The 70,852-nt window shown below is 31.8% G+C and overlaps 10 protein-coding genes across 13 annotated transcripts in view; 3 read left to right on the forward strand and 7 right to left on the reverse strand.

The window, feature by feature from the left end:
* Nucleotides 1-3,681: 3,681 nt before the first annotated feature.
* On the reverse strand, nt 3,682-7,366 carry LOC11430930 (TBC1 domain family member 2A). The gene is made up of 7 exons (XM_003617975.4): nt 6,265-7,366; nt 5,385-5,501; nt 4,777-4,955; nt 4,603-4,696; nt 4,439-4,516; nt 4,242-4,343; nt 3,682-4,125 (listed from the first exon to the last, which is right to left on the reverse strand). Exons 1-7 carry the CDS (start codon nt 6,745-6,747, stop codon nt 3,991-3,993), a joined length of 1,188 nt encoding a protein of 395 aa, XP_003618023.1. The 5' UTR covers nt 6,748-7,366; the 3' UTR covers nt 3,682-3,990.
* Nucleotides 7,367-19,194: 11,828 nt separating this feature from the next.
* LOC11428411 (caffeic acid 3-O-methyltransferase 1) lies at nt 19,195-22,976 on the forward strand. Of its 2 annotated transcripts, none has more exons than XM_039834807.1 (4): nt 19,195-19,659; nt 21,549-21,859; nt 22,233-22,309; nt 22,416-22,976. In XM_039834807.1, exons 1-4 carry the CDS (start codon nt 19,241-19,243, stop codon nt 22,716-22,718), a joined length of 1,110 nt encoding a protein of 369 aa, XP_039690741.1. In that variant the 5' UTR covers nt 19,195-19,240; the 3' UTR covers nt 22,719-22,976. The 2 variants fall into 2 exon arrangements, with proteins under 2 accessions (XP_039690741.1, XP_003618025.2); XM_003617977.4 differs by having other exon boundaries at nt 19,197-19,659; nt 22,245-22,309; nt 22,416-22,940.
* Nucleotides 22,977-23,143: 167 nt separating this feature from the next.
* Nucleotides 23,144-24,146, reverse strand: LOC11430229 (F-box protein FBW2-like). The gene is given in 2 exon segments (XM_039834063.1): nt 23,144-23,958; nt 23,961-24,146. Coding segments are annotated over 2 exon segments (759 nt in total). The 3' UTR covers nt 23,144-23,385.
* A 4,531-nt stretch (nt 24,147-28,677) lies between these two features.
* Nucleotides 28,678-29,944, forward strand: LOC11434400 (uncharacterized). Its single transcript, XM_003617980.4, has 2 exons — nt 28,678-29,127; nt 29,589-29,944. The coding sequence occupies exons 1-2, from the start codon at nt 28,966-28,968 to the stop codon at nt 29,682-29,684; spliced, it is 258 nt and encodes an 85-aa protein (XP_003618028.1). The 5' UTR covers nt 28,678-28,965; the 3' UTR covers nt 29,685-29,944.
* Nucleotides 29,945-39,765: 9,821 nt separating this feature from the next.
* On the reverse strand, nt 39,766-45,772 carry LOC11424069 (E3 ubiquitin ligase PQT3-like). The gene is made up of 14 exons (XM_039834128.1): nt 45,560-45,772; nt 44,758-44,854; nt 44,473-44,554; nt 44,224-44,387; nt 43,544-43,623; nt 43,365-43,421; nt 43,106-43,262; nt 42,881-43,029; nt 42,525-42,689; nt 42,132-42,431; nt 42,007-42,048; nt 41,633-41,888; nt 41,078-41,153; nt 39,766-40,087 (listed from the first exon to the last, which is right to left on the reverse strand). The coding sequence occupies exons 1-14, from the start codon at nt 45,723-45,725 to the stop codon at nt 39,860-39,862; spliced, it is 2,019 nt and encodes a 672-aa protein (XP_039690062.1). The 5' UTR covers nt 45,726-45,772; the 3' UTR covers nt 39,766-39,859.
* Nucleotides 45,773-52,294: 6,522 nt separating this feature from the next.
* Nucleotides 52,295-55,981, forward strand: LOC11421057 (transmembrane emp24 domain-containing protein p24beta2). Of its 2 annotated transcripts, none has more exons than XM_003617986.4 (5): nt 52,295-52,437; nt 52,575-52,787; nt 54,191-54,377; nt 54,513-54,620; nt 55,651-55,981. In XM_003617986.4, exons 2-5 carry the CDS (start codon nt 52,575-52,577, stop codon nt 55,782-55,784), a joined length of 642 nt encoding a protein of 213 aa, XP_003618034.1. In that variant the 5' UTR covers nt 52,295-52,437; the 3' UTR covers nt 55,785-55,981. The 2 variants fall into 2 exon arrangements, with proteins under 2 accessions (XP_003618034.1, XP_003618033.1); XM_003617985.4 differs by having other exon boundaries at nt 52,332-52,489.
* A 4,294-nt stretch (nt 55,982-60,275) lies between these two features.
* Nucleotides 60,276-60,451, reverse strand: LOC11423749 (uncharacterized). Its single transcript, XM_003617988.3, has one exon. The coding sequence runs from the start codon at nt 60,449-60,451 to the stop codon at nt 60,284-60,286; it is 168 nt and encodes a 55-aa protein (XP_003618036.2). The 3' UTR covers nt 60,276-60,283.
* Nucleotides 60,452-60,507: 56 nt separating this feature from the next.
* On the reverse strand, nt 60,508-61,509 carry LOC11425295 (uncharacterized). Its single transcript, XM_003617989.3, has 2 exons — nt 61,350-61,509; nt 60,508-61,271 (listed from the first exon to the last, which is right to left on the reverse strand). The coding sequence occupies exons 1-2, from the start codon at nt 61,491-61,493 to the stop codon at nt 61,182-61,184; spliced, it is 234 nt and encodes a 77-aa protein (XP_003618037.1). The 5' UTR covers nt 61,494-61,509; the 3' UTR covers nt 60,508-61,181.
* Nucleotides 61,510-64,506: 2,997 nt separating this feature from the next.
* LOC11421782 (uncharacterized) lies at nt 64,507-65,036 on the reverse strand. Its single transcript, XM_003617990.4, has one exon. The coding sequence runs from the start codon at nt 64,979-64,981 to the stop codon at nt 64,754-64,756; it is 228 nt and encodes a 75-aa protein (XP_003618038.1). The 5' UTR covers nt 64,982-65,036; the 3' UTR covers nt 64,507-64,753.
* Nucleotides 65,037-66,375: 1,339 nt separating this feature from the next.
* Nucleotides 66,376-70,852, reverse strand: part of LOC11424070 (acetyl-CoA acetyltransferase, cytosolic 1) — a 7,131-nt gene continuing 2,654 nt past the window's right edge. For both annotated transcript variants that reach the window (XM_003617991.3, XM_024783364.2), the window contains exons 7-14: nt 70,825-70,852; nt 70,595-70,738; nt 69,665-69,750; nt 69,009-69,108; nt 68,782-68,892; nt 68,659-68,700; nt 67,207-67,293; nt 66,376-66,764 (exon numbers count right to left, since the gene is read on the reverse strand). The exon at nt 70,825-70,852 is cut by the window's right edge and continues 111 nt beyond it. In XM_003617991.3, coding sequence (XP_003618039.1) covers nt 66,675-66,764; nt 67,207-67,293; nt 68,659-68,700; nt 68,782-68,892; nt 69,009-69,108; nt 69,665-69,750; nt 70,595-70,738; nt 70,825-70,852 — 688 coding nt within the window. In that variant the 3' untranslated portion in view covers nt 66,376-66,674. The remainder of the gene's footprint in view (nt 66,765-67,206; nt 67,294-68,658; nt 68,701-68,781; nt 68,893-69,008; nt 69,109-69,664; nt 69,751-70,594; nt 70,739-70,824) is intronic.

Genomic DNA, 70,852 nt, shown 5'->3' on the forward strand with positions numbered 1-70,852 from the left:
CATAAAAAAAAAATTCAAATTTTTAAATTTTGAAAAAGATTTTATAAAAATTCTGGAATAATTTTTTTTTCAGATTTATAAAAATCTGAATTTTTTTATATATTTTTTAAAAAATTTGTTTACAGATTTTAAAAAATTGAAATATTTTCCAGAATTTTGTAGAAAATTTTTTAAAAAACCTTTTTTTTTAAATTTGGTAAAAAAAAAAATCAATTTTTTTTATAAATCTGGAATAATTTTTTTCAGATTTTATAAAAATATGAATTTTTTTTTAAAATTGTATCCAGATTTTTAAAAATTAAAACATTTTCCAAAAATTTTAAAACCTTTTATTCGCAAAAAAAGCTGACCTTTTTTTAAAATATTGTAAAAAAATAAATATTTTCCTTATTTTTTTAATTTTGAAAAAGATTTTATAAAAATTCTGGAATAATGTTTTTTTTAATTTTTTATATATTTTTCAAAAAAAATTATCCAGAATTTTGTAGAAAAAAAATAAAAAAAAACTTTTTTTTTTCGAAAAAAAATCTGACCTTTTGTTTAAAAAATATATAAATGGTCAGTTTTTTTTTTATGAAATTTTTATAAAAGGTTTTTTAAAATTTTTTCTATAAAATTCTGGAAAATATTTAATTTTTAAAAATCTGGATGCCAATTTTTTAAAAAATATATAAAAAGATGAAGATTTATGGTGATTTTAGATTTTTATTTTTAGGAAAATCAAGAAAAATATAAATGATCATATGTTGTGGGTCCATTGTATACTTTTCAAATCTAACCCTTGATCACAAATCTGAAATGACATGTGGATAAGGATTAACTGTTTTTGAAAAAATTAACGGAAAGGACCAAAATGGTAAATGGCAGAAGATATATGAGACCAAATTGAGACACTTTATAGTTATAGGACCAAAATGAAATCTAAAAATAAATTAAAAGATCAAAGCATGTATTAAGCCAAAAAAAAAAAAAATAGTAACTTAGCAAAATATAAAATAACCATATGGACCTCTAAAGTTAATATTGGATCTTTTTTTTTTGTTATCATTTGATTTTCTAATTATATTTCCAAATGAAATTCCAACCCTATAATTCATTGTACGTGTATTTTTTTCATTTGGTGTAAATGTAAAGTTTTTTTTTCACAAAAATTTAAATATAAATTTAATAAATCGATATATTTTTCCAATATCATTTACTTTAAGTGATTTTCGTAAACGTGGCTATCAACAAGGACGAATCCTTTTGAAATGATCGGGTAGCTTTGGCTACCCCAAAATTATTTATACTTGGTCATGGTTTAGAAGTGTTCATTTTATCAACCTGTGACTGGTTCAATTCCCAACAACCATTTTTATATTAATGATTTTTAAAAAAAAATGTCAAAAACGGGAGGAGAGGGTATTGACCCGACGACGCACTACAGGGTAATTGCCCGTTTACCACTAGGCCAAGTAATTAAACATCATAATCTTCCAACATATATTATATATAATGCAATATTTAAGACTAATATATTAATAATATATATATAAAGGGTAATAATCCAGTGTAGTAATTGTCACAACATGCCTTATGGTGGATCAGCCCCTATATCAAGGCCATACTTAATATGTTTCGTAAAATTTAAGCTTAATTGCATTTTTGGTCCCCTATATTTTAAAAAGTTGCGATTTTAACCTCCTAACTAATTAAAATACAAAACAGCCCCTTATGTATCTGAATCATGGCCATAGGTAGATTGAAATGTGTTGTGGAAATTGCAAGTACCACTAATGGTTAAAAAAATTGTGTAGCACATGAAATCAATTGCAATCAACAGGTAGGGCATGCCACTTTATGCAATATTGATGGTTCCTTTTTTACTAATGTTGTAGGCATTAAAATGTGTCTCCGTGATGAGCTCCAGCATTTTGTTTTGGCCAAGATTAAAATATATATATAGGGTGTAATGCATAAAACGATAACAATGGATTAAAAAAACAATGGAAAAAAAAAATTGTCAAAAAAATATTGAATGCATATGTTTGTATTTGAAAAAGAAAAAAAAAAGAAAAAGAAAAAGAAACTAAAACTCAAGAAAAAAAAAGTAACTAAAACATGTGTTTATTGTTTACTTTCAAATTAGGTGACTTCTATAACAAAAGCAACAAAGGTTAAGGTTTAGTGAATGCTCCAAAGCAGTAAAATTGCCTATAGATCCGCATGAATTAGAAGAAAAAGTCAAAACAAAATACTTGGCCAACTTAATTCACTAAATTAAGAGCAACCAACAAGAACATTTCAGCCTTAATATTATAATTTTGTTCTGTGTTGTGTTGTGTGAATTCAGCATTGTACCATTAAATCAAAACTATGTTAGCAGTTTCTCAAAACCCCAACAAAGAACTCCAATTCACGAATGCAAAGGTCAAAGGGTGAGGCGCGAAGACGATTCAGGGATTTCAAGCGAGCAGCAAAATCATGAACATGAACGCAAACAACACGCCACCATTGGAAGCGGGATATGAATGATCACACCTTAATGATTTTACTTATTTTTTGAGTATGTTGTATCCATCAATCTATCATTTGATTTTAATCATGTTCATGATCATGTATGATGTATATTTATTTATCAATGAATTTGTATAGGAATATGGAGTCGTTACATTATAAGAGAGAACAAGATAAATGTTTGGTTGTATGTGAAAGAAAATAAAAAACACAGAAGAGTACGACTCATTTTGCCAATGATAAATAATGTATGTGATCATAGGACATTTTATAAGTATCCTTATAGTAGCACGTGTGAATAATAAATAATAATCTTCATTGTATTGTACCCTTAGTTATGAGTTATGTATGTGACTTGGAGGCAATAACATCTCACAATGAACAAATATACGTATCTGAGTTAGTTAGAAACCAACTAACCTTCTTCTCTACCATCAAAGATAACACTATCTATAATTAAGTGCTATCTTGTGTAAAAATAATAAATAATACTAATAATTAAGAGCTTCCTTCAAAAAAAAATACTAATAATTAAGAGCTATATCAATTTTCTTGTAATCATGGCATACCTATTTTTCCCTTAGAACATTTTCCTATTATTTAATTTGGACTATAAAGTATGAGTATTTTACAATCCAACATTTTTCAATTATTTAATTTGGACTATAAAGTAGAAGTAATTTATAATTAGTCAAAATATATCACTTCAAAAACGTACATGTGAGACACTTAAAAATAATGTAAAAAAATAATGTCTTTTTGTATGTGTGCCTAAACATTATAAATATGGTCTTGTGACTGTAGAATACTAGCTCTTTCCACATATAATTATCATCATGATCATACTTACTAAGTGCTTCTCAAACACAAGTTAAAAAAGTTATAAGTATAAAATATATTTCTATATTGATTTCCTTAACCAATACTGCTGAGGAACTAGTTGGTATTTTCCTTATTATTATGCCACCTAACAACAAGGAAAAAAAAAATAGCCAAGTGTGCTTTGAAATTTTACAACCACCTAGCAATTAAACTGTCCCAACATTTTTAATTCCCAGGAGCTTTAAAAAAATTCATCTAAATAGTTAAATTTTTAACAAGATAACATAAATCAAACAGGCTCAATTGCCTTGGGAAATCAAGGAAGCCATGGAGATTGGAGAATACTTAAGAAAGTAAACCATCTGCTAAAATTTAATGATAATTCACATTATAAAATTAATTAATAATTTATAATGTTTTCATATTCAAATTTACACTTATATATCACCTACAAACATCCTGAAAAACACCAGGGCTCTCATATCAGGCATACCATGATGCCCTGAGGAGGATATAAAGGATTCCACAGATTCAAGGTTTTGCTCGTCGAAGCAGACCGTACTTAGGACGATCACTTAGATGATCGATGGTTCTGAAACATTTCATATTAAAACTAGACATTTCAATGTCTCAAAAGAAACAAAAAAATAAAATCAAGACAAAATCAAAGGGCTATTTGTCATCCACTTTAAGGGAATTTAGCTTTCTTATCCTTTGATCAAGCTCCTTCATGACTTCAGGTTCCTGTTTCTTCCTTTCTTTCGATATTGTATTTGTTGTCATCGAACCTATCTTATCAAATGCCACCTGCAAACATCAAACGGATGATAACAGTGAAACCATAAAGTACAATATATAAAATATTAAAATGAAATCAATTAGAGAAAGATATGATTAATATGACCAATTGAAAATTTTCTTACGGTTAGTAAATCATCTGGATCAAATAGGTGATGAGTGGTTTGATGCAGAATATTGATTGCTTCCCCAACATGATGGGTTAGAAGTAATTGATCTTCCTTCATCTGCAATAAGAGGTGAAAATTGTTGAAAAATTGAAATATTATAGTGCGTATTGATCAGAAACCAAGAAAGAACGGAAAGTCTAAGCTAGTGGTACCTTAAAAATTGCCAAGGCCACATTGAATATAACCTTAGCCCCCTCGTAGAAAATAACATCCCATACTCGCAGCGTTGTCTGAATCAAGGAAAAAGTATTACCAAGGGGAATTTTTTTAAGATTTCGATGTAATAATTTTATTGCAGTGTATTACTCAAACTAACCTCTGACGGTAGACTCTTTGAAAACAGGCACAGGAACCACTCGGTGGTAACAAGGGAAACGTCAAATTCCAAAGAATCCAAATGAGTCGCAATCCTGCATTTCCATTTCGGCAATTTTCAGAATTTACTAAGAAGTAAACATATGACAACAGTTAATACATCACATTAAAATACCTTGGGCACTTTTTAGTGAGTAAGTCTTTGAACACTCTTTGCTCAACATGGCATCCTGATAAGTTGTTTGTGTAACAGTCGCTAACCAGGACATTTTCCAACAAGACAGCAAGCATCCAAAATGCATCTTCTTCGGTTTTCATGACCAGCAACAACAATGCTGCAACATAATTCAAACCCTGGAGCCAAAATATTGTAGAGTCAGTACTTAAGAAGATACATTCTTCGGCATGCATTTATTCATTTTTAATCAAAACAATATTAATCAATATTATTGTCAACTGTAACCAAAGGAATTGTGTTTTATTATATTTTACCTAACTTGAAAATTTTTAAACACTTGCTGAAGCAATTGAGACCAGCAAATGTAGAAGCATAATAGGTTTCATGAATGTAACATATTAACATCTAATCCCAGAAGAAAAAGAATAGAGGTATCATCAATTAAATAAAAGCAGATCACAAACAAAATACATTTTCTGTTTAGATAGCTACCATGAGATATTAAGTAGTGTCAAATTCAAAGTTATCAGACACTATCATTCATCCTGCTTGCTTCGCAAGTGGGGAAAACTTCACAAAAGGAAGGTGATCAGAGCCACACATACCTGACAATACCCAACATCAGAGTCACGGAAAGAATATGCAACAAGAACACGCCTAAGAGCAGCATGCCCCTCAGGTGTGTCCAGCCATGCGTGACCAGGGAAGGTTCGCGGTAGGTCCTGTAGAAATGGTTATGAAAATTAATTATAAACAGAATAAAAGTAACGATCTTTTTGGCATCTAGACAAGTTCAATTCACTCTCAAACAGATATTCAATGACAAATGAACATATAAAGATCGCATCAAACACTCTGATGACCGCAGTCCCTTCTCCAAACTAATGGAATTCACATTGTTGGAAAAGTAGATAAGTAAATCGAAATCCAAGATATTAAAATCCGACCACGATCTTTAAACTGCATCGAGGAGATGACCACGCAGGTTCATATGTTTTTCTGATCAGCATATACTCAAAACTACATTTTAGTTTAGCTAAAACTCATATACTCAAGAACATATACATTATTTACAAGAGCTAAGGCTAACCGATCCCTTTACAAGAGCTAAGGCTAACAGATCCCACAACTATACTAATGGTTGTAAATATAGAGCTCAGAAATGATTCACCTCTTATGAATCTTCCTTAACTCTCATTGACATTCATAACCAATAAGTCTTGCTCATTAGAGGCAAAAAATAAAAGTCAAACCCACAATTATGATCAAAATCTGCAAAACTTTTCACAAAACCATTAATCTAGACAATGTGATTCACAAACATATGATCAACACAAAAGGATCAACACAACACATCAGCAAATACATGTCTAATAAAATGGAACCAAACAATCCATAAGGATGATGATGCACACAAACTTGTGATCAAAATCAAATCCCAATTTCGTGATGATCATAAACAAGCATAAAAGGCGAAGAACTCACATGATCTATCTGTCTAGTAGCAGGGGTAACCTTCCCCTCCACAGCTTTTGTCAAATCATCATAATAACTATCAGGAACCGTGGACTTTTTCTTCGCAGCACCGGACAACGAAAACCAAACCTTAGGCCTAAGAACCGGTGGTATCCCTTTCCTAATCAACTTCTTCAAAGTAATAGCATTAGCCAATGCCGAAAACTTCAACGAAGATGTAAGGGCACTCCCTTGTCCTATGGTTGTATGAAGATACCAATTAACACCTTTACTGGCCTCCAATGCCCACCAAACTCTACCTTGTTGTCTCACCTTTTCCCTTACCTCATTCAACACATTCACATCATCCACATTCCCTTCAACCGTAAATCCGTAAAGGTCTTGAAATTTCACAGTTATATTTGCTCTTCTTGAATGAATACTAGGCCTCAATACTGATATTTGAGATTGGTATTCAAATGCAAGGTCTATTTTGCTTTTTGTTCCATACATTTTTTGTTTACCTTAAACAACACAAAAAACACACAACAGGGTTAAGGTATATTGTGACAAATATTGTCTTTTTAGGACCTTGTCAAATTTGAAACACAACCATGAATTGGTCTATTTAGAGGAACTGGGTCATTAAGATTAGGTGAAAAAAAGTTGAATTTTTAATCAAACACAAAATGGGCTAATCAAGATTTAATCAAAAAAGGGTTAGATTCAAAATTCAAATTTATGGGTCATTGAAAAAAAAATAAAAAACCCTTTTTTGATATCATCAAAAAGATTGAAACTTTGATGAAATTGAGCTGAAATTGTTTCAAGACTAAGCTTGTCTAATGAAAAAAAATCAAATTTTTAGATGAATTATGAAGGGAAATCAAAAGGGGGTAAAATTGAAGAAAAAAAGGGATTTTTGTAGATGAATGTGAATGTAATATAGAGATAGAAAAAGGATCTGAAATTGAGAGAGAAAGAATGAAGAAAGAAGAGAAGGGACAAGAATAAAACCCTAGAATATAGGGAAAAGAAAGAAAATTGAAGAAAAAAAATAGAAAAGAGTGTAAAAACAGAACGAAGAAATAGGTGGTGGTGTTTCTTAGCTGTTTAAGGCTCTCACTTTGGACACAAAATCTAAATATCTTCAAAAGATTTATTATTTATTTATTTAAATTTGTCAATTTGACTTTACTTTCCCTTTTTATTTTTCAGGTAAAATTCAACTTTCATTAAACGTTGTTGTGTTCATAACTTCATGATGTTTTTTTTCCTTAATAGTAGGCATGGCAACAAAACCCATATTCGTGGTATCCGTCCGAACCAAATTCAATTTGGCGGGTTTTTCCCGTTTTGACTGAGTTTGGGTACGGGTATGGATTTTCCCCGATCTCAAAACACGGGTATGGGACGTGTAACGGATATATAGGTACCCATCCCGAACCCATACCCAAACCCGTCCCAAATGTAAAAAATTATTTTATGTTGATATGTTATGTTATTTTGTTTGATAATTGTCATGTTAATAAAAACTATCATTGATATTTAAAGGATCAACTAAATCATTTTGTCTAACAAATGTGAAAGTGAGGTTATTGTTGGATAATGTATTACAACGTTGCTCTTGAGGATGCAAAAAAAATTATATTTTTTATTAAAAAATATTCAATGCGGGGACGAGGATGGGGCGAGGATACCCGAACCCGTCGGGAACGGGGATGAGATTCAATTTCTCATTCCCGTTGGATATGAGTAGCGTAACGGGTAAGTATACGAGAATCGGGTATGGGGACGGGGAAGGTAATACCCGTCCCCACCCCCCATTGCCATGCCTACTTAATAGTATCTTTTTAAATTCCTTTTTATTTTTTTGATAAATTTTGTATGGTGAGTGCATGATGCCTTGCCTAATGTAGAAAATACTTTCAATCTTGAAAACATTTATAAAAATACTTATGTTTTTCATCATTTAAAACCACTAGCATGACTCGAACTCGAAATATTTAGGTCCAATACTTATCTTTTTACTAGTACATCAAACTTTTTAAGTTAAAACGCTTAAATTCTAATTGTGGAGATCAATTTTTGAGTTTATAACTGATAAGTTATTATTTATAAGCTCATATGATTAGCATGAGTTTGTTTGATAACAATACATTTACCAAAAGGTAATCCTAGTAATATGAAGTTTGGTTGAAAAATAAGTAAAATCTTATATAAAATTGTTACATTCAAAATTAAATTCAAGTTTTCCCTAACACATTCTTAGATGGAGTTCATTATCCACTTAAGCACAATCACTTAGTTAATTGTGAGTAAACTCACTTGAGTTGGCTTGATTGTGTTGCTTTAGGACGTTAGAGTAAACTCATGGAGATAAGTTTAAACAAATTAATCCAAACATGATCTAAAGACATTAAATTCCTATAATTCATTCGCCGATTCTATTTTTCTTTTTAGTAATATAGCATGCTGGAAATGAATAATTTATAAAAAAATATAAAGAGAATCGAACTTCACACATTAAGAAGATCGTATTTTAAGGTATCAAACCAACTCAAGTGGATTTCAATTAAAATATAAGTAAATTATGATCAATTATTGTTCGTTTAAAGTTCAAACAATTTATGATTTGATAAAATTAATTAAACATATAAGCACTATAACTTAATTTTAATTGAAATTGAAATACTTATAGTATTTTTGTGACACTTGTTAATATAACGTCTAAAATAATGGATTCAACTATGTTAAAAAAAATATTCATGAAAATAGGTACTGTCAAACTCAATGAATAGTTTTCTTTTGACAGAAAAACCAAATAATGCATGAAATTTAAAAATGGAGATAGTAGCCTCCTGTTCTTGTAACGTGCAGAGGGTTAAGAAAAGCTCTTTATTCCTCTCAAGAACAGAAACGTTCTTAATTATTTTAATAGAATAGAATAATAATAGTGGAAGGGAGCGTCAATAACTCAATATTGACCATTTGTCAAAAAAAAAAAACTTAATATTGATCATGATAGTCAAAGTTCGAAAACAACTTATTTTAAAGAAGAGTTCAGAAACAAATTAAGATGATGTTTGGTTCTATTGTCGTAAAAAGGTTATTTTGAATGAACTACCATGGTTCGGAGACGATAAAGTTTGCATTAGAGTAGTTGAGACGGACACGAAGATAACTCGATTGCATCTGTTCACATCATCATAGTGAATGACATCGAGTAATATTCCTGCCTACCCCTTCAAAGTTGTCATATTTGTCTGCTGCTATTTCGCTTGAGCCGGAATAAATTAGTCACGGAAGTCTCTAAACCAACACGCAAAAGATGAAATATGGTTACGACATAGAATCAGGGGCGGAGCCACCCCCCAGCTAGCCTGGGGCACTAGCCCAGGATCAGCTTCTACTTTCTTTGAGGCAAGCCCAGCCATTACTAGAACTTCTCGCTTTTTCTGCGAATTTTTGTGTAAATTCCGCAGGAAACACATTTCCTGCGGATTTAGGTTATAAAGTGAGGTAATACCTTATGATTTTAGGATTCGCAAGAAGGAAATAACATTTTTTGCAATAAATTTTTTGTCCAGACTCTATAAAATTCCTGACTCCGCCACTACATAGAACGCGGAATCGATACATAAATTAGAAATTGTTAAATAACCGTATTAGAAACTTCGAATATTATAGTGATATAATATAAAAAAAACACTTTTATGATTGTAAAAAAAAAAAAAACACTTTTATGACATAATTTACAAAAACATATGTTAATTGATATGTAGGCCATATGGCTGCCAAACGTTCTAATTGGTATCTTCACATATTAGTTCTGTCTGATACCATATTTATTGATAAATTATCAAAAAGTAAAGGAAAGACTGGGAAAGAAAAGTTCGTGTGTTTTTAATTTTTATTGACATATTTTTGCAATAAAATGTAAATTGTTTAGTTTGAAGGCAATCATGTAAATGTGACCCACACAAAATGATCATTTGGATACGAGGGAAATTGGTATGTGGGACCCGTTTGGTAGGCCCATCCTTTCCTTACTCCAAAAGGAACAAATCACGTGTGAGTGTGAGTACTGGGAAAGAAACAAAAGAGGATCTATATGGATAAGGCTCACCTAAATTGAAAAATTATTTATCTCCTCCAAAAGTAAATCAACAACATGAGAGTTATAATTCCCTCAAAAAAACATGAGAGTTTTTTTGAAGAAAAAAAAAAAATACGCTGATATATTCACTGAATATCGTGTGTTTTCATTGAAGGGATATTGAAAAGAGCAATGCTATATCGACAAAGATTTCAATCTGATGAATACAATCAAACTAGCAAAAATATGTCGAGATTCGGTCTTTTAAATACTATAAAGTTCGGATACTCTAAAATGAAGATGTTCCTTTATCGGATATGTATCAGATACCGATGCTCCGCGGATACTTTCGGATACGTATCCATGAAGAATCAGAATTAATTATTTTAATTTAAAATATATATTTTATTGGATACTTATAAGATACTCGACAGATACACACAGATACTTATAAGATACTTTACAGAGACGTATCCTGGACAAAAATGAAGTGTAAAAAAAATGAGACTGTGTTGTGAAAATTCAATGGAGATGTATATGATTCAATTTAAGATATGAATCACTATAATTGTTGTTCGATAACTAATTAAAAATTATGTTTTTGGTGGATGAAAGTAACGAGAGAGGAGATAACCTAACATATGAATCAAAATAGAATATAATTTATACAAACGGATTGCGAAATCTTATCATACCTGTATCCGTAGTACGTATTCGGGCGATTATAACTATTCCATATGAATGAAATAGTCTAAATACAACCCATCTTGTAAAAATATACTAAAACATTTTATCTGATGAGACACTTGTTTAAATTCACAATTCATCACTTCTTAACATATTTATGCTTTTGAGAGAGAGTTTGTAGGCCATTAGAATCTTTTGAAAAAATAAATAGAAAATGTTATTTTATCTATGTTGTAAATTTTGAGTATATTTCAACAATTTAAATTATATTTTTTTTCTCATGGTTTTAAAGTGAAAAATATAGAAATATATTTTTATTATAAAAACTAGAAAAACAATATATTTCTATTATTTACGACTATATTGACTTTGTTCATGGTTTCACCGTTATTGAGTATGGACAAAGATAGTAGACTTTCAATGAATGAATAAGTAGTCTTTAAAGCGGGTGGCATTTAGGGTGGGTAGGGAGAATACTTTTCTACCATGAAAAAGTACCATTTTTAACCATTGATATATTATTATTTTAAAGGAATGGTTTAGATTCACTCAATTTTTTTCCTTGCAACTTTTTGAAACAGTACCTAGATAAATGATGACAACACAAATAATATTTTTTTTTATAATTCAATCTGGACTTTATATGCTTGATTTTGGGCTTCAAATTTTTTTGCTAAGAATGAGCAACGTAAATAATAAATTTTCTTTTCCAAAAATATTATAAAATTTCAAAAAAAAAAAAAAAAGCTTAATTACACCACAGGTCCTTTAAGTTTGACGTTTGTAACAGATATGTCCTTTAAGTTTGTTTTGTAACAGATAGATCTTTAACTTTGTAACACTGTGCAACTAAGCCAAAAAAAAAATATAAATCAAATCAAAACTTTTTCAAAAATTGCTGGCACCCAAAGTTTTTCAAAATTACTCCCCATTTATTTTCTAACAAACCTTAATTAATTTACAATTTTTTTTAATCACTTGCCGTAACAAGAATTTTAAGCTGTAAATGTTACATGGATGCAAGAAAATGCAATATAGCCGTATAATGTTCTTAGGGCTTCATCGAATTTTTTTCGTTAATTACAAGGCTCGTTAAAAAATATGGTTAAGCTATTTAAGCAATTTTTTTAGCTGCAATTTTGTTTTTAAGCAATGTTATCGGCTTTGTTGTGGAAGAACGGCGGTTGTTCTATATTTTACAAAAATTAAATAAACACACATTGCTGTGCCGGTGCTAACGTAAAAAAAACAAGTAGGAAAAAGGGTATAAAGGTCAATTGAACGACCGAGTAAATGTAGGTGCAGAACAGAACAGAAGCAGAAAGCAATTGGAAGGTGTAGAATCAAGTATTAAAATATGCTAATTAATTTTAGGGTTAATTAAGTTTTTGGTCCCTATAAATATCTACAGTTTTGTTTTTAGTCCCTATAAAAATAAATCACACTTTTTAGTCCCTACAAAATTTTCCGTTAGTGTTTTTAGTCCCTGTTAAATTAAAATTTGTTTAATTATGCTTAAAATTCTAAATTTTTTAATGATTTTTTACACACTTGTTTAAAACATTATAAAAGGTTCCGCCACAATAAATTAGCTCAAAATTTTATTTTTAGGTCCAAATTTTCATTAGTTTTATCTTAAATTTTTGACGTTTTAAAAAAATTATATTTAATTCATTACATGTTAAAAAATTCTAATTTTTTTATAAAAGAGATTATTATAATGTTCTTAACATGTCTGTTAAAAATCATTTAAAAATAAAAAAGTTTAAGTATAATTAAACAAATTTCAATTTAATAGGGACCAACACATACTTTTAGTCCTTGTAAAATTAAAATTTGCTTAATTGTGCTTAAACTATTAAATTTGTAACATATTTTTCACATACTTACTTAGAATATTATACCAAGTTCCTCCGCAAAAAATTAACTTAAAATTTTATTATTAGGTCCAAATTTTCATTAATATAAACTTGAAAATTTTGCTTTTAGAAACATTCATATTTAATTCATTACATGTTAAAAAACTAAATTTTTTTACAAAAGAGTGTCTTACGATGTTATGAACATGTATGTAAAAAATCTTTCAAAAATTTAGAAGTTTAAGCATAATTAAACAAATTTTAATTTAACAGGGACTAAAAACACTAACATAAAATTTTGTAGGGACTAAAAAGTGTGATTTATTTTTATAGGGACTAAAAACGAAACTGCAGATATTTATAGGGACCAAAAACTTAATTAACCCTTAATTTTATTGTTATTTTAATTATGACCTGTTATAACTGCCACATGTCTACTAAAAGTAGACTTTTCCATGGTGGGATAGAATTCCTTCTACCCACCCTAAATGCCACCTTTAAAGCGTATTACCCGTGCGTCATTTCATCAAAATAGAAAGATGTGTCGGAAAAATGGTTGATGAGGATTTTAACTAAAATAATAGGTCAAATGCATCTAAAGGTCCCTTAAATTTTTCGTTTTTTCCAAAGTGGTCCTTTAAGTTTCAAAAGTCCCAAACAAATCCTTTAAGTTTCAAAAGTCACAAACAAGTCCTTTTAGTTTTTGAATTGTTTCAAACAAGTCCTTTTAGAGGATGATGGTGATGATTCAGATGATAGTAACAAAGAGCATTATCCACCATTTACCATGCCTAAAAAGATGACTAATTTTAAGTGGGTGTTAGGAGCCAAATTTGGTACCAAAGATGAGTTCAAGGAAGCAATTACCAACTATGCTATCTACAATAGGAATTGTTTGAAACAATTCAAAAACTAAAAGGACTTCTTTGGAACTTTTGAAACTTAAAGGACCACTTTAAATAAAACGAAAAATTTAAAGGACATTTAGATGCATTTGACCAAAAAAATATCATACAAAACAGGAACCAACACTATAAAAATGGTCGAAAATATCATGATAGATTCTACTTTAGGGAATGTGTCATGAAAGAATAGGTTCAGTCACAACATTTCATGATGAAGCAATATTTCAAACGCTAAATAGAAAAAACCACATGAATTAATACAACTAATCTCCTTATAATCTAATTCTTAATTAATGAAAACAATTCAGAAAAGATGTGCCCATATGCTGTGATAGTGGAAGAGAGCCAAGGAAGGAAGCTTTGGAATATTGCTTTGTGAATAAGTATATGGAATAAGTTTTTTTATTTTTGGCTAAAATATGGTTTTAGTCCCTGCAAATATGACTCGTTTTGATTTTAATTCCTCTAAAGAAAAATTGATTTTGATCCCTGTAAAATAGTGAAAAAGATTTCTTTTTTAAATTTTTTTGCAGGGACCTTTGTAAATTCTGCTTGCGACAACTCCACATATCAATTTCAGCTTTTGTTTGAAACTTCTTTTTGAACTAGATTTCTGCCTACAAAACAACTTTCTACTGCTTTTTCACTATTAAATAGTTTATAATAATCAAAAAGCCATTGAAAGCTGCAATGTAGGTACATGTCTAGTCAAGAAGAAATTTTCAACAAATGGTAAGATTGTTACACAAGTTGTCACATAGTTAAAATTCAAAGTTAAGAACAAGTCAAGTTTATTTTTTTTATATAATAATATAAAGAGGAGGGATATATTGACTCCAAGAGTAAGTCTAAAGAGTTACTCCACATCCTCACCCTTCAATTTATCTAATTTTAACGGACTAGATTTGATGCTTATTAATAATCATGTGACCTCATTTACCTTAACCAATCTCACCACATTAATTACAATTTTCAACTCCATCAATATTTACCTTTTATAAACACAACTAATTTTTTTTTTGAGGGAATAAACAAAACTAATTTTTGGTAAGTTGGTAAAGAAAATGTAGTCCCTAATTATTTTTTACAACCTCCTCTCGTCTGCAATTTGTTCATAAAAAATTCTAAAAGAAACTTCGTTGCAACTATTTCACGATTCACAATGCAAATTACATATATTTTTATTAATACCCATTAGTATGTAATTTTTGGAATATGTTGATGCTTCCATATGTGTTTTTTTTTTTGTTTGGATTATCCACACGTGCTTTTTAGAAATGATTATTGTTGGTTTATTCTTTTTGAGGATTGATCAGTGGACTTTTATGTTGCTAACCCTAGTTTTTAATTAAATTTAACCATGCCTTTGAATTTGAGTTAGACATATGATCTTTTGTCTATTTATCGTGGAGATGCAAAACCTTGGATTTAATTTTTTGACATGATTTAATTTTTGAAATGGTGGTAACAATATAGTAACGTAAGGTTAAGCGTTGAAAAAAAAAAAACTCATGTGATTATTGATATTTATTGAATCAAAAAGGAAATCATAATTTTATTTTTTGAGGTAGAAAAGGAAATCATAATTAATATTCTAAAAATGATTAGGTAGATGAGATGATATGATTATTAATAACCGATAAATCTTGTCCATTAAATTTAGATAAAATGGAGGGTGAGGATGTGGAGTAACTCTTTAAACTTACTATTGGAGTCAATATATTCATCCTCTACGTTAAAATCTCAAGTTAAATTATAAGAGATAACCAATGGTTATAATTATAGAAACACACTGTTTCACTTTGTCATAACACTTTGTTGATACGTAGCTTGAACTAAAAATTTACTCTAGGGTTAATCAAATTTGATTCTCTTACACCTTTACACGTCAATTTAGATGTTTCTTATTCCTTTAAATAAGTGTTAGCTTCATATATAGTGAAAAAAACTACAAACAAAATGCAACACAATTCAAATATCTTGAATCAAATGCATGATATTCAAATAAAAGTAAGTAATATTTAACAATTTTCCTCACACCCCATTCACAATGCAAGGATCGAAAAATAACACTAGATCATAACAGAATGCTCTAATAACACTCAATCAAAATAAAAACACTTCATTCATATAACCAAAAAAAAGTTTCCATAATTAGTTAGTTAAGAAGACTTACCTAATCATTTTAGCAGGCAAACAGAAGGTATACCCGCACATTATTGCATTGCGAAACTAAAATAAAATAGAGCACCGGTAAGATCATGAAATTGCTACATAGGTGACCACCGTCCGTCGGAGAACCGATAACCACCACATCGACAATGTTACCATTGTCAGAATCGTCTCGAGTCATCATTTTATCCTACTGATGAATGCTCAATATTTGTCGTTAGAGATGGAAGAAGGTATTATACTTTCAGGTATGTAGAGTATAGACACACACGTACAAGAAGTTGCTACTATACTATAGTGGAAACATAATTGGAAAATATGGGAAGCATGCATGCATTAGAGAGTAGTCAAGCATGAAAACGGTAGTAGCATTAATTTAGGAATAGTAAAAAAAGTGCATGACTTAGTCAATACATACATGAAACAATATAATAAGAATAAATAATCTTCTATTGAATGACGCACGCAAATATTAAATATAATATGTTAAATGGTGTTACAGCATTGAATATTTATTCATTCATTCATCACACAAGACAAATTGTTCTTGTATTCTGGGCCGGCATGCTTCATACATTGGGCTGAACATTGCTGGTTGGTTGATGTTGATGTTGACGTGACTCCTCCTAAACACTAGTTTTAAGCCGGCTACACCCCCCCTCCAACTTCATGGATAAATTTGGGAATTGGATTTGGTATTCTAATAAAAAATTGTGTGAAACTTTATGTTATTTTACAACATATGATGCATACCAAAAAATTTGATGTGTGAACTTTGAAGGGTTGAAAGTATAGATGGTTGCTCTTTTTCCCTTTACAACTAAGCAAATTGTTCCGAAGATAACTTCAAAATATAATATATTTTTTTTTGTCTTTGGAGGCTTCAATAGATAACTTTCAGAAATTGCATTTTAGAATAAAAAACAATAGAGGGTGAAAATAACAACCATCAATACATGTAATTTATTACTTTTTGAAATCCCATCAAATAAGATTGGACCTAGTTTTATCCTAGCTCACTTAGGCATTACTTTTTGAAATCTCGTTCCTACTTTTCACACCCTGCATCGTATCCTACTACATCCTAAATCGTAGTTTTGAAAATCCACCCCTATTTTTAAAAATAGAACATATATGAAATTAAAAAACATGTTTAATTTTTCAATCTTACACTTTTTATCCTTATAACTTTTTTTTTTTTTTGATAGATGAAATGTCAAAGCCATCATATACCCACACACAAAAAGTAGAGGTGCCGGTGTTTGAATCCCGATCATGACGTCTAACCTAACAGTTTCGACAGTTTTACCAGTTGAGCTAGGACTTATGTGACTCCTTATAATTTTTATATTGGGTATAAATTCATATATTAAATTATACTATTTTAATAAAATTCCGATCTAGGAAGTTTTCATTGACTACATACATCGGTGCAAAATTGAAAGTTCAAGTCAAAGACAAATATATAATTGTAAATTTGTAATGAGAAAGGTTGTCAATTTTTTTTGAGAGGTTAAAATTTGCGAACTTGTCATTGTTTGGAATTGAATTGGTCATTTTAAAGGATTTTATTTGTGAAAGATTTTGACCTCTCTCTATTAAATTAATTTGTGGCTATTTCAACAAACATCATTTTATTTTGGGCAAATCAAATATCTTTAGCGTATGCAACTACAAATTTTTTAAAGAGTGAATCAATATCATTATGTATAATTAGGAATCAAATTGGTTACCGTAACTGAAATCTTCAACTTAGGTTGGGGTGAATGGAGAAGGTTGGGGTGAATGGAGAGGCTTAGAAGTGGAGGAGGTTGTTTCCTTGGAAGGATGAGTTGGTAGGAGAGTGTGTTAGATGGTCATGAATTTTATGATAATGAGTTAATTGCTAATAGCCATATTTTGTAGTTGAAAGGCATACAACATAATATAGCTTTCACGAGTGTAGATAAGTTAAAAAGAAAGAAATAAACACATGTTTCAATAAAAGGAGAAAGATATTCAATCTTTAAGCGAAAATATTAAACTTCATCTTTTTAGTGGTTTAAATGACATACGCTATGTTTGATTTTGACTATAATTATTGGAGGTTTAATCCTCTTTCTTGCCTAATGGCTGTTACTTAGTTTTTTTCTTTTGCTTCATTTTCTTCATTCTTGTATTGGATAACTTCATAACTTTATGTCTTCTTAAACACATCTTGTGTTGGAGACATTTTGGTTTGATAATATAATTCATTTTAGCATTTAAAAAAAAAAAAAGTATAATTAGAAATTAAATTTTAAATCAAATCAAATGATTAAAAAACTCAAATATCTACCACTTATATTACACCATATACGTAGACATAGCCACATACAATTCCCATCTGAACTCTCACATGCATTGCAACAAAGATTGTATTTAATTCACTATACATTAATTGATGTATTTTTATACTATTTTTTTTCTTCCGACAATTAGAAGTTTATTATTGATATGGTCTAACAAAAAGGTTAGCCAGAAAAATTCAAATATTTAAGGTTAGCTAGAGATTATATATAAGTCATCTATAAGCTATGATCACAAGAATTATTGAGCTCCTCTTGGATGTCATCTTCCAAGTCTGCTTGGAAACCGATGTTCACATATGGAAGAGAAGTATTATTTTGACTAGGTGAGAATTGGTATTTGTATTAGGGATGATAATAGTTAATTTGTTTTTGTTAAAATAAAATAGTTCTCACCTCTCCGCTTCGACGATACAAGTGAAGCTTCTTAGACTCTTTCTTACACTTTGTTGTGGGTGCGTGATCTTCAAGTAGAATATGTGGATTTTAAATTTGATTTAAATCTTGTGGTTGATCAATTCGACGGTTAAAACATAGATGTCTTAGAATTCGATGTCATATTAGATGGTTGTAGATATTTATTTTTCTTTAATTTTAATATCTTTCATGTCTAGTTTGTTAGAAATCAATAAAACAACTTATATTTTAACTAAGACAAACACATCTTTAACTCTTGTTTATTCATTTGTCGATGACCCAATATGGATTGAACACACTTTTATCAATCAAATGTTATAATATGTCAAAAAATAAGCATTATTTTGACTATTGAAAAAGCTAAGCACGTACTTAAGGATAGATCGCAACTTGATTATTAAAAAAAAACACATGGCTGCTCATTTTGACTATCGAAGATTAGATCAAATTAAACATCATTTATATAATATATTATATGAATATAAATATATTGAAGGAGCCAGACATACATTATAGTATAGTGGTATAGTACTATATCATATGATTGAGAAAATGGAGAGGGAAGAAGCAAAGCAAGTATCAGATGAAGAAGCTTTGTTTTTTGCCATGGAACTATCAGGTGCTTCTGCTGCTCCAATGGTTCTAAAATCAGCTTTAGAACTTGGCATCATTGAAATTATAGCCAAAGCTGGTCCAAATGCTCATCTTTCATCTTCAAACATTGCTTCTCAAATCCCTTCTATAAAAAATCCAGATGCACCTTCTATGTTGGACCGATTATTGCGTCTATTGGCTAGCTACAAAATTCTTACTTGCTCCATTCAACATCAAGATGGAGATTCTATTGAAAGGCTTTATGGTCTTCACCCTCTTGCTAAGTATTTTGTCAATAATCAAGATGGTGTCTCCATGATTTCTTCATTTCTCATGCAACATGACAAAGTCCTCAAAGACATGTGGTATGATATTATATATATTTCAATTTATTTTCTTTTAGTGGGGACCCATTTTTCTTATAAAGTATGAATGTTATTATGGTTAAATAATCAAAAACTTATCTATATGCTCAAATGTATCACTTTTTATAAACTCTTTTTTTTTTTTTTTTTGTGATGGACATAGTTTGAACCCCGAACCTTACGTATATTATATGCTGAAAAAGACATCCCAACATAACTTGTTGTCTCATTACCTTTTCCTTTTTTTTTTCTTTTGGACTTTTGCACATTAGAGATGCTTCTATTCTCTCACGACTTCATGAATGTACACTACACATGATTAAATTAATTCATATATAAGTCAGGAGACTCTACCTCTGTCACATTTCTTTATTATGTATATGAAGGAAAACTGAAAAGTATGCGTTAAGCATTATTTCATCACCTTGTGCTGCATGATTTAATATTCGATAAACATAAAATTTCTTCAACCCAACACCTCAAAAAAAATGACTAAATGAGTCTCACTAAAACTCCATAAAATGTTAACATTTAAACAATATAATTTATTTTAATAAAATTTATTTACTAAGATCCATAAAAAAAGTGATGAGAGAGTCCTTCTATAAACATTAAAACTCCTATTTCACAATGAAGATATACCTAATAAATTAGTTTAATATTAAATAGGTGAAACATCCACCAATATGAAGTACGAATTTTAAATGTTTGTAGAGAATAATGATTATGAAATGACTCTCTCGTCATTTTTGTAGACCTTAGTTAATAAGTTTTATGCTCAAATAATTCAAGCATACCTAATCATGTGAGTTTTGGATGCTCTAATGATATGAGTACGTTGTCGTTTTCCTTTTTTATGTATATGGAGTTGCCGTGAGTAAAAGTTGTTGATTTTTTTTTACAAAATTCAACTTATTCTAATAAAAAATATCAAGTGCAAATAATTAAAGTATATCTAGTATGTCATATATGACTAGACTAACACGGCATAGTTACAATATTTTTTAACATGTTTGGCCCAGCTTGTTTTTGACTTTGCTTTTCCTTAAGCAAAAGTTTTGTTTTGACCAAAAAAGAGAGTAAAACTTTGCTTAATTAAACACCATATTTTAAAAGCTCAAACTAGTTTAATTAGATGCACATTTCACACTTAAGGTCCTTGTTTAGCGGCAACATCAGTGGAATATTTTAAAAGGTCTTGTTAACGAGTGTTTCGGGACACTCTTTTAAATAAAGTAATTATTCTTTAAAAATGTCAAAATTTTTAATTTTCAATGCACTTTGTCAAACAAACTTTCATAAAAAGGTAACAATTTAAAGTACTTAACTAGTGCCCGGAGCATAAGTTAACATTTCTCGATTTTAAAAACTCAACCTAGTTTAATTAGGATGCTTCTTAAGAATATACAGTATACAGTGTAATGGTGATATTTATACCTCAATTATCATGAAAAGATTGTTGGCAACACTAGTCAAATATAAATCCAACAAATCCTATATAACAATATTGTTTTGAGAAATTAATTAATTTTAGCTAGCATTAGTAATTAGTGAAGGTTTAGATATAGATTTTTAAATGATTTTTTATGGGTTTTATATCACCATAGAATAGCAAAAAGTTATTTCAGAGGCATAACCTTGATTTTGATATGTTTGGGCAAACTTGATTATGAATTTGTAGCTTTTGACATGTTTGGGTAATTTTTAATTTTATTTTTTTAAGGATACATGTTTGCGTAACGTTTAAGTAGTTTTACATAAATATGTTCAAACATAAACAATTTCACATTCAACATACTTTTAACTAAAATCAAATTTACTCAATCAATTCAATTCATTCGAAATTAATTTTTGACGCTAACAAAACACACTTTATTATATAATTGCAGGTACCACTTAACAGATTCAATTCAGGAGGGTGGCCTTCCATTTTACAATGCTTATGGAATGACATCCTTTGAATTCCATAGCACAGATCAAAGGTCCAATAAGATTTTCAACAAGGGCATGTCTGATTACTCTAGTATCATAATGAACAAAGTTCTTGAAACATATTCAGGTTTTGAGGGTCTTGGATCTATTGTTGATGTTGGTGGTGGAATTGGAACTGTTACTAACATGATTGTCTCTAAGTATCCCAACATTAAAGCCATTAATTTTGACTTGCCCCATGTCATTAATGAAGCTCCATCTTATCCAGGTGTGTTTTTATTTCACACTATATATGATCTATGAAGCACGGATACGGACACGGACACTGACATGTCGACACTGCTAATAATTTGAAAAAATTACATAATTCAGTGTAATTACAAGTGTTGGTGATGTGTCGGACACGACACGTGTCAAACACCTGGACACGCCTAATCCGAGGAGTGTCCGTGCTTCATTGTATATGATGAAGGTTTTCGAGTGACATATCTAACCAAAACAAATTAGGCTAATGCAAAGAAGAAAATCTTTTATGAAATATGTAACATTTGATATCATTAGTAATATATATTAAATTCCCCTAAAAAATAATACATTAAATGCTGGGGTAATATTCATTTTGGTCACTGAATGTGTAACGGTGTCTGGTGTAGGTGTGGAACATGTTGGTGGAGACATGTTTGTGAGTGTTCCAAAAGCTGATGCCATTTTCATGAAGGTGATTTTATTGATTTGAAGCTACTTAATTGCTTTTCTAGTTTATTTCCAATATATTTCATTTATTTTGAGAAGAAGAAAACCAAGTTTATGTTTTATGAATGCAGTGGATATGTCATGATTGGAATGATGAGCAATGCTTGAAATTTTTGAAGAATTGCTATGATTCTCTTCCTGCCACAGGGAAGGTGATTGCAGTGGAATGCATTATTCCAATAATTCCTGACTCAAACTTGGCCTCAAAATCTGTTTTTCAAATGGATGCTATCATATTGTGTCATAGCTCAGGTGGAAAAGAAAGAACAGAAAAAGAGTTTGAGGCTTTAGCTAAAGGAGCTGGATTTGAAGGATTTCAAATTGCATGTTGTGCTTTCAACATGTATGTCATGGAATTTCTTAAGAATGCTTAACTTGATATCTTTTTGTGTCAATTGTATCTTTGGATTAATGAAATAAGTTGTTTGTATTTTCTGTTATAAAATAAAAGTTGCTGGTATTTGTTAAAGATCGGTGTTGTCGGTCGTTACCTAATAGGATGATGTTGTCCATTTATGATGAGAAATATCAACCAATAGTGTTGGTTACACATAGTCTTATGTATGATTAGAAGCAGTGTTGGATTGATTCTGGTATATGGTATAAACATTGTTGTGCTGTTCTTGTTTCAATGAGTTTGCCGAAAACTTGTAGTAGTAAAATATCTAATTTCTAAGATAAATCACACTTGTGTAACTTAAATTTTATAAGGAGGAAAAACACACAAGCATAGATGTTTGTTCTTCTGGTTTTTTCACCAATAAGAGAACCTAAATAACTTTTAAATATCCTAAGATATAAAAACATCTTAAGTTCTTACAAGGAAGCTCAAATGCTTCATTTTCTTTGATACATTTTATGCAAATAGCATAAAGAAAGCCCAAGCACAAAAACACTAATTAAAAAAAACCCAACACCATAAACCCTAAACTAAAGCTCTTCAACCCTTCCTTCATAAAACCACATGCCATCATCATTGTAATTATACTCGTCCACATCGCTATCTTATTATTCTAAATCAGAAGAATCCGATTGCACCTCTCATATATAATTGCCAAGAACTTGAGGCCTCAAAACCATAAGTTTCGGAAAATTCTGCTTCACTGACATGGTGTCAAGTTTGACACCCCAACAACCCCTCAAATCCAAACATTCAAGCTTAGGACATGATGAGATGATTTTAAGAACACCTTCATTGGTGATAAGATGGTAGACAATTTCGAGACGTTTGAGCTTCGACATAGTAGAGGCGATTGCATATGCTTTAGCATCTTCGAAGGGTTTTCCCCAAGTATATGTCGGGTGCATATTCCAACAGAACACTTCCAACTGTTTGCAGTTCTTGCCGATTGTCTTTATAGCATTGCTACCAATTTTGACGCAGTAACTCAAATCTAAGAAGGAAATCATTGAAAGTTTTCTGGTTAGTCGTGTAATTGCATAATCGTTCATATTGCATCTGGGCAGTCGCAGATCCCGGAGGGAGCCAGCATTTTTAGCAATGAAAGTGAAACTCTTTCTAGTCCGGAGACCTGAAACGATGAGTTTTCGGAGCGATCCAGAGCTTCTAGCAATCAACATCTGAACCATCCGCTCATTTTTCCGATGCTCGTAAATGCTGTGCTCCAGTCAGTGATTTCTATCTCTTGCCAACAGTAAGGTCCATAAACAGCACTGGCCCAAGATTTGCATACCATTGGGATCATGGTCAATCTTTCACGGAGTGAAAGTTTCGTGAAAATCAGCGCCAAAGTATCGGGGATCAACTCATCCCAACCACGAATATCAGATGCTACTTCCATTTTTCCAGAGAGTGAATAAATAACTAACAAAAAAACAACAAAAAGAACAAAATGGTAATTAAAGTTCAACATGAACAAAGTTTTCCATGATTAAATTCAAATATTTAAGAGATTTTCAAGAATCATTCTAAACACACAAATCAAGAACAAAGAAATAAATTGAAACTTTCAAAGCTGGTTAGAATAGAAGATGAATATGAATATGAATATAAAGAAGCATTTTCACCATGTCTTATGTCTAAGAGGAAAATAAGATAAAAAAAGTGACTGAATCAAGAGATTTGGAAAACCTTTATCTTGATACGCTCCACAATTGTCTCAACCAACAACCTTTGAGGAGAATTATATGGCTCAAAACAAGCATGTAAATTTGACAAATTCTATTTTTAGAAAATTTGATTAAATTGAATGTTAAACTCACCCTTGAATTATTCAAACTAATCAGCACCTAATAACAATGTGATACATTGAGCTGGAAATTAATGTGAATTCGATGCGGATATAATACCTAGGGTGAACTATGAGCTACACCTTAAGAACTATGTAGATTTTATTACTTTCAAAATGTTTCAGCATCTTTAATATATTTTTTTCACATAGTGCTAGACATTTGACATTAATTGTTTGGTTTCTATATGGTGCATATGATCAACTTTTCTTATCCATGCTGGTTATACATTCCATGTTTGATAGACATATATAACATGGGGCAAGGGATTGTACTTAAACTCCCACATAGTTGGACAATAAGTTCTTCGACATACATGTTATAGGTAAATATTGTACTTGAAATGATTTATGTGTGTGGAAACACATCCTCACAAATAGTATCTTGAACAATGAAATACTCTACTTACTTTTTCAAATAGTATTAGGAAGGATGTCAAAGAGTTTGGCTTAAATATATTTTTGGTTCTTTATCTTTTATAAATAAAAAATGTATTTTGGTCCTTTATCTTATTTTTAACATGTTTTGGTCCTTTATCTTTTTAAAAAGATTCATGTTTTAGTCATTTAGTCAGAAATCATGACACAAGTTAACAAAAATTTAATGGCGTGACAACTATGGTGTTAACCCTTACCATAAACCCATGTGGCATAGAACCGGGGAAAAACGACGTCGTTTTTTAGGAATACTAAGAACGAATGTTGAAAACGAATACAAGAACATAATCTTTTGAAAGAGATTTTAATGCGATGCCTTTGAAGGAGAACGATTTTAGCCACGCCTTTACAAGAGATTAAATTGTTGCCAGCATGTTTGACAAGCGGAAGTTAACGTGGGTTTAGCTTCCAACTTTCTCTAACGTTTGAAAAACATGAATCATTTTAAAAAGATAAAATACCAAAACATGTTAAAAATAAGATAAATGACCAAAATGCATTTTTTTTTATTTTTTTTATAAAAGATAAATGACCAAAATTGTATTTAAGCCTAAAGAGTTTTGTAAAAAATGAACGGGGCATTATAACGGCGACATAACTTACGGAACAAAGTAAATAAACTATGGGGTTTTTTACTAGTAAACAACCGCATTGGATTCGTGTGTTTGGAAATGGGACGTTGTTGGTTTCTTTTTGTTTGGATGTAGAGGTGGGATTGCACTTGTATGTAAGGTTGTCAAAATCGGGATTTTGCTTTAGATCGAAAGGAAATAGAAAATTCGAAAATTGTAAAATCGCAATCAAAATTGAAAGATTTTACTCAACTTCTTTTGTAGAATCGATATAGGAAATCGTAAAATCGCAATTAAAATCGATGGATTGTACCAAAACAAAAATAATGCTAAATATATGTTATAAATTGTATACACTCATAAATCACTCAGATTAAATTTCACAAAAATACTTAAATATAAATGACTAAAAAAAATGAACAAAATCCTTCAAAACCCTTAAAAATCCTGCGATTTTGTATGAATTTCATGATTTTGACGCGATTTTATTAGGATTTTGCCTATTTTTAGATTCTGCTACGGATTTGAGTCGTTGGACCGGTGTAACATTTGTTTGAAGATAACATTAATAAGTGGCAAGGTAAGAGATGGAGGATCACTCTCACTCTTTAGAAGCATAAATTGTCTTGTGTGAATGCCGCTTGATAGTTTTCGATTAGGTTACCTCCATGGAAATATTATCGGGTGACAGACAACCCTAGATCATGTCACAACTGTAGAAGAGTTGGGCTTTCAAAACAGGAAACACCGTGAAAACAATAGGAGTGTGATATTTATCAATCAAAGTCTGAAACTATTACGTTAACAAATCAATATATAACCACTACAGAAGAACAAAACAAATAATCTAGTATAAATTTAGTTGTTTCATGGATAGAAAAACTTACAGGCTGAATTAATTAATAATTATAGATGATGCTATCAGCAAGGAACAACGGCCATGTTATGGTGAGGGAAGTGAGAGAGCTAGAGAAAAGAAAGGCGCACCGAAAGATGTGAGAACCCTACTAAATTCCTGTCTCTTTTGCCTAGGGTATTTTATTAATTTTGCATATATAAAAAAAATCTTTTTTTGGGGGGGATGGGCCATAAGGAAACTTATTGAGCAAGCTATATAAATGTTGTAGTCTTGTAACTTGTAAGTATTGATTACTTTTTCTATCTGTTGACCCTTTTGTGTGTTGAACAAGAAAAAAAGAAAAGTAATATGAATATGTTGTGCAGTATTTTAAGGAACAACTCTTTCTATGGTACCATACTTGAAGAAGTTGTAGGCTTAAAAGAATTTGAGATTTTGGATTTGGGTTACAACAACTTTAGTGGACATCTAGATGCTAATTTTGAGCATAATATCTCATTATTGGCAATTTGCTGTAGCTCAATCTTTTTATCACTTCATCTGTTTTAAAATAACTTTCGCTTTAGCATATGCTAAAATTTTGCTTGGATTGATGGAAAGTAGTGGAATGGAGGTCTTAAAGACACACTTTTGTTTTTGTTTAGATTGAATTGAATATATAATTGATCTTATTAACTTTTTAAAATGAAGGATAAAAATAGAATAAAAATGTTTTTAACCCACTTTGGGTTTGGTGGTGTTGCTTAGGACTTTGGAGTGGGTTCTTCCCAAAATCTCATTCAATTCTCTTCGGTATCGATTTTGATGGACTAATTTGGCTTTTCAGAAGAAAAAAAAGAATAAAAAAGTTTAATTCATTTCATTCCATCCATTTTGAAACGTTGTAGTGGAAAATTAGTTCCGCTTCATCGTAAAATATGCAAACACTAGAATGAAAAGTTAGTTTCATTCTACTCCATTCTAGTCCACTCCACTATATTTCATTTTTTTCCATTCTATTGTATTCCATACCATCAACACAAGCAGAGGCTAAGTTTTTTCTTGTTATAGTTTGCTAGCTAGAAAACAATGAGCTCGTGGTTGGTTTCTCTCCCAAAATCAATGAACTGAAAATACTTTCTCAGTTTAGTAGATGAAAATCAGATCATAATGTGTTGGATAAGAGAGAAAAGAGAGGCCCTTTGAAACTCTTTCACCGAATAACACCACGGAAAATCTATTATACAAGGGAAAAACATCTTCTTTTTTTGGAAGAAGCTAAATATCATTATTTCCAACCAGCAAAAAGACGAGCACTCACGTGCAGGGCCGTATCTGAGGCAGAGCGAAGAAGGCGACGGCCCTAGGCCCCAAAAAAATAAGTACGTAATTTGAGCCCCGAAATTTTTTTTAGGGGTCTATTTAGGCCATAAAAAAATTGCTTAGTTTTTTGTATCAAACTTGATGTTTATATATAATTATTAGTTAGGATTAGGACTCAACAATCTTTATTATAGAAAAAGTTGTTTAAGGGTATAATTGGGATAATGAAAATGAAAATATAAACACAATTGTTATACTTTTTAAATGATAAATGAAAAAAACAATCCTGTCATATATTCATATTGTGTTTGTTACATTTTGTTTTTAATTTTAAAATTTATTCTTATTTATTTGTTACATGTGTTATTTATATTGGACATCAAGAGCATTTTTGGAAAGAGAAAAAGTTAGTCAAAAAGAGGTGAAAAATGTTTTTTTTTTTTTTTTTTTTTACAAAAACAAAATAATATTCATTCATTCAAATCGAGAGATTACATCATTCAACACCACTAAAAACGTAAAGGATAAATTTGAGAACAAACTCATAACATCCAAGTTAATAGCATATAACGGCATAATGCCTACAAAAATATATGATAAATTATATAACAATATTTTATATAAATTTTGTGTGTAAATTACAAACAATATTTTATATAAATTTTTTGATATTGATTAAAATTAAAAGTATAGATATTTGTGACTTCCAAATATAACAAACTTAACAAATCATATTTATCTTTTTCATGAAAACAATAATATAACAAATATAACAAAAATTCTTATCTTTTCAATAATACCAACAACCATTCTTTATTATAAGAAAAATTGAGAAATATAGAAGTATAGATATATATAGATTAGAATTACAAACCTTAATGCAACAAAAAGAAAGAAAGATGAGAATTTTTTTTTTTTATCTTATAGTCTTTAAATGGTTTGTTATAGTCACTAACCACCTTTATAGCCAAAAAAAACTCCCTCAATACGCTCATATCATTATTCAGTTGGTAAACAAAATTCTTAAAATCAAATCATCGCAAAAGTAACAAACGCCGTTGTTGAGACTTTTGTTTTTTCTTATACAGCTTTCCTCTACTCGTAACAAAATATCAAAAAGACCAGACACCAATCATTTTAAAAAAAAAAACCATACCGTTAAATTTTTTACGTTGTTTAGGGTTTTGTGTTCTTGAGAGAGATGTGTCCTTTAAGGTTCATCTTAGTGTTTTTCTCTGCTGTTCTGGCAGGTTACTTTGCATGGAGAACAGTTAGTTTTTCACCAAATATTGATTTGGCTTCTAATGAGTCAACCGAGGAAGTAAGATCATTTTTGAAGAAGGAAGATTTTGATTTCAAAAAGGTATAACCTTCAAAATTTGGTTTCTACGGTTGCACATGATGTTTTATCCTTTTTTTTTTTTTTCCTTTTAAAGTAATGTTTATATATATGGTTTGATATTTAAGAAACCAAATTTTGGATATTTTAATCTTGTTTTATTTTTAGAATAATATGTTTTTTTGTTTTTAGATGATGTTTAAATGTTAAATTTTGGGTTTGCATTTTTTTTTTTTGTGTTTGACTGTGTTTTGGTTTGTAAATCACCATAATGATGTTTTGTCAAATTTTGGAATTTTCCTTTTCTTTTGTGTTTTGTATTCAATTCATAGAGTATGTTGATTGGGTTTATAGATGAGGTTTTCATGTTAAATTTTGTTTTGTTTTTGATTCACCAGAATGTTTTTTAGTTGACTTTTTAATTTATTTTAAATTTTAGGATTTTATTTTTTATTTGAACTGACAAATGTTGAATGGGTTTTCAGATGATTCAAAATGGATTCTGGGTTTTCATTGACATGGCTAGTGGAAGGTATCTATGGAGAAACTTGAGGCAAACAAACATGGATGTAGAATACTAGAATTGAAGTGCTCATAGAATTAGAGAATTGTGTTACAAAATCATATAAATTCTTGTAGATAAAACCGACAAGGTCTAATAGAGAGGTTGTCAATCCAGCAATTCCCATAGTATTTTTAGAGTCTAAATCTATGTGTAACCGTTGAGATTAATTTTTTCAAGGTAACTAAGTTTTATTTACGGGTTGACTCCTCTCGACATATGTTTTTCATTGGAAACAACCAGAAATTATTTCTAAAGAATATTTCTATATTTTGTTTATTAGTTTGTACCCAATTTTTATACTTTTTTAAGAATATCTAGCTTTTGTGTTGTTACTGAAATTAGGACATTTATCCAAGCTGCATATGCTTACCATCCCAACCAAATTCAATAACGGCTTCCATGCTCTCAACACAACCACGTTGCTGCTCATAGCAACTGATCCTAACATCAACATTCACAAACCAAACCAAAATGATTATCCAATCAATTGAAAGAATAATATGAAAGTAATCTAATAAAACAGCAAGTGTATACTCATAACAAAGACTATAAGGATTTTCTCATTTGCTCTACTTGTGATACCAAACTATGCTAGTTAAAAAATAAATACCAAATTTCCCCAGTATGGAGTTGGCGCGGCGTAAATGATATATTCGTGATATCATGTCATAAAAGCGCGCTAAATGGATGACACACTTGTTTGACACATCATCACGAGTTACCATTTCAAGAACCACACTCATCATATAGTCTAAATTGTGAAGTTTGGTCATATTTTGTTAACAGAGGCGATTTGTTATTAAAATCTAACAAGTAGGACAAATGGTACAAAAAAAAGGTCACAAAGGCTGTGATGTGTTACCCTCGCATACTTGGTAACTGTTTACTCTTCACCATAATAAACTATGATATTTTTTTCTTTTCTTAACGCAAACTATGTTATGACGCATCCTAATAAAATATACATTTTACAAATTCTTCTAAAAAGTAATACTTCTATCACTAAAGATAACTAATACCTTGACGACAAAAAAAGATAACTAATACTCATTTATATATTCAGATCCGTTTGAATTAGACTTGCTTATGTAAAACAACTTATGTAAATAAATAAACTTTTATGTATTATTCATACGTTTGTCATTGTAGTTTATAATAAAATATTTATTAACATAAAAATTTATTTATTTGCGTAAGTTGTTTTGCATAAACTCAAAATAAGTCTAATCCAAACAGACTCTTAATGGTGAGGTGCTAATTAGTTTATGGGCTATGGTGGGGATGAAAACGTTGGCGAGATTTAGATCCTATCATGTTTGAGATAATGGGAGAGGCTTATCTCACCATCAAAATTCAATGATTTCTACAACTTTAAGTATAGTCATGCGAAATCTAATGAATTTAGTTGGTAAAATCATCAACATAACTCTTCCAAGTTCCAACGATTTCAAACATGAAAGGATTCAAATCCGTTATGAAGATCTTGGCATGTGACTAGTAGAGAGTGCTCCCTTTTTATAATACCATAGTGTGTATTTTTCTTGCACTGTTTTATTCTCTAACTTGTCATTTTATGCAACCGTTTCTTTTCTGCTCCCTTTAATTTGTTTTTTTGTTTTGTTGACTGTCCTTTGTTTGAAGCAGCACGCAACACTGTGTGTCCCTCCATAGCACGCCACTCTTTTACTGTTTTTGCACCGTCGGATCAATCAAACGACTCAGAAACAGCCACGTGGTACTCTCTTTATATTTAGACAATAAAATATTGTGAAACACATAATTCACGTGAGAGAGAACTCTCACATTTTCACACACATTATAACAATTTACAACACAATGATGACAGAAAAATTATGAATTTGTTTCGCTCCTAATTTGAAACTCAAATTCATATCATAATACACTCGTAAAATGATTTTCCCTTATTTATACAAGCATTGAGTAGTACTCACTCCCTCAAAAATTTCCTCTACTTTATTTATTATTATTTATTGAACATTAAAATTTATTTGATAATGAAAGAAGTACAAAAAAGTACTTAACTCACAACTTGTGATAATTACAAGAGGTACTTGTTCCACAAGAAACCCACCCCTCTAACTTCAAAAACTTGAATAAAGAAAAGTGTTTGTTTACCATTCGAAATACAAACACACCCACCACCCCCACCCCCTTTTCCCTAACAATAAACCAACTTAAAGAGATGACTTTGACAACCTCTACAATCTCCTCTGCCACCCTATTCTTTAAAGAAAAAGTAACCCCATTCCACACTTCTTAAATTTCAAATTGTGCATGTCAAATTAACGTTAAGCCCTTTCGATGTTTTTTTAGCCAAAGAACACAAAGAAAAATAGTCAAGGAGGGAGACTACGGTACCGGGTAAAATCACCCCGTTTCGATCCTATTGAAAATATAATATCAATTTTTTCCCACAAAAGGTACACCTAAGTGATCCAATTGAAATTAGTGACCTGGAAGAATTGAATGTTTAGTAGTTATTTAGACACTGAAATAAGTGATTATATATATATATATATATATATATATATATATATATATATATATATATATTTTTTTTTTTTTTTGAAGGAGAAATAAGTGATTATATATACAGCAACTTTTTATATATGAAATGGAGATAGATCCATGGTTGATTTAGAGAGAGTTTTAATCAAATTCCAAGTGTTCCAATGATTGTTACTTAAGCATTAAAGCTTTTGATTTCTTCAAGGCAATTTTTTAAAAATAAAAACGTGATTTAACTCCTACAAAAGATGCGGATCGAAGAGATGTGTAGATATTATTGAAATTGGTTTTGAATGAACTGATTGTCTAAAATTGATTTTTATTAAGACCGAATTTTTTATGTTTGGATATTTTATGTAAAAATGAGGTCAACAATAAATTTGAGTGTAAAAATCATGTTTACAATAAAAAATTAAAAACTCTAACTTCAAGTTAAAATCATAGTTCGATAAACAAAAGTCAGTTCCAATCAAAATCACTTATCAAGTCTAATCAAAATCGCTTAAACATGTCAAAATCCTTTTTTTTTTTTTTTTTTTGTCATAAATCTCTTTTGATTCTCCAAAACCAAAAACCAAAGAGACACTATGTATATGTGGGAGATGTAAAATTGATTTTGACATGTTTGTTTGATTTAGAGTAGAATTGATTTTGCTTTCTGAATTGATTCTAACTTAGCATTTGTATCTTTTGAGTATAAATGTGATTTTTCTATTAAAATCTATTGTTCAACTCATTTGACGTAAATATAACCAAACATAAACTACTTTACATATTGAACTCACATTTTACAAAATTAATTCATCTAAAATCAATTTGTTCCGCAGAGTATTGAAGATGTTACTCAGTAGTAAATATCTGCACTTGCAAGACAAGGACTCAAAATGATTAAATAAATGTGTACTTGCCCTAACAAAATTCGTATAAAATCATGTGCAGTATTTTGCAATTTGAACTATATTGTTATGCCCTAAGAAAAGTGATTTAGAATGGACCAAAAAGTGATTTAGATACTTCGTGTTCCTACCTAATTTCCACTTTGCTCATCACCAACGACATTCTGTACACCCAAGTTCATTTCCACCCATCACTCAAATCAAATGTTGTCGTTTTCATTGTCCAGGTTTCATTATTCTTCTTTGAATCCCACTTTTCCGATATAGAGAATTTCAAACAACACCTTAGAGCTAGAAAATATCAAATTCCATCCATCTTAAAAATTTGTTCAAATTTTGAAAGTTGGTTCTTATATTTTTCAAATTTTAAAATCATGATTTTTCTATATATTCTAGTTTTTTGACTCTAAGTTCTTACACAACATAATCAAAAGTAAATTAAAAAGTATAAAGGTTTTGGGAAAGTAAACTTTTTTTTGTTGTTGTTTAAGGAATTGGGAAAGTAACCTAGATTCTTTAATGGTAAAGTATCGTCAATCAAAACTACAAAAATTATCAAATAATCTTTATAAAACATAATCCCTCGTTCAAAAAAAAAAAAAACATAGTTGGATATTTTGTTGAAGAAATAAAAGATAGAATCGTTATAAAGTTATAAACAACAAAAAATATTGGTATGAAAATAGCACAACTCTAAAAATATAGAATAGAAAACAAGTAACTTATCTATATTTTGATTGATAAATACTTAAACCAAAAAGTTGTGACCTGGTAGAACTATAATTAGATGTACCCAATAAATAGCAACGCTAAATTGACCAGGCAACTAAGTCACTAAAGAAACGTGTTAACTGTTAAACTAAAGTATAGGAAGTAATTTTTTTTTTTGAGTGAGGTTCCATTTTGCTCCCTCACAATCTTTAGAAAAACACTTCCTAGGTTTAGTTTAATTAAATACTTCTCCTCTCTCTTTTAGAGAGGTGGTGGTTTACGGTAGATTTGGTGATGATGATTCTTCTTCTCACTTCAACCTCTGATTCGCTTGGTGCAGGTCGGGAACCATTACATCCACAGTTTCCCTCGGTAAATTGGATCCTGCCTTGCATCAATCGAATCGGAGGCTGCAGTGAATCTTTATGCGGTGACAGACAAGTTTTGTACTTAATTCTGGGAGAGTCTCAATTCATGATGTTTATATCATAATGAGTACCAGAGATAGTTTGCTCAGGTTCGTTTTTGCTTCCTCTATTTTCCTTCTATTTTATCTGTTTTTTCTCTATTAACCACATGTCAAGAAAACAATGTTGATGTGATGAAATTAGCTTTTACTACAGAATACACAAATGAAAATAAATGGAGGGAGCAATAAAAGTTATTTTTAGAATTGATGAATGTAGGCAAACACAGCAACACCATCTTCATAATTAATCTGTGATGCTGACAAGAAATTAGGATCAGCAATAAGACTCTTTTCCGCTCTTGCACGAATACTAAGATAGCTTGACTGTCCAAACACAAAATACTAAGACAGGAAATAAATGAAAGATATCAAAATATGTAGATGATCCACTCAGAATTATTTGAAGGAAATCACAAGATTAAGCAACAGAGTGTTAGTTCCAAGTAGATGTTTATTAGGCGGTTGGGCTTGTTCCTATTGGTTGTTCCAAAAATGGAAATTATTGCGCAGAATTGTAGCATTATAAAAATTATATTTGTAGTTTATTTACATACAGGAAGGATTTGTTCAATTAACAATTCTAATCTGGCTGCAACTGCAAAGCACAAGGCTGAAATTGAATGACTCTTTAAATACAAATCCTTAATAATACTAATCTGGTTATTCAAATGCAATTAGTCTTTGCGTTAGGCTAAACTATTGTGATATTATGGTACTAACCACTGTCATGAATAGCTGTGCTTACAAAAAAAACTCAGAATTTTTGTTACAATACTTTGGTTACAGATTATGCTTAATGCAATACTTTAGAACTGTAAATTTCAACAATACTAACATGTGCCACATTGGGTTTGGCCGTCTTCTATAATAATTCATTAAAATTTAAAACAGATTCGCACGACAGTTCGCTGAGACTTAATCTAATTGTATGCCACGTAGTTATATGCTGTGGACCAAAAAATCCGTCAATTTTTTTGAATTTCTTTATTTTCTACTTGCAATATCTTATACAAATACAACTATGCGTAATTGTTTCTTAATTATTATTCTGATGCTACATTAGCATTCGTGTTACTGCTCTTAGAAACTATTCCTTTCTTTACGCCATGAGTGAAACTATAGTTCAAACACACATTTCTCTGATACATTTGCTGCACTGTGCCCTTAATTTTTCTAGATGTACCTGTGGCTAATATAACCATTTGTACAGAAGTTCTTATAACTCGTCGTGCGAGGGGTTTTCATTCTAATTCATGATTCGATGTATCTGTAACAAAAGAATTGATTTTAATTCATGATTAGTTATTGGCTTACATGTACTGCTTGTTTAAATGGAGAACAGACTGCTGATATTTTTTATTTTAAATATATGCTGATTGGCTTATCATGAGGTATATTTGGCCAAAGAGACCTAATTTTTGCAGGTGTGGGTATTTTTTCGGGCTGCATTTTTATAGATAGTGATGCTGGTTTTTGACATTTATAGGCTTCTTTTTGGGGTTTTTGTTAGGTAATCATTATTTGTACATTAAACTTGTTTTTATTCCATTCTTGCACCATCATTGGATTTTGATACTGAGGCAGAATCAATGCACTGATGCAGAGAATGCATTGGATATGTATAAACTCAATGGACTGTTTTTTGTCATCTATTCTATCATTTTCCATTATCTTATGTTTTCCAATTACGAATCTCAGCATCAATGTGTGATCCAGTGGCTATGTCACTCAATGTTTCAAACTCTAATACAGATTGATATGCAAGTTGGTGTACAACTCACCAAGATCAAGGGCATAAGAGGGTACATTAAGGCATTTGGTGATTACTAAATGATTCATATGGACATAAAAATTGAAAATGCACACGGAATCGTTTTTATGCAACCACCATCATAGCGCTCAATGCTCTCATACCATAGAACAATCAAAGAAACAAATATATACAAAAACAAAGGACGGTGGTGTTTAGTTAGTCACATCACATGTATCTTGCATCACAGCAACATCACAGATTGAAAAATGACCAGAAGCATTATTTTGGCTCTATATTGCTATAGAATGAAATTAACAAATGAGTTTTCGTGAAGGCTTTTATTGAATTCCTTTGTAGATTCCACTCTTGATCATAATTCTATACCTATGAGGTGTACAAATAGTGTATTGTATTTATTTATCAGTTACTGAAAATAGTTTGTATATAGCATTACCGTAATGCTATATCTATGAGGTGTACAACATATGAATGCCATTACGTATGAACTTTGAAGTAATCCTATGTTGTAACTTATTGACTTTTCAATCAAAATGTCATGATCATAATCATATATTCAACACGTTTAGAGAAATAAGTGGAATTAATATGTTTATTTTTTCTCTTATTTTCGATGCTGTATATAGATGTAAACCGTATTTTCATGAAAACAAAAGTAGGCAAACTAAACTAAATATCTCCACACACTCTGTCACGCTTGGGCTAAAATAACGTTACTATTTTTTTAAAATCATTATTATAGATAATCTGTTTTTGTTATCTTGAAACAGCCATATGTGTGCCACATTTTACTTTTAGTAGCTTTATTTACACTATATTTACCAAAGAAAAATCCACACTTACAAGAAGTCCAAGACACCTCTGGAAACTGTTTTTTGTACAGAAAACTGAATGCAAGAAACAGGAGAGAGCTCCCAAAGCAATCAATTCCAAACACAGAACCAATCAGGGCTGCAGCTTGACACACCAGTAGAAAACCCCCAAACACAGTCGTGAGCTTTTGACACCGTTTTCATTCGCTGGTGGAAGAAAAGAAAACGGAAGGGAAAAGAGAAAGGGGTAGGCAAGAAGATAGTCATTTGATGATCTTGATGGGATATTACGTGATAGTAACAAGCATCTATATATCAAGCACGAACACAGACAACGGACACAACAAAGACACTAACATGTTGAAACAATTAATTCTACACCTGCATAATCGAGTTCATCTCCTCTAAATGTGAAACAAAACATGGACTAATACTTCCGATGATTAAATATATGATTGGGGAGGTCTACCAAAACAACATTGACCTTATCACCTTGAAATCCTCGTTCCACTACTCTTTAAACCCTACAAACTTTACCCTCCCAATCCTCGCTCCACCTTTGAAAACAAGAATAAGAGAGTGATCAAGTAAACTTATTTGAATAGTGTTGAAGAATTTAAGTAAACATTCAAAATAATAAATCATCACATAAACCTGAGATTACATAACAAGTCGAATTTATCTCAGAGGTCACAGGAGATGTAACCAAGAATAGAAGAAAATTGGAAGAGGAAATGGTTTTCTTGTTTGTTGCTTATATATCATTTTTGTGTTTTGCATGCACAATTCAGCTTTTGAATGAGTCACATATAGGGCAAGACTTATTCTAATATTTTATGAAAAATTCAGCTTTTGAAAGAGTCACTTGCATAAAACCCGTTTATCAGGTGAGAAAAATAAGGCAAGGCCTGTAAATTTTGGGAAAAATTAAACGTTAAAGAAAATTATTTTTGGATAGCCTTGATTTTTATTAACTTTTGAAATAAAATAACTCTAAATTCACAACATTAAGATCATAGTATAAACATAACTTTGTGCTATAATTCCAAACAGAATATTTCATTTTTTTTGGCCTATAATTCATAATAGATTATTTTTTATACTAAAAAGAAAATCATAATAGATTATTTTGTCACATTCATATTCTCTAATACACATGGTTTGTGTATGCATGTTTCACGTGACCAATACTTTAGGAAAATATATATAGTAGTGAGTAATTCCGATAGTAGATTGGTCGGGAATATAGGAAAATATAGTAATGAGTGGAAGGGATATAAGAAAATATGTTTCCTATGTTTCACGTAACCAATACTTTAGGAAAATATAGTAGTGAGTAATTCCGAAGTAGATTGTGGGGCAGCCAGTTGAGTTAATTATGGGACTGGTAGGGAATATAGGAAAATATAGAAGTGAGTGGAGGGGATATAAGAAAATTAGGGTATGTTTGAATGGAGGGTTTAGAAAATGAATTAAGTGGAGAGTTTAATTTTCCTTTTTAAATTACAGACACCAAAATGTTTAATTTAAAATAAAATAAAAACATACATTTTATTGTTCATGATTTAAAAAATAAAAGTGAGTTCTTTCCTTCCTTCATCTTCTAAACTCTTGATCTAAAACACATCCTGAGGGACAATTGAAAGGAGGGAATGAAGTAACACTTTGGAGGAGTAAGTAAGCATGTCTTTAGGTTGGATGTGAAGCAAGAAACTAAGCTAAAGAATGAAGCACATGTTTTTGTCCTCCCAATTGTCAAGAATGTACTTGTAGTTATTGCACCATGAACAAATAAAAGTGAAAGAAGAGAGTTAATAGTTGTAGCTTGTGGTGCAAGTCACTGAATGTAGAACATTTCTCATATAATGTAGTACAACTAGAGTGTAAGTTAGTTACGAGTACAATATCAAATGTGTATATATATCGGTTGAAAAGTCTTTATTCAATTAATGAAAAATTCTTCATTTTTCTTCACTTCTTGATATGGTATGAGAGCCTGGTTGAATATAGTTTACAATTGATATATATATACATTCCAATAGAGAGTTTACAACTTAGATTTTTAGGAATTTAATTTGTAGAGGTTAAACAAACGTCCCTTAAAGTTATATGCAATGTCATACGCTATACTTTCCTTCATATGAGAGTTAGTATGGTGGAAGAGAGGTCAGAAGAAATTATGCAACTTCTTGTAAAGGGTGTGAGTTTTGATCTCATCTCAAGGTGAATGTATTCTCTTGACAACAGCTTCACGAAAGGATTTTGACTCGACATAATCTCTTTTTAGGAGTGTTATAGTTGACTCTGATGGTATTTTTTGTAATGAGCTTGTAAAGTCAATTTATCTCCTTTTTGTTAGATGTCCTTTTTTATGTCAGATTTTGTATCATGTATATTATAAAAAAAAACTTGAATATTCCAACACAGCATATTTATTAGTTTCCACCAGAAAAATATATTCACTAGCCTAATACTCTACCTCTGGTATGATTGTGCTAAATAATGATCTCAAATAAATGATATGATAAATTAATCTAAAGGATTTTAATCGTTGTTTACGTGGTTCACCGACAAAGGACTTATTAAATACCTCACCATATATAGAATTCACCATTTTAAAACTATTATCTAAAAAAATAAAAAAATAAGTTTTGTACCGAGTCTGAACTCTAAACTACTAATTTAAGCTAGACTTAGAAGTTTTATTTTTAAAAATTTCTCTTCAAATTTTAGATAGGTTGATTCAATTATGCATATAATTTACATATTCTTGTAAAATTTAAATCATAAAATATGAAGGAGTGAAGGACAGAAATAGAAAAAGGAAGAGACGAATTTGAATTTAAAAAAGTAAACTTTCATTGAATTGAAGAAACGTAAAATTACAATGTCGATTGTACTTAAAAAAAAGAAAAACAAATTACAGTGGCAAAATAATTGAAATATGCCATCAAATCAAATTTCCCTAAAAATCCTTCCAACGGTACAGTTGTTGTTCTTCGCCTATGCTGCCACCAACTCATACCTCGGCCGTCTCCTTTTGAAATGTCGATCATCGTCATTGTTGTCTTCATTTTTTCTCACTTCGTAATAACCGTTTGATGTTGCGGAAGAACGTGGTCGTTTGCATTCGAGTTTGCATGAACGTGGTGGCTCTTCTTGCATAGGTCGTTGACGGTGGTGTTGATGATGCAAATTGGGATGGCCATTTGATGACGACGGATTTAGCTTCTGCAAAAACCCATTTAGCACATTTGTTATTCTTACCCATCATGAAATTAAATCAAAAACAATAATATATATACTCTTGCAAAAAAAAAAAAAAAGGAATATTTCTAAAAGCAACTTTAAAATCACCAATTTAGATAGTTTATTTTTTATTTTTTGACAAAATTTTAGATAGTTTATTGTACATGTATACTTTTTACAATTTGTTCCATGTGTTTTTATTTTACTTTTCAGCACAAATTCGCTTGTTTCTTGCCAAAAACTCATTATTAGTATAATTTTGACTTTTAAAAATATTATTACAATATTTAAAATAACTCAATTTAGAAATTATAGTAGACCAAATGATTTTTTTTTGACAGAATAGTAGACCAAATCATTAATTAATCGCATTATTGTCACAAAAAAAAAAAAAAAAAAAACTCATAGGTTGTTACATTTGGTTTACTTAGTTTATTTTTTTTAGTCGAAAGAATACATAGTTTAACCGTTAACAAGTTTACTTAGATTTAAAAAAATACAAAGATAAATCATTAAAAAAACTTTGACAGTTAACCCAATTACAATACAAAGACAAAATGCTTCAAATCATGTCCATAAACCATGGTTTGAATAAATATGGTCACGAGAGAGATTTTGAAACGGAGAATCAAGATTTTATAACAGCACTGCACCATTAGCATATGCAGAAATGCAGTTAATCCAATATTTCATCATCAAAATAGGCGAGACACGCCGGAATAGCTCCCTCAACCATTTCGTAAACAACCACACAATATAACTTGATAGATAAATACTATTAACAATAAATGAAGCCAAGAGAAATAACTTCCAAAGACTACAATAATTAAATCCAAAAAAATAACAAATGGGATTATCTACTATAATGATGTTCTTTTGCATGCTTGAGGTTTCTGGACAAACATTTGGTAGAAAACCCACAGAAATTAATAAGCGCATAAGCTGAAAATTAAAACAATAGAAAGTACATACTGCTTTTGGTTTCGATGAAGAAACATCTCCAACACTACTCACATCTCTACCAAATTCTCGATCTTTGGATAAGTTCCTGTTCCATGAAAGAAATAAACTCATTAAAAGCAATAAGACAATAAACTCGGATGAGTCTTAAGCACTGCATAGTTCACATGCCAAAAGAATAATGATAACATCTATCATCCTTTTACAATATGTTACTCTGTCAACCATAAAAGTTCGAAACTATATTCAATAGGTAAGTAGTTAATGATATGCAAAAATGTCTTTGTGTAAAGCAGTGCTTTGCAATTATTTTATGAAAATCCACAACATATTCTGCTTTATCAAACAAGATTTGCTGTAGAATAATTTCCACACGAAATCCCAAAACACCACTGCCGGGAAACAAAAAGTAGCAGAATCGTACAAAAAGGAAAGGATGCAAAAGGCAGATGTTGCTATTTTACAACGGTGCAAATATTTGATTTGCAAGTTAAAACTCTATCAAACTTCTTAAACATGCATATAAGAAAAAACATGCAATAGCAAGGGTAAAGGCTGACGTCATACCTATGAGGTGGATGAACAGGCATCACGTAACCATGCATGCCAAATAGGTCTTGAGGCAGACCACCTCCAAATGGCATGTCAAAGGGGCCTAGACCATAAACCATCGTTGGCATTGGAGCAGCATATGGTCCCATATATCCATCCATACAAGGTTGCATGTCATTCCAGTATGAATTGTAGCTAAAAGGCGGTAGGCCTGTCGGTGTCATCATATAGTTCTCACCCCCAAGGTCAAGTGGGGTTTTCCATTGTAAATCTACATGATAAATAAAGATCGTTCAATGTTATTACTCGACTAAAAACCAATGTATTGCGTGGTTCACTAAATGTTCCAGCACTATGTAAGGCAGAACTAGAAAAAACAGCAGATTTACCATTTGCAGGCATATGGACTTTCTTCTTTTTCTTCTTCTTTTCTGCAAAGTTAATAAATAAAATGACAATGCCCTCTACAGAAAATCCACAAAGAGCGCATAGTTATATACACATTCTACATTACCTTCGTCGGTGGGGACCAACTTTTGCTGCACTTCTTCCTCAACCAGTTTAGCACTCCCTTGGGAGGCTGGTTCCTTCACACTCATAGACTCATGAGTAGCTTCAGATACAACTGCAGCTCTAGGCATCTTTACTTGCTCTGATACCTGCTGTGTAGCAGAGACATCCTTTATCTCAGCAGCTATTTCCTGTATATTTGTCATTCCTTCATTAACTTGTGAAACCTTTGGTTCTCCCTTGGAGGTAGCAGATGAAGTTGAAGATGGTATCTTGGGCTGTGGGCAACGAGAAGACTCCATATCTGGAAAATAAAATCAAACAAAAAATAAAATCTTGACAAACCGATAGCCAATAATAGTGCAAGTAAGATCCAAATCATGATTGTTTCAATCACCTTGAACTTGATAAGTGCTCCTCGCATTTTCAGTACTGCTATTGCCAGACTCCAATATGCGATTGATGGCATCTCTAAGCGTCTTATTTGGTAAAAGATCATCTGCAAGAATATTTGTTGCAAGACATACGCATGCAGACTTGGACATAATATAGTCCCTAATACCTGAATAGATTTTTACGAATGATTCAATATAAAATAAAAATTATATACAATATATAGTTCAAGGAAAAGTTGCCGAGAAGCAAAACATCTAAGATGTTCAATACTTGCATAATGAAAAAGAGGAACTTTAAAGACACGCCAGTATATTACTCAAATTGCGAAATATTTTTTACAGTAGCATAAAAACTTACATTTGTCACAGAAGCTTTTAAAACAACACTTGCTTGACAGTACAGCATCTTTCATGACATTATTGCACAAAGGGCAGTGGAGCTCAGGTGGTAGATCACCAACTGAACGCTTGGATGACAACCCTTCCATTTCTTTATCAAACGCAGCCCTGTTTGCAAGGAAAACATGAAACTCAATTTCATGTCATCATATAACAGAACAGACAAGAATCAAGATGTACTCACTCATTTGGCTTCAAAACAGCTACTGAACCATTTTGTAGAGCATAGGAACCTTGTGGATTTACCATCAGCATGGATCTAGGAATACCAGTAGGTTGCCTGAGTTTTTTGATGTCAAAAGTTGCATCACCATTTGTAGGGCAATGCTGAATGAAATGTCCTTAACAAATGTAACAAGAGACAAGTTAGCCAAATTAACTGACACAGGTAACCAGCATTCTATAAACAGAACGGGTTATGAAGTTGAGAAATATGAGCATACCAGACACCTTGCATCTATGACATACATAGCCTTCTGGAGGTGTTTTCCGCTCCAACCCTGCCAGACCCCAGCAAGTATATAGGCATCAGTCTATTAACTGTTAATATTTGTATTCAAAAAAGCAAATCACTCATAAATGTATAATATATATAGAGATCGAGATAGAAAAAGAAAATCACCAAAACCACGTCCACCCCCAGTCCTTCCACCACCCACGGCCCTTCGAAAACCTCTACCAGCGCCAAAGTATGAACCTTGTCTGCATACAGGAAAAAGGTGTCAACATAAAACATCAAAAATCCCAGAACTCAGAGGCTTTAATGGAAAGAAAATCATATTTGACGTGTGGAATTCAATCTTCGTTAGGAATGAGGTTTTCTTAGACGACTATGTTTGGATTTGATAAAATAAAGGAAATCAGTAGAATGTTATTAGTTACCATTGTTTGGATAAAACTCATTTTGTTGCATTAAATGCCTCTTATCCCCACCCCCGCAGGAAAAAAAGAAGTATATTAATAAAATAAATATGGTTTGTAACTCCATTTGATGGGCAAAATGGAATGAGTGAAGAATGAATTTAGAGTGATTACATTTAGTTAACATCTCAAAACAATGTAAAGAATATTTTTCTCCATTGCATTGTAAAACATCCAAGCATATTTTATAGTAATTGTATCCCATCCCATCGTCTTGATTTCATCCATTTCACCCATATTAGATATCCACACATAGCATTAGTTTAGTAAGAAGACAATAATTTGAATTTGAATTTTTTTCTTTATACATCTATTGATTATACTTGTAATTCATTCTATGCACCAGACAAAACACCAGGAAAAGGAGGATAATCTACTCACTGTTGCCAATCCAATGCAGGAGTATCAATCAAGGCCTTAATTTTTCTGTCTTCATCAGCTTTGTTAGTTAGAGCATCTGGAATCATGGTGCTTGATTGAAGAGGCAGTTGATCAGGTATTGAATATACATCATTGCCAAATTCATGCCAATCCAATTTTTCAGGCTGTTTAATGGTCCAAAATTATCAATTTATTAGGAAATGAATATGAATTGTTTATAAAAAAAATGAAATGAAAAAAGAGACCTACATATTGCATGGAAGATGTATAATCTACCGGTAAGGTACTGTTCTCAGGTTCAGTTTCCACAACCTTACTTTCAACCTCTTGTCTGCAAATAGCAAAATAAAGTTACAACTCAAGAACACACAACATACTTTATTTCACACATGAACAATGCAATTTCTAATTTTGCCTAAGTATGACAAATTGATGACTGCCTATTTAGTTCATACTTTATTTCACATACACAATGCATGATCATTGGTAAATAAATCAAACAAGAGTAATGAGATTAAAGGTTTGAGAAAGTACTTTTGTTCAATAACAATCGGTAAACGTGGCAGTCCTGGAACCCGTCGAATTAACACTGATGTATTTTTAGGAATCAACATTTCTTCATCATGATATTCTGAAATTCCAAAAGACAAGCCAAATATAAAACACTGTAAATGTGCTATTTCATGAAGCCTAATATAACAACTATGATACTACAAATTTTGCAGCAAAGTTAGGTGCTTAAAATACATAACTACATTCCAGCCTAACTACATCGTCCCAGTCAATTTTTATGCCTTAATTGTAAGTGTTTTCTTTTTGTTTCTATTATAAGTGAACTCAAATTAAACCTGTTTCAGTTAATGGATAGATAGGACTAGTAAAAAACTTGTACTTTGAGAGGCGCAAGAAAAGACTGCAACTTTATAGTCTTAAGTGTACCTATTGAAAAAGGGAATACCGATGAACTCTCTTCTGTCACCGTATGATTTGAAAATTTTAATTATGTTGAACTAAATATCAACCATGAAATACATATAATATGCATGAGCACGATATTGCAAAGACGAACACTCAGAACACTCAGAACTTCTATAGGACAGACACCTCTAATCAAAGGTGACAGTGTCACTACGCTATCTGACACCGATTACATTCGATTAATTCATGTTCTCTCAACTTAAAACTCAGTTTACAATCAAGCATCAAATATAAACCCTAATCGAGTCGATTAATTCATTTTCTCAAAAAAATATTAAGAACCCTAATCAAGAAAATCAATAAATCCTAGTACAGTAACGATGAAAACAGTTAAAAACGATCAAGATTAAGAACCGACCTTCATTGGTCTGAGCGTTGGTGACCAGAAGGTCAAAATCAGTACCCCTTCCCAAATGCTTGGATACAAATATACTTTGTTTCAATGTACCAACAGATATAAAAGGACCATCCATTGGAATTGAATGGTAATCTTTTGCACTCTTAAATTTATAATACACCGCCATTGTAAATTACTCTATTCAATTAACACAAAAACAATAATCAATAAAATTCTTCAAAATTGAAAACAATTACAAAAATATAAATTAATAATAGTACAATATATCAAATCTCTTTCTTTTCTAGGGTACAATGAAAATAAATCTAAAACTCTTCAAGAACGATAAGTAAGAAACGGAGTCTTGAATGATCTTGAGAGCATCAACAACAATGGAATCCAAATCCAGCGAAGCGAAACCCTACCGAACAAGAAACCGCGTAAAGCAACAGCAACGTCTAGGGTTTGGTGATGAAATCGAATCTTGGTGCCTTCGATGACGGAATCGGAGAAAACCCCTTTGATCAACAACGGAAGCTTGAAACGTGAATCGCTAATAATCGCTTTTTCTTCTTTCTTGTGGCGATAGCTTTGTAACCAGAAGCGATTTTTTGAATAATCGCAAAGAGAGAATGAGGAATGAGAATGGTTTGTGTGGGTAGGATGAGATATACATACGTACTAGACCTTTCACTCGGGCGTCCCGGGTCATATACGTTATAGATGCAATATATTGATATTATAGATGCAAATAACATATGGAAAGCGAATAAGTGTGTAAAATTATAGTTCAATGAATTTATTTGACCTGTTGTAAGCTTAAATCAGCCAATGCTTAACCATACGGCATAAGCTAACAAACTCCGTATTTTAGTTTAACCATCCATTATGACAGACCAACGCTAACATCAACCATTGAAACTGATATCAACAGAAAAGCAAGGAAATCATGAAAAAACAGTTGGTGTGCACATAACTAAACATAATTGAAAATACATGAGAAAGTATGATTACTTCAATGCTAAACTATGTTAAACTAAGTGAATCTGAAATGAAACATAACAGATAAATAAACAGAGTGAAATTAACTAAACGTTACGAAAAATCTCCTTGAAAACAACATTATTGGTACTATCAATGCAGCAACCGTGTTCATCTAACAGCAAAATTTTCAGCCCTTTCCTTGATGTAACCCTTGATATGGCTACGTAGAGTTGACCATGAGAGAATACTGGTTGTAGAATGTAAATGCCAACCTGCTTGAGTGACTGCCCCTGACTTTTGTTAATGTTCATTGCAAAACAAACAAATATAGGGAACTGTCGACGTTGAAATTTAAAAGGAATTCTTGTATCAGACGGTTCCAACGAAAGTCTAGGAATAAAGACCTTTTCTCTAATATTGCTTCCTGTTATAACTTTTCCTTCAAGCACATATCTTCCCATCTTTGTAATAATCAATCTAGTTCCATTACAAAGGCCTGCAGTTGGGTCCAAATTTCTCATTAGCATCACGTGTACTCCAACTTTTAATCGTATTTTGTGACGTGGAAGTCCAGAAGCATTAATTGTGTTCAAGAACTCTGGTGTATGAATGTCGTCCGGCCTATTCATCATAGATGGCTTTGTGAGCAGAGAGTCACAACTTAAATAAATTTTCTCTTCGCCAGGTATGAGATCCAACGTATAATCATTAATTTCATCCACGAAGACATTTTTAGGTGTAAGTATTGCTCTATCTTGGAAGAATTCCTTTTCATGCATGTTATCCAACAATGACGGATATATGCAGTCAACAATTGATGCAATATGATCGGCGGAACTATGAATAAGCAAGTCGTGTGGAATTTGCATGTTTATATATTCATCATTTTCTTCCCCAATGCTCCCATCACCAATCCCCAACACCCATTCACTGAATTCTTTTCTTTCGCATATCTCATGAGGTGAGCTTCCATGCAAAAGCCTCATGTTAGTAGTAAGTGTCAAAACCTCACAGAATGAAGGACATCTCACTTTGGTGCCCCACCTATCTTCGATACGGATGTTGAACTTCCCTAACCCTACAAAAATCAATGTTACCCAAGAACCAAGTTTTATGTTGTAAAAGCCGCGTAGAGCATGCCGGCCTTTGGTAAAGAAGATGCCACAGTTGTTTCTCTGAACCAAAATCTCAAACTCGTTATGATTAGGATCCACCAAAGTTGCATACCGGTCGATCTGGTCACCAAAGTCATTTCCAAACAGGCTCGGAAGCATAACAATGCCCTACAAAGATAAATAAACAGTTAACAGACGACAATCAATAAAAATATCGTGCGAAATGAGTCAAGCAATTTACTAAACTAACTTTCTCATGATCAAAAGGAACAGAGTATGTCCTATACTTCACCGGCAACTCATTGACAATTCTCTCCAGCTGATCATCAGGATTGGGATTTAGTGGTGCTGCCACATGAAAACGCAAGTTAGTTGCCGTGAAAATAATAATATATGTCCATGAAACTTGCTATAAAGATCAGTATAAAGATGGAGGTGTTTCAAATACCAGTCATTCTACGGTATGCGAGGAGAGTTTCAACATCGTTGTGAGCCATGTTATGTTTCAAGTAAGAACAGATAGGTGGGTGATGAAAATTTATGTGAGGGGAAATTGTTAAATAGTGAGATGATCTTGAGGATATAAAGGGTTGCCTGCATTGGAACTACAACCTTTAATGAGTTTGGTTGGAAGATGTAATGGGTAGAAGCTTCTTTTGTTAGTAGCCTTATTTTGGGGGAGGGGGGTAGGTGAAGCAAAAAGTTTAGGGTTTAGGGTTATGTATGTATTGTTTGCAATTGTACCTTTGGATTAGATATAAAGATTACGGGTGGATAATGTAACACCCCGTTACCCAAAAGCAATTAAATAGCAATATACATCAGAGTAATTCCACAACGGGCATGCTACATGTCATTTCAAAAGTTCTTAAATAGAAAATAAAACTATTTAATCAATTCAACTTATTATATATGAAACATAGCAACGGAATAGTTTTCAAAAATCCATAACCTCATGAACATCCAACAATAGTCTATGACATCAAAGGCCTTAACATAATTCAACATCATAGCTCAAAGACAACAAAAGGCTCCACACCACAAGTTCCAAAATTTGATACATGGAAAGGAAAAGCAACAATAATAAAAATGATAAATCTCATCCCACGTATCAGAGCCCTAGACACGACTTTGAGCCACCACCTACTACTCAGGATCACCTGCAAGTTACCCATAGGAAGGGCAACATTTTCAAGCAGAAGGGGTGAGATTCACAACAATAATTATAGATATTAAAATCATCAATTGAATCTAACACCGTAATCAGCAATACTTTATCTTGTAAACATATATATGTATAAGTCACAAGCAACAACAACATCAACAATACACCATGATTACAATGAATATATATATAAATGCATATTCAACACCAACATCATCCATCAGATAATAACTGAAATCAACAACCAAGACTCATGCAAATGACATGACCATTGCTAAGACACCATCTTAGACTTCTTAATGAAATGCAATATGCATGTGGTACCAATCAAGACCGAAGCCCTCACCGCTTTTGAATGGTTAAAGCATTCATCAGGACCGAAGCCCTCACCGCTGTTGAGCAACTAGTACTCCAGGACCGAAGCCCTCACCGCTGTTTTATGCATATGCAATGGACCTACTTGTGTATATCTACATACAACTGACCATGCAATGCAACTCCATGTGACTCCACTTAAACAACATGTATGATTCAATAATTAACATACATTTAAATCATCATCAGTATTCATCAATTCAGCAATCCAATCAACCAAAACAATGTATAATTATATACAACCATGCTTAGATACAACAACACCAACCACTACTAATCATGCAAGCAAGTCAACACTCAGAAACTGTGCAACTCGCCTCGCGAGCACATCTGCTCGCCATGGCGAGTTCACAAAAACACTAGCTCGCCATGGCGAGTTCAAGGCGAACTCGAGGCGAGTGAACATTAGGTGCTCTCGGGAAAAGATGTCATTTTCTCACTCAAATCCAAATTCTAAGTTCCCTATTCATCTTTTTAAACTAAAACTTCCACCATTCATCATTAATATCATATAGGTACCTTAAACCATCCCCAAAACTTCTTATAACAACTTTTCAAAAATCAAGTTTTAATCTGGGCTACTCGCCATGGCGAGTTGGTCTGCTCGCGAGGCGAGCTATGAAGTTGCTCACTCGCCATGGCGAGCACAGCTACTCGCGAGGCGAGCGATGAACTTCTGTACGGGCAGAAAACTGGTTTTTCCCAAAAATCCCATTTTCCTTCCAATCACTCCCCAAATCAGTTTACAGATGAGAAATGAATGTTTCTATGCAACCAAAACCAAATTCTAACATCAGAATAGCAATATCTATCCCAAAAACCATAAATTCAATTAAAACCCAATTCCTCAATTTCACTCCAAAAACCTGTTAAACTCAAATCAGACTTTAAAATCTACACTATTGAAGTAAACCTCACCCTTACCTTAGAAATTGAAGAAGAAATGTGCAGCAAATTCACTCTTGGCTCTAACTTGGTCTTCTCCCCTTTTTCTCCCAACTTGTCAGTTCTTACGTACAACTGCTTCTAATCTTTCTTTTCCTAACTCTATATTTTCATTTAACTCCCCATTAACTTTAATAACTATTAAATAACTCCCTAAACTCCAAAATAATTATTATTTCATACTTATACTAATTATTATTAAATAAACTATATAATAAAATAATACACCACATAAGACACCCAAAAAAATCACATATATATATATATATATATATATATATATATATATATATATATACTCCGCATAAATCACCAAACATCATATATAAAAATATATATACTCCACATAATTCAAATTAATTAAATAAACAACTAGAGCGTTACAGATAACGGGCCGGGTGATCCGGGTTCACGGTCGAAAGCACCACCCAGCCCAACCCACGGTTACTTTTCAGCCCAATAAATGTGTGTTGGTGTGGGAATTAAAAAGGTGGAGGGTGTGGGAATTAACCACTACAATTTTTTTTTGAAAAACCCAAATTATAAATAAATAATTATTAGATTATAAATAAATAGATAAAAAAAATGTAAACTTACAAATGTAAAGGAAAAAATGTAGATTTAAACTTACAAATGAAATTCCTTTTGAGAGCAGCGAGTGTCAGGATGAGTTTTGTTCCATTCTTGAAGTTACCAACCAAAAACTACAAATCTAGAAGGTTTTTCATGAACTTCTTCGTAACCATTATACGCTTCTCTAGCTCTCAAAATTTTTGACATTGTAATATTGACGAAGTCCAAAAGAGTAATTTAGAAGTTGAATTTTTTCCATGAATATTTAGGACATTAAAATATGATTTTACACAAGGGAAAAATATTGTTAATAAAGACGAATTAATTACGAATTTTTAAAACATAAAAACTCAAAAAATAAAACAACATAAATCAGTGTTCCCTATCATTCTAACTATTTAAAAAAACTTTCCCATGGTGAAAATAGATTTCCTTTTCCCATGTGAAATGTCACTCAACTTTCATTGTAATACAATCTGCATTTGATTCTTTAAAAAGAACTACACTGATATCGTAGCATCTATTGTCGCAATCCTACACATGTTAACAACCCCAAAAAATGATAAACACTTGTACTTTCTTGTTCAAAATCAAACACAAAATCAAACTAATCATAAATAATCAACCTAAAGCAGTATAAAATCGCAAAAAAACAGATTTGTATCCAAAAAAATTTAATTAAAATTTAAGATCATTTTTGTCTTTTCAAGATGTAACTAAATTTTAAAAAGGTGTGACTAAAAAAATTTCAATTCCAATTGCGTGACTCTGGGAATTGTATAATATTGTGCCCATTGTCAATGGATTTTTTATCAATCAAATATAATTTTTCTACACATAATATTCTTTTTTAAAGATTCCAATTTCCAACACAAAATATTAAAATTAAATAAAACATAATCAATAAAAGTTACATAAGACTGATAGTTTGCATTAATACATAAGTGTAGTCATTTTTTGGTTTCATAGAGAGGGCTAGACCACAATAGAAATAAAACTAAACTAAAAAACAACGAGGATATTATGTTTGGTCACTAAAAAATAAATACCTCTCATGAAAAACAAAAAAAATTAGAATATGCTCCTCCAATAAAATTATGTCGGTCAATATTTTGTAAGTTAAAAGTAGCAAAAAATACCAAAGTTATTAGTACTAAAAAAATACAGAAGTTATAACTAGATTATGTCCATTTATATATATTTTTGGTCAAATTTTCAATTTCGATACAATATTATATTTGTACTCTTTCTTATTTAATTATTAATATAACTATTTTGTAAATATCATTCTGATTTTTAATGCTATAAAATTATTAATATCAGTATAAGGTAAAATATTAAATATTTATGACTATTATGTTTTGTTGAATATTCAATGTGATATAGCACATTAGAATATTTTTTTATACTAATGTTTAAAAATATATAGTTTTGACTTTTGACAAACCGAATCATCAAATCTAGTTACCCACATTGCAAACTTAAACCCATCTCATGTTATGTTTTTTAGTTGTAGTTCACACTTTTCACTTACACACAAGCGAGTACAACTATTGTGTTTGAAACTCATCCCACGTGTCAACTTTTCATTGGTGTAATGACCTGCACAGTCCAATCACACACCCACATATGACTAAACCAAACGACACCGTTTCCAGTTCAAACAAAAACCACCAAAACCCAAAAAAAAAAAACACCATTTCGTTGAAATTAAGAATCGCCGTCTCTGTCTCTTTTCTTTCGTAAGATTCTTGTCCAAAATCTCAGAGAAGTGAATCCAAGAAACAAACAATGGTTCTATCTTTTTTATTTTCTTGATTTATTTTTTAATTTTAATTTTGGGGTTTATTAATAATTATTTATTTAATCTTGGGTGCAGATGATGATGAGACATAGTTGTTGTGTCATGGTGATTGTTTTGATTGGGATGTTGTTGAATTGGAAAGAAACAGAAGGGATAAGATTTGTGATAGATAGAGATGAATGTTTCTCACATGATGTTAAGTATGAAGGTGACACTGTTCATGTTTCTTTTGTTGTTATTAAGGCTGATTCTCCTTGGCATTATGGTGATGAAGGTGTAGATCTTGTGGTATGTTCGTTCTTTTCTGATCTGATCTTCAATTTTTATTCTCAATTCAATTTCATATGATAGTATAGTTTCATTTTTTAGATTAATTTTGATCACAACCAATTATCATGAAAGTTGACTGTTATGACTGATTAACGGTGTAAAAGGTTTTACATTGTCGGCATATCACAGCCAATCATATGATATGTGTGTGACTTTAGAAGTGATTATGATAAAAGTCATAAATTTCTAATAATCTAACTCTTATGATTGATTATCCGATTAACCCTATACAAACTCATGAATTATACCCTATATGATACAAAATGAAAACTAAACAATAATAAATGGTTGATTAAGTACATAATCATGCCACTTTTATTTCTTTCTAGATATCGGAAGCTGCTCTTATCTAGAATGTAGTCCTCGGGTTCAGCCCCTGTTAAGAGGGTGTTTGCCTAGGGTTATAGGGAATATGTCTGTGAGTGGAATCTGATCCTTTCCCTAGAAGCCAAGTCGTCCTTTTATAGTGTTCCCAGCTAGGGTTTTAGGGAATGTGTCTGTGGGTGGAATCTGATCCATTCCCTAGAAGCTAAGTCGTCCTTTTACATGGTTCCCAGATAGGGTTTTCAAAGGCTTTTGGCCTTTCCAATCATTGACAGACCCATGTCCCATTGGGGTGCAGGTCCCAGCAAATATTCAGTTCTTTGCTGGCAATGATTGGTGTTATAAGGAGCGGTACAACATGGTGTATGGTACAAGTGTGGGTTGCTATTTCCCCCAGTCAGTCACGTTGAGTGCTGGACACCCTTAGATGGACAATCATTATGGTCGGCTGTCATAGGTTCTCTGGTTTGGTGCTCGGGCTCCTCGGGTCGGCCGTAACAGAATCTGGCACGCCTGTGCTTTTGGGGTACCGACCTCATGATACCGAACAGTCGAACACAGCCCGCAAGCATCAGAGAGGCAAAGGTGCTTTGAGAAACTGTGGTAACCGACTTTAAAGTAACATGAGCCATTGTCAACTCAAACTTGAATCCTATAGCAAAAGTGAATCAAGGTCACACTCTACGCAAATGTTATATTTGGAGTTAGGAGATAACCTCATGATTTAAAGTAATTAAAGTTTTCCAAACAAAAAAAAGCAATTAAAGTTGTTTTTAGGAAGAAAGTACCCTTATGTCTGGGAGTTTATATGTTGCATATTATCTTTACAATTAGAAATATAAATGATACGCATTCAGGTAACTTTGTGTATTGGTGTGCTACTTTCTATAACTTCGGACGTGTATATATATATATATATCTCAAGCATCCGTACAAATCCACATATCTATCCACTAATGCTAGAAATAATAAGTTTTATTTCCTTAATATTTCTGATTATGTTGTAATCTCATTACACAACCATGTGACAATTTCAGGTAAAGGGGCCGGCTGGTGAACAAATTCAAGATTTTCGTGACAAGACCAGTGATAAATTTGAATTTGTTGCTCACAAACCAGGAGTTCATAAGTTCTGTTTCACCAACAAATCTCCTTATCATGAGACCATCGATTTTGATGTCCATGTTGGTCACTTCTCTTACTTCGAGCAACATGCCAAAGATGGTAATGCCTCTTATATTAAATCGATTTGTATGTAGTTATTTGTTTTTACTTTTGTAGTGTAGTGTACACTGTTTTTTGAGTTGCATGGAAGTGTATTGAGAGAATATTCATTGAAACTTTCTTGATTGAATGCAGAGCATTTCAACCCTTTGCTAGAGCAGATAGCAAAGTTGGAAGAAGCTCTTTACAATATTCAGTTTGAACAACATTGGTTAGAAGCTCAAACCGACCGCCAAGCAATAGGTATTCTTGGAAGTTTACTTTCTTTTTATCTAAAAATTTACATTTCTCTATACGTAAAATTCTTTCCACAAACCAATTATTATTTGGACAAAACTTACGAACAGTTTCATAGGAACTACTTTTTTCTAAAAAACCAATATTACTGTCACAAATTTTTTTGAGGTGTGAAGAAATTGTCTCTTCAAAAAAATAATAAAAATCATCTCTTTGTCAAAGGAACAAAAAAATGAAAACAGTATTTATAGTACTGCATCCAAGTTTTGTTCTTATTATTTTACTCATGCTAAAGATAATCACTTATTAGTTTAGTTTATATATGACATCTGGTTTTCAATTATAGATTACCATTTAGTAGAACTTCATGTCCCAATCTGCAATCATCGTAGTTACATTCAGCTACGACACCAAACTAGTTGATCGATTAGGAACATATTTTTCTATTCATTGATAATTTTCACTGCTTACTTGAGAATAAAATAAGCGCAGTGGAGACGAGGATGTTGCGTTGGACGTGTGGTAAAACTAGACGTGATAAGATTAGAGAGAAGACGTCTAGATTCTGTAGTAGGGAGAGTAGATCAAATCGAGGATAGTCAACTCACTAGAGGCAGAGGAAGAACTAGAAAAACCATCTGAGAAACTATTAGGAAAAATTTGGAAATTTATGAGTTGGACCGAAATATGGTGTATGATAGAACATTATGGCGTTTTTTAATCCATGTTGTGGGAAAAGGCTTTGGTTGTTGTTGTGTTGTTCACTGCTTACTTAATTTACTTTGTGATTGAAGTTAAACTTTATTCCAATGACTCAAATTTTGACTACTTCTGAGCCTCTCATCTCATGATGAAATGCTCACACCATTTAGATATATTGAAACATGCCATATATTTACTTGCATCCTTTCCTAGATGAATGAACTGTGGAAGAATATGAAGACATATCAATTGATAAAAAAAATACAAACTTGTTTTCTCTATTACTATTTACTTGCAAATGCGATAATATTGTGGTTCTTGTATTGGAATGCAGTGAATGATGGGATGAGCCGAAGAGCAGTACACAAAGCAATCTTTGAATCAGCAGCACTGATTGGAGCTAGTGCACTGCAAGTTTATCTTCTGCGACGCTTGTTTGAGCGAAAGTTGGGAACCTCAAGAGTTTAGAGTTAGGACATGTTCTGTGAACTGTAACATTATGAATGCCAGTGTCATTTTAAACTTTTTTTCATTCTCATCACATGGATATTTATATTGGTTCACTTTACTCACAATATACTTGCGGAAAGATGTTATTTATTGTTAATTACAGTTGATTTCCGATGAGAAAATACAAAATGACTGCCCATGTAGGCCTACAATTACTTCTGCTCCGCCTGTTCTCATCCTACTCATCTTTTACTTTGGAAGGAGAACTGTATTTAAGAGAAACTGACACATGTTCTTACATTCAATAATTATATTTTCTTAAATTATTACCTGTTTTGGTGTGTCGTGTCGCTGTCCAGTGTTTGTAACCATATCAAACTTAATTAAGTAGATGTATAGCAAAATTGTTGTTGCACGTCCTTTCTTTTAAGCACTTAAACAATGATATTTACTAGTTGCTGTAAAATCAGATTAAGTGGAAAGTGAGGTTTATTGCAGTACTTTGCCCTAATGGAGCTCCATGTGGTGCCATCAATATTGTAGGGCTCTTATGAAAATGAGTATTGCAGGTTTTCACAAATACAGTAAGGAGTCTTGTAGCTTGCTTGGAAGCCTGTCTTTATGTTTCTTGCTAACTGTTTTGATGTTAGCCTTAGTTCTGTATTTTTTATTCTCGCACTCTTTTGATACTACTCAATTTTATCCAAAGCTGAAAAGTAGTTGTTGCATAATCCTTTTTACACACATAAATCATGGTCTCAATTTTCTTTTTGCAAAATAGAATTTGAATTAATGAGGTACACAAAAGTCAACAGTAGATATCACAAGAAGTGTTAAAGAACAAATACAACAAAAGTTCCAACATCAGTTACATTACCATATTATGCACTAGTATACCTTCCCCTACTAAACAACATTGGTCTAAAAACTCAGATAAATTGTCTTGTTTCCATTCCATGATGTAAAGCCATAGTTTAATAATGTCAATTGGTGAAGGAATGGATCTTCTAAGAAAGGGGAAGACTATGAAATAATGTCACATACAATATATAATCGTCCACAATTCATAGCTCCACAGCTCCACGGGAAAATATGCCAAAATAGTTATGCCAGTCATCGCAACGACGACTTGTGTGTGAGTTTCAATGGTTATTTTTGTGTGTGAGTTTCAATGGTTATTTCGTCTATCGGTCATAAAAAACTTCAAATAGCTAGGGTAGTTTCTATAACCCACTAACGGTAGATGAGTAACTCCCACTATTACAATTATTTAAATTACATTACGTCACATATCACATCATATATTTATTTGAGACTAATAAAGGGAGTCTAAAATAATTTTGAAACTAACGGAGTATATACAACTCGTGAATAGCTAAACCATATCGAATAATATTGACCAAAATTTACATTTTAAGGAAAAATTAATGTAAATGGTAAACTCATTAACTACGAGTAAAATCAATAAGGATGTTTTGTCAATCGGGGAAGGTTTTTGGTGACAACACCTGGAGATATCAGAAGTGCGAATGCTGACATGAGTAACGATAAATCATGTGATAAACACGATCACCTGGAAGGCTTTCTGCGTTCAGTCAATCTACGCAGAGTTAATCGGTCCCTAAGGAAGCCCCGAAAGGGCTGCCATCCGATGGGTACACGAAAGTGACGAAGATCTACCAATTTTATCAGAATTTATTCGAAGTCATGAGTTTATCAAAAAGAGAGTTTACATACGAGTTAAATTAGTTTTGTGACCTATAATCATAAGCTCGCAAGAATTGAAAAGTTAACTCGAGAGTTTGACAATCATAGTTATAAATCATGCATAAACTCTGTTATAAAACAATTATATCGACATGTAATATAACACAAACGTCACCCTTAAACAATAGAGAAATATGAGTCGATAAGAATCGAAAAATTATCATGTGAAGTTAAGTTTCAATACAACAAGTATTAGGTCAAAAAAATCCCAGTGATTGTTCACCATAAATCATAAATATAACGTAATATCTATTTTCCTAATTGTTATTTTCCCCCTAGCTCAAAGCACTCTCATGAGTCATGACTCAGAATGGACGTTTGTGCAACAGCAAAACCATTTCTTCAGCAGTAAAAAAAATAAAAATAAAAATTCAATACACGCAGGGATTATTAATTGTAAGGAAACAAGGAAGTCCAGTCCATTTCAAGATACTAATATGCACAAAAGTCTGACTGAGCTACTGTATACAGCACTTGAATTTAGCAAAGACATATATACATACATATATAAAAGTGATATTATTTCCTTAATTCTTCAAGAAGTTATTGGAATATGCATAGAGCTTTAACTTACTAGATAATTGCAACAAGAATAAGAAATATGAACTACCCTACGTGCCAACAAATTGTAGCAGAATGACAAAAAAAAAAATCCTTGAGAAAATAGAAAATTAAATTGTAAAGTGATAAAAGCAAGTAAAGTGGAAAGAAAAAGAAAGAACTTACGGATAGAGTCTTTCCAAGAAAATCTTTACGTTTATGAGCATTGGATGCTGAATTATTTGGGGGTGATTGAAATTTCCCACCCCTTTTTTCCTCTTTAATTTTATTGAATATCACAGTGTATCCATTGGCAGATGATGAATCATTGGCATCCCATTCCCCAAACTTGGGGGACTAATGTCGACTTTCCTTTAGATTTGTTCTGTAATAAAGTGTAGTGTACTTTAGTATATTCAAATTCTCAATTAATTAATACTCTTAAAGTTAATTCTATAATGCACCAATGAAATAGTGTTTCAATCATATACACGTTTAGTTAGTTTTACCATTAAATCAATAAATCTTATTATTATCTCAATTTAATGGTTGGAAACAAATATTTCACTTGTGCATCATAGAACTAGCATACGTTTGCATCTAATATAAGAATCAGACGTCCATCAAATATATAATGAAAATCAAGGTTTAAAGAAAGCATAACTAAACATATATTATTTGTACATAATGAAACATATATTACTTTTTTTTTGTTTTAACTAATGAAATTTTCTTGTGTGATTAATAGGACATTACCCCTAAACTCTTTCCTTTCGGTCCCTACAACCTTAACCTAACCCAGGATAAGCAGCACGTATAAGTTTGGGGTCACTGAATCTTTGCCTAAACGTAAAGCGTAAAACTTAAAATCACTCATTGTTGAGTATGTCTTAGATCATAATCTTATATTTACGGCTTGTAACACTATAAACCCTAATTAATCAAAGAAATAAACAAGAATTATAACTACTTTATAGTCACAAAGTTATGCATCATCGATTGAACTGCTTACACAAATATCGTGTTTTATTGTCTTGCTTTTTAACTTTGTTGTTGTTCTAACACCCAGAAGAAAAATGCCAAGGCTCATCAAAATTTATCGATCACCTAACTGATATATAAAAAAAAAATCTATACAAATTTACCTATCGTAACAAATAACCAAGTGAGTTAACGAGGCATAGATTAGAGAAAAAGAAGCAAAATGACAAGTAGAATTGCAAAACATACCGACATATATAGTTTATAGGAGAGAAATAGTAGTATTTGTGTTGGTACTAATTTTTTCTTCTTTGATGGTTTGACCTAAAATGTCCGAAGATTCTTCTCTGTTTTTATAGGAGAAAGAGAAGAGTTGAAAGAAAAAGTCCGATTTATTTGGCCCGTTTTTTATAGATTAAAGTAAAATTTGTTTTGATATAAATTAACATTAGAAAAACATTTAAACTCAAAAATTATGCCTGACAGTGTCTTTTAAGCCCTACTAGTATTTTATAAAAACTAAAACTTCTAGTATATTATTACCTCCGTTGTTTTTTAATTGTTGTTTTTAGTTTCTTCAACATAGTAAAAGGTTACTTTTTAATTGTAGCGTTTTCTGCTAGGAGGTTAGAATTCTCTCACTGGAAGAAGATGCTAACACAATTTTATCACGGATTGATTCATAATAGGAGATATAATTCTATTTTGTCCTTCGTTTATTGAAGCACATGAAGGTAAATAAAAAGATTTGGGATTATGATAGCTTCAAAAATTTTGGACCATATGGTTTAAATTTTGGTTCCTTAAAATAGTTTAGCTGGCCTTCAAGGTTGACTTTATAATATTTTTTAATGTTCTAACTGCACTTTTTTTGTGTTGATAGGTTGGCCCATTTCCATCCAATTCCTTTGGTTGTATGTATTTATAAGATGATGGCTATGGTTTTAGTATGGTGAAGTAAGTTATTTGGTGATTTTAGAAAGTCAATCGTTTCTAAAAGGGAGATAAATTTTGGACGGTATCTTAATTGCAAATGAGGTGGTTGATGAAGAAATGAAACATAAGAAATATTTGATTATGTTCTAGATTCCTTTTGATCATTTGATTGGTTTCTATTTAGATGATTTTGAAACCGGGGACTAACCGTCTTTTTAAAAGAAGATGAATGTTGATGTGAGTCCAATTAAGATTCATTAAGATGGTTTGGAATATTGGGTTGGAGAAGAAGATTAAGGGAAGGTACTATTTGCAATTGCAGTGCCTCGTGGTGGAATTGGCATACCATAAACTTGAGGGTTTGTGTATACACCACGTCTTCCTCTAGCACTTCCAAAGAAATAAAAACCAAAACCAAGAACTAAGCAGAAGAACACAAAAGGAAGAGATACCATAATCATGTTCTTCTTTTCCTAATGTTACTTGTGTGATTTATACAATTGGACTTTTTGTGTGAATCTTCATTTATATAAGAATTACATTGTTTGTATTTCATTTGCTACTACTACTGTTATGTTACATAGACTTTCATCATGCATACATATACCCTTGCATATTAATATTCCTACATCAACATTAGATACTTTTTGTTACAAAACAATAGCAATACCTTTGGCTTCTAAATGTTCCCCCTAATGTACGCATCATTTGATTAAGCCAACAGAATATCAAATTTCTTTACTACACGTGCAAAAACTTCCATCCACATGAACACAAAAGCAAGTATCCAATAAAAAAAACATTGAAATTTACAACTTCACATGAAAACAGGAAACAATTCAAATCCATAACAAAAACGGTTTAAGGACACACTCTATATGTTTGACTTTGCCTATATTTGGTAGTGTTAAGGTCGTTATGCCAGAATCATGGCACCATGATTTGCAGAAGCTACATAGCATAGCATTTGAAAAATCGCGACGTGTCACCGTGATTCTGGCACAACATGATACCAAACATACACATACATGAAGATCATCATTTTTATCGTCATCATCATTTGTATTGAAAATCCAAGACCAACAATACAAATTGCCCCAAGTATTATTACACTATCAAAGGAAAATGATATTGATCAATCACCCACATGTAAATTGCAATCAGTCAAACACATAATCAGCTAGATTTCTTTCAAGATGAAGATACCATATGCCTCCAAAGATAACGACCACTAGCCATATCCAAAAAAGTCCAAAACCCAGATTCTAACGCAGCACGAACCTAAAATCACAAATTCAGGGTTAATTAAAAAAAACATATTTTTATTAAAATTGAAGCAAAAGGGTGAAATGGGTCAACCTTAGAATTTTGATTTGACGAAGGATTAGAAACAACATCTTCATCATCATCATCGATCTTAGGCTGAGATCGAAAATTTCTGAGGACAAAGAATACTGCGAGTGTTGCTGACAAGAATATGAGAATTAGCCTCAAAGGGCACATTTTTTTTTGTTTTTGTTTTTCTGAATCAATCTCTTCTTTGCATGATGACGTTTGACTAGTAGATAATGGCCAAGAGAAAAGGCCACGTGTAGTTGTTGACTTTGCTTCCAATGAAATTTTAGTCAAAAAAATATTTATATAATTGTTTCAAAATTAATATTTGCATAATAAACACATTCAATCTTGTGTTTTGTACTAGACCGTCATAATATTCCTAAGGGTTTAAAAGCCCTCCAGCAGGACCAAATCCACATTATTCATCACTTTGCCTTGTTCCAAGCCTCGTGCTTGGGGGGCTGTGGACCGTCATAAAATTCCTAAAGGGCTTAAAAGCCCTCCAGAAAGGTTAAGGCGCCCTATAGAAGGGACTTTGGAGGTTTAGGCGCGTCCTCCTCAGGGCGCCGTCTACCTCGGCTTCTAGAAACCTCTAGAAGTCGCCCTAAACCGCCTAAATGAGCTAAAAATACGAAAAACCCTGCTTTCTTAGAGCTTAAGTCACGCAGGAAAAAGCCCATTATCAGGCTATAAATAACCCCCTTGGGGTCATTCTAAAAGGATCCATGATTCAGTCTAAAAAACCCTAGATTAGAACCCTATTCTACGATTCTTAACCCTAGAATCCTTACCGTACTTTTTCTGCAAGTACATGTACACAAATGATAAAAATAGAGAAAATTACAGAACTTTCCTTGAAGTTTATTAAAACGATATTAACATCGTCTTTAGTTTTAAAATTTACAATGACACCCCTTAAGTTATTATCAAATAGGCAAACACTTCACTAAAAATGGTAGATTTGGTTGATGATATTAGTGGATTGACCATCAATGATGGATTCATTGCCTTGTTTATAAAAATGGTGGATTCATGGAAGTTTATTTTTGTTGGAAAATTCGTTAAAAATAAAGTTAACTTGTTAACGATGTTAATAGAAATGGAAGGTGTCTGTATATTTGATGAGAATTTAAGAGGAATTCATGTAAGTTTTAAAACTAAATAAAAGGCTAATGTCATTTTGATAGACCTTATGCGAGGTAACTTTAATTTTCCTTAAAAAATACTACTTTTTTTCTTTTTTAAGTGTCTTTTGAAAACTTTGAAGTCATTTGTTTGTTTTTATTTAACTTTTGTTTTGATAGTTTAAGGATGTTATCTAAACTATAAAGCAAGTTTATCCATTTAATAAGTCTTACATGAAAATGCACAATAACTTGAATTATATCTTACCAATATTTTGTTATAAATTTATACCTTAACTACAAAGCAAAAATCTTTTGAGTTTTCACACGGGTATGTATGTTAGTTAAATGGAATAAAGTTAAACTTCGTTACTTTACGGGAGGAGATGGAGTTTTTGGTGTAATTACCTCTTATGTTAAAATAATAGATAGATGGGAGAATTTTGTTGTTGAATTGAACAAAACAACTTCAATGAAGAAGTATTAGTAACGTTTTGGCAAATTATATTCTTTGTATTGCAATTGCCAGTAGTAATGTCAATCTATCTGGAAATGATTGGTATTGCATAGTATCTACTAGGTTGTTCGTGCTGCTATTAAATTACTTTTTAGAGAAATATTTAAACAACTATTTTATGACAACTTTTGAGATAATTTATCTTTTATACTCACGTCATATTCACGTTTTCTTTTTCTCTCTAAAAAATTCTTCTTCTGATAAACCTTCAGAAGCAGTTTGTGAATGCTTCTGATGAAATGATCAGAATCAGATATGCAGCGGAAAAGAACAGAGCAGAGAAAAGAAAGACAAAGACACAAGCAGTTATCCTGGTTCCTTCCACAACACGGAAGTAGTCCAGTCCCCCTTGCACTTCCAAGGAGATTTCACTATAATCACAAAGATTACAAATGCTCAATACTCTCTAAGTATGAGACTTCACAAAAATGCTCAAGCACACACGCAAGAGTCTTCCAATGCTCAAGCAATAAGCAAGAGACTTCTAATGCTCAAGCACGCAGGCAAGAGTCTTCTGATCAAACAAAAATACAAGGAATTAAGTTTGACTTGAACACTTGATATACAATCAGTGGTGTTCTCAATACAATACGTTAAAGACTCTAGACTTTTGAATTTCTAAGATGTATCAAATCAGTGCAGAAATTCAGTGTGCTTTGTAGAATCAAATTGACAGAGTTTTGGCGCTTTTGAACTTGTATGTCTCTATCTGCAATCTTCAAGTCTTCACTCCTTTATATAGAGGCGTGAAAGAGACGTTGAGATAATTAGCACGTCTAAAGAGTCGTTTGAAATCCTTTGATCATCCACCAGTAATCCTTTGCCTGATTTGGATGTAGTCCTTTGAAGAATTAGCTTCAAATTCATTCCCATCTTGAAGGCACAAATTCTGCAGGCATAGCTGTTGTCTTGTCTTGTAGCGTGGACAAAAGCAGAGTAGTGGAGGTAGTGGTTGTACACTTGTACTTTGTCAACTCTGTTAACGAAGGACAAATGCTCAGTGCTATCCAAATGACCGTTGATACCTCCCTTTCAATTCTTCGTTCTTCTTAGATAAGATTGAAATGAGAAACAACTACTTTGGATCTTCAGTTTGAATATACGAATTAAATGTAGCTTCTGGTGATGATATCGCTTCTGATGAAAACCTTGCTTCTGATGACCTTCTGCTTCTGATGACGTCATCATTTCAGAAGCACTTCAGCTTCAGAAGCACTTTAAGCTTCAGACGTAGTTTTCTTCAGATGCTTAGAATTCTTTTGCTTTCCATTGTTCTTCCAAGACCTATTGAAATTACTTGACTAGCCTTTGGTCCTGTACACTTGAACAATTATTAGCAATAACCAATTGACAATTTTTAATACCTTGTTATCATCAAAACTTATTAAGGTTCATTGTAAAACACATTTTGTTCCAACAAAAAGTTCTAGACCATATAGTGTGCATTTTTGTATTATTGACTAACTTATGTGTATTTGTTGTACATGGCATCGAACTCCTAAAACGATTACTAAATAGAAATAAAATTTTCCCGCAATTAAAAAGGAACGGGTTGTAATTGTATATCATGTCATGAATTCGGAGGTGGATTAAACTTCAACTTCGCCAATAGCGACAATAAACTCTACAAATGAATAAAATTAAATTAACGAATCTTAATTGAACTCTTAATACAACAGCGAATTTACATCAAACCAAAGAAAAAGGAGAAAGGATCCTCAAGACTCAGAATGAAAAATATGGGAAATTATATGCATGTACTTATTTATGAGTTGAAGTTGAACTCAAACGTTGGAAGCAAGGTTTGGCTTGGAATATTGTGGTGGAGGAGATGATGAAGGGAAGGAACTATTTGCAGCAGCAGTGCCTGGTGGTGGAATTGGCATACCATAAACTTGAGGGTTTGTGTATACATCACGTCTTCCTCTAGCTCTTCCAAAGAAGTAACAACCAAAACCAATAACTAAGCAGAAGAATATAAAAGGAAGAGATATCACCACTACCATTCCCATCTTTATTTTCTTTGACTAAGCCTGTGTTATTATGTGCAGATATGATATGATTGTTGTCTTAGATTAGAAGTGTATTTATATAGTGGAAGCCAAGTTTCTAGAGGTTTTTAGAATCTATTGAGCTTAACGTTCAAGTTTATAACGGTCACTTTTTGTGTCCCCCACCACAATACTTGTCCTTAAAATGTTCCTCTGCCTTTAACGTGACTTTTGTTTTATTTGGTCAGAAATTTATTCATTACACTTGTTTTTTTTTTGTTTTTCTTGCGGAGTGTAAGTGTGTGTTTGATTATGCGGTGGTTATAGTTGAATTGATTTTGCATAATTGATTTTACATAAAAGTGAGTTTAGTGTAAATTAATTTATGTTTAGATACCTTTATTACAAAAGTGATTTGTATGAAATATGTTGTTTGGATATTTTGTATCAAAATTGATTCATGGTGGTTAAATGACTAAAATGGGTTTTAATGTGTCATATTTTTCTTTTTTTATGGAGTATATGTGTCATATATATAGATGCCAGAATGAGAGGATATTCTTTCAAAAAAAAAAAAAAAGGAATGAGAATATTATTGGCTTTGATTAAAATACTTTTGCTTAACACCCCACTTATTTTGTAAAAAAAAAAAAAAAAACCACTTATTAAGTTGGTACTGTATCTCTCCCTCTTTCTCTCTGTTTCATTACTTATCCATTTATTGACATGTTCATCTTCAACATGGCCAATCTACATCTACTCGCTGCTATGGAGTATGTACAATTTCATTGCAAAATTCACAGTAAAAACAATAAAAAAGAATCACTGCAATTGCAAAAGAGAACATCAAATAAAGGAATGACCAATTTTTGAAACCCCTGTATCAAACCCTTTTCACTCGTTGAAAGAATCGATTTCAAGAAGCTATAGATTGTAGCTTCACCTAAAATTGATTCTGAAAAGGAAAACGTGGGGTGATGGTAGATAGGTTGAGGAGAACCAAACACAAGAAAATCACTTTTGAATGGATAAACGCACGTTTTTGCTTTCTCATAGGATAACCAAACGCTAAGTTGGGAGGCTTAAATTTCCAATAAAAAAGTAATAAAATAGGATTAGATCTTATGTTTCACTTATTTTTCTGGATACAAAACAAAAAATCACAGCTAAGCACTTTTCTATATAAATATTTGCAACCACTTTCAAAGATTAAAAAAAATTAGCATATTATCCAATTTTTTATCATCAATATTCAATTTGGATTGGTTTTATGCTAACTACCAATTAGTGTTATGATAAGTATAGTAGTATTTTAATGAATGCATATAAACCAGAGCAATTATAAGTGTTGACACTGCTTGCTTGTTTTTCATTATTTATTGGGTCATTTTAGTTTTAAACACTATCCTAACAAATTGAATTCAGAATAAGAAGCTTGATGAATTATTCATTACACAGCAAGGTACACCAGAAACTTATTGCAAAGAGAATGAAAATCTAAATAATGTCTACTTTGCTCCTAAGAAATATTCTCGTTAACAATATCTGAAACTTATATCTGATAACTAAATATCCAAATTTTTCCACTCTTTCCTTTTTGCCCTTGTAAACAACTTGAAACTTGCACGCACACTTGCTAAAGTGCGAGACATCGATGTTTGAACGTTACACATACGCTGGCTCGTAAACAACAACTATTGAATATGAATTACTTTCACAGGAGCTCCACAACAAGGGCAGATGCACCACCTCCTCCGTTGCAAACACCACCTACACCGTACTTTCCGTTTTTCTGCTTCAGTACCTGTATGTAGTAACGTTTAGACTAATTGAATCAAAAGGAACATTCAATATTGTAGACAGTATCGTACAAGAACAATTGCAATTGAAAGTTGCTTAATTATCACATGATGACCAGTTAAAAAATCCATATGAACTTATGTATGTCATGTAAGATCTAATCATCAAAATTTGCTCTTCTCCCTTTTACAACAAACTACTCTCGCTTGATTATCAAAATCATCAGTTTTTAAAATAAAATGAAAGCATTTAACAAAATAACTCAATTACTGTTATTGGAAATTATTGAACACTTAGAATAACTGAGCATAACAAGTTTATACCATTAAACAAAGAATTTTAGAGCTAATCAGAAGCACTGACATTTCTTCTTCAAACACAATATATTTAGATTGACAATCTATTGATGTGATAGTATATATTGCAAAGTTATAAATCGAACATACCCCCAAAAGTGTCACCAGGATACGAGCACCACTGCAACCAAGAGGATGGCCCAATGATACAGCTCCACCATGTACATTTACTTTTGCCTGCAAAATAATAGTTATTTGAGGAAAGTGAGTAAACTTTTTGCTGAAAAATAATAGTTATTCATTAGTAAAAGGAATAAACAGAGGAATTTTTTTGTTGCTTCAGTATACAAGCTACTGAATGGCTTTAATAATATGTAGTTTGACAGTTTGGAGTAAAGATATGGAGGTCTAGAGTTCCAGAACGGGTGAACCACTTTCTGTGGATTCTTCAACATGGAAGGCTACTCACAATAGTAGAAAGAATACCATGAATACAATGAGTTCACCACACTGCCATCGCTGTAATGATGAGTTCGAAATTGCTTTGCATGTCTTACAAGACTGTCCAATTGCAAGTAGTGTATGGCCGAATGTGGTTAAAATGGAGAATAGAACAGTTTTTGAAATTGTGATATTGTGGAATGGATCAACATGAATCTAGAGAGGAATACTGGCTCTGATATAGCTTTTGTTTGGATCAATATATTGGGCAATGGCTTGCTCCAAACTTAGGTTTGGAGAAACAAAATAGTTCATGATGAGGAGTGGTCAATGCCTCGTAACTCGTGGTTCCTAATTTCTCATCAGATGCAAGAGTATAATTCTGTTTGTAATAAAGTGGGTACATCTCCTAACATGCAAAATACAAATATTATGTAGTTAAACTTAACAAGGAAGGAGCATCTTAAAATCTTTATATAGCAGGATCGGTGGACTTATCCGAGGTGTCGATGGAGAATGGATATGTAGTTTCTCAAAATTTATTGGAGCTTGTAGCGCTTAAATAGTGGAGGTTTGAGGAGTTTTGGAAGGTTAAAAATTGGCTCATGATCGTGGTTTTAGACGTATTGAGCTTCAAGTCGATTCACATGTGGTGGTTAACTCTTTGAAAAACAATATGAAGGGAGTGTTGGAGGATGGAGACTTTTGCAATATATTGCTAGATTTCTTGAGATGGATTGGGAGGTTAGAGATTGTCACTCATAACGTAAGGCAAACAAGTCTGCTGATGCCTTGGCAAATATGGGATGCGATGGAGGAGGTTCCTTAATTATTTATGGCATGTTAGACATTTGTTGTTAGCTGATATTATAGGAGCGACTACTCCTAGATTAAGTTGTAACTGTGTTTCATTCTTTGGGATTAGACCCTCTTATTATCCAAAAAAAAAAAAAAAAAAGGAAAAATAGAAGTTTAGAGCCATTAAGGACCACGATGAAGGTAAATGTGGACTACATGTAAATTTTACACGTTCCACAGCACAGAAAGGGGTGGGGGGGCCTACAACAGCATGCAATCTTCAAGACACTCAATCGGAAATAGTTTACTACACAGACAACACCAGATTGCAACTTTCACATGATGACAAGGGATAAAACTCACCGAATCTAGTCCAAGAAGTTTCTGATTTGCAAGAGCCACGACCTGCAGACAGAAATCAATTAAAACTCATGGTTTCATAAATTGTCAGACTACTACATTTAAAAGTTTGGCATTAATTCCTACCGCAAAGGCTTCATTAATTTCATAAAAATCAATTTTTGAAGTCTCCAACCCTGCATTGGCAATGGCTTTGGGGATGGCAATGGCTGGAGCTGTTGTAAATAACTCTGGGTCCTATACAGATCACATCAAATGAGCATAAAGTTATACTTCCAACAAATAAAACACTACAAATAAGTGAATATCAATATGAGCTGAAGGTGTAGTTGATATTCAAATGTTTTATGTACCTGAGCAGCATCAGCGTATCCAGTGATTTTCGCAATGACCTGAAGCCCAAGCTTCAATGCCTTCTCTCCACTCACCAAAACTAATGCAGCAGCACCATCACTATCAACAAGAACATTTTCATTTTCATTAAAAACCAAAGGCTCATGTCAAAAAATTGCATGTAAGCACATAAAATGGAAAGTCAAGATTTAGCGCAATGAGTATAACATATATTTGATAAGTCATGAATATAACTCTCTAACTGACTTAATGATATAGGCAAAAAATTGTCTACATGACGACATTTTCTACTACCTGTGCTTCTTGAAAGTGTTAGCAGCAGCTTTACATACAATATTGCATTCAATTGCACTATGTTTTCCAATAAGTTTATCAAAATATACATCAAACTGTGTGAATGACCATTCACTAAAATTGATAAACTACTCCATCCATGTCATTATTACGCAATTTCGGGTTTGCTTCTTTTCCCCACTAAATCACTCAACTTTCAATAAAAAAAATTAACATTGAACTACTCCAGTGAATAATGTTCAAGACCATGTATTTTATTATCAAAAAATTGACAACAGTATCCAAATACAAACAGAGAAGCAGAGAAAGACACAGGAAAAGAATGAGGCTGTTGAGCAAATTTGACAAGATACCAACCAACCTTATGCTGGAAGCATTGCCGGCAGTAACAGAGCCTCCAGTCTCCTTGAAGCTTGGTCGAAGTTTGCGTAACTTGGCAGCATCAAACTGGGATATCAAAAGGAAAAAAAAATATCAATATATTGGTTTAGATTCAAATGCAAGTATAAACAAAATCAATGATTATATGAAGTTACAAAACTAGCAAATAGAAGTACCATAGATGTATAAAAAAAAATTATGCAGAAACGGAAAAAATAACAAACACCAATCCTAGTCCTGATTAATCCCTTACATTAGCTGACATTGAAGTATTTAGATAAGATGCCAATGTAATACCGATATTCTCATGCTGAGAAAAGCCCAAAATTATTGATAAATTATTACTAGTACTGCACTAAAATAATGGACCAATAATAAGCAGGTAAGTTTAAGATTTACATGTGGTCATTTTCTACAATCTAGATATAGTGTTTTGACTTTTTATTGTTCAGAGACTATCTGATTCCGATATTGCTGATGTATGAGAATTTAATGGTCTTCTTCTCAGCTTAGCACAGAGCAATTAGGTGTTATTATGTGGAGGTACTAAAAAAATAGTAGAAATCAAATTTTGATGGCCCTTATTTTGAGGACATTATATTAAGGATTTTGTTGCACTTACACAGGATCTTCCTGATAGTGTTAAAGAATTTTTGTTAAACTCGCGTAAATTTAAATATATTGTTATTTGAATTGTAATGTTGTAACAGTTAATTTTATTATGAAAACAATGTCAAGATTATATTTAATTTTTAGTTGAAAACATTATTTTAATAAATTTTTAATATTTGGGAAACTAAGATTACTCAATACAGAGAGAGAGTCTATGTATATGTATCTTGCAGGTCCGTCATATGCATATGCACACAAGAATGAGTATTGCCATGTTTCAAGTTATTTGGGCGATTACCTTTCCTAGACCCTCATCCTTGTCAACAATTGTTGATGGTCTTCCCCTTCCACCAGAGACTTCAACCGGAGTGATTTCCCACCCAAAGTAACCATTTTCTTGGGCAGAAATTCCACGTTCAAAACTCTGAACTGCATAATTATCCTGTACAAAAAAACACAGACATCAACAAAAATCTAATATAATAATCGTGCCGAAACCTATTTGAACAGAAATCAATCCCAAAATACCTGGTCTTCTCTTGTTATTGAATGGTTA

Source organism: Medicago truncatula, chromosome 5 (assembly GCF_003473485.1).
Source record: "Medicago truncatula cultivar Jemalong A17 chromosome 5, MtrunA17r5.0-ANR, whole genome shotgun sequence".
In the NCBI taxonomy this organism is placed as follows: Eukaryota; Viridiplantae; Streptophyta; class Magnoliopsida; order Fabales; family Fabaceae; genus Medicago; species Medicago truncatula.

What these genes read in the sequence shown, in the direction of transcription:
- LOC11430930 (XM_003617975.4), bottom strand. Translation starts at nt 6,747, where the DNA reads ATGTATGGAACAAAAAGCAAAATAGACCTTGCATTTGAATACCAATCT. An exon ending in CAAAGAGTCTACCGTCAGAG is followed by an intron (nt 4,517 to 4,602) that starts GTTAGTTTGAGT and finishes TCCTTGATTCAG; the next exon opens with ACAACGCTGCGAGTATGGGA. An exon ending in ATCCAGATGATTTACTAACC is followed by an intron (nt 4,126 to 4,241) that starts GTAAGAAAATTT and finishes TGATGTTTGCAG; the next exon opens with GTGGCATTTGATAAGATAGG.
- LOC11428411 (XM_039834807.1), top strand. Translation starts at nt 19,241, where the DNA reads ATGATTGAGAAAATGGAGAGGGAAGAAGCAAAGCAAGTATCAGATGAA. An exon ending in AAAGTCCTCAAAGACATGTG is followed by an intron (nt 19,660 to 21,548) that starts GTATGATATTAT and finishes ATATAATTGCAG; the next exon opens with GTACCACTTAACAGATTCAA. An exon ending in TGAAGCTCCATCTTATCCAG is followed by an intron (nt 21,860 to 22,232) that starts GTGTGTTTTTAT and finishes AATGTGTAACGG; the next exon opens with TGTCTGGTGTAGGTGTGGAA.
- LOC11434400 (XM_003617980.4), top strand. Translation starts at nt 28,966, where the DNA reads ATGTGTCCTTTAAGGTTCATCTTAGTGTTTTTCTCTGCTGTTCTGGCA. An exon ending in AAGATTTTGATTTCAAAAAG is followed by an intron (nt 29,128 to 29,588) that starts GTATAACCTTCA and finishes ATGGGTTTTCAG; the next exon opens with ATGATTCAAAATGGATTCTG.
- LOC11424069 (XM_039834128.1), bottom strand. Translation starts at nt 45,725, where the DNA reads ATGGCGGTGTATTATAAATTTAAGAGTGCAAAAGATTACCATTCAATT. An exon ending in CAACGCTCAGACCAATGAAG is followed by an intron (nt 44,855 to 45,559) that starts GTCGGTTCTTAA and finishes TTGGAATTTCAG; the next exon opens with AATATCATGATGAAGAAATG. An exon ending in CCTGCATTGGATTGGCAACA is followed by an intron (nt 43,624 to 44,223) that starts GTGAGTAGATTA and finishes TCCTGTATGCAG; the next exon opens with ACAAGGTTCATACTTTGGCG.
- LOC11421057 (XM_003617985.4), top strand. An exon ending in ATGAAGGTGTAGATCTTGTG is followed by an intron (nt 52,788 to 54,190) that starts GTATGTTCGTTC and finishes TGACAATTTCAG; the next exon opens with GTAAAGGGGCCGGCTGGTGA. An exon ending in CGAGCAACATGCCAAAGATG is followed by an intron (nt 54,378 to 54,512) that starts GTAATGCCTCTT and finishes GATTGAATGCAG; the next exon opens with AGCATTTCAACCCTTTGCTA.
- LOC11423749 (XM_003617988.3), bottom strand. Translation starts at nt 60,451, where the DNA reads ATGATTATGGTATCTCTTCCTTTTGTGTTCTTCTGCTTAGTTCTTGGT.
- LOC11425295 (XM_003617989.3), bottom strand. Translation starts at nt 61,493, where the DNA reads ATGTGCCCTTTGAGGCTAATTCTCATATTCTTGTCAGCAACACTCGCA. An exon ending in CGTCAAATCAAAATTCTAAG is followed by an intron (nt 61,272 to 61,349) that starts GTTGACCCATTT and finishes TTGTGATTTTAG; the next exon opens with GTTCGTGCTGCGTTAGAATC.
- LOC11421782 (XM_003617990.4), bottom strand. Translation starts at nt 64,981, where the DNA reads ATGGGAATGGTAGTGGTGATATCTCTTCCTTTTATATTCTTCTGCTTA.